At 44.3% G+C, this 72,089-nt stretch overlaps 3 long non-coding RNA genes across 5 annotated transcripts; all 3 read left to right on the forward strand.

The window, feature by feature from the left end:
* Positions 1 to 543: 543 nt before the first annotated feature.
* LOC141277614 (uncharacterized) lies at positions 544 to 4,977 on the forward strand. The gene is made up of 2 exons (XR_012329257.1): positions 544 to 1,660; positions 1,997 to 4,977. It is a non-coding gene; the product is annotated as an uncharacterized lncRNA (long non-coding RNA).
* Positions 4,978 to 11,164: 6,187 nt separating this feature from the next.
* Positions 11,165 to 38,277, forward strand: LOC109551460 (uncharacterized). Of its 3 annotated transcripts, XR_012329259.1 has the most exons (4): positions 11,165 to 19,970; positions 22,342 to 22,456; positions 25,634 to 25,756; positions 34,344 to 38,277. It is a non-coding gene; the product is annotated as an uncharacterized lncRNA (long non-coding RNA). The 3 variants fall into 3 exon arrangements; XR_012329258.1 differs by having other exon boundaries at positions 11,170 to 22,456; XR_004524411.2 differs by lacking the exons at positions 11,165 to 19,970; positions 22,342 to 22,456 and adding an exon at positions 23,321 to 25,406.
* Positions 38,278 to 38,330: 53 nt separating this feature from the next.
* LOC117310164 (uncharacterized) lies at positions 38,331 to 42,809 on the forward strand. The gene is made up of 2 exons (XR_012329260.1): positions 38,331 to 41,307; positions 42,113 to 42,809. It is a non-coding gene; the product is annotated as an uncharacterized lncRNA (long non-coding RNA).
* The last annotated feature ends 29,280 nt before the right edge of the window (positions 42,810 to 72,089 follow it).

Below are 72,089 nucleotides of genomic sequence, written 5' to 3' on the forward strand. Positions count from 1 at the left end.
GATAGGTGACTGATAGATACATCAGTAGATAGTAGATAGATAATAGCTAGATGATGATGGTGGTGATGATAGATTAGATAGATGATAGATATATAGATAGGGAAGGTAGATGACAAATGGATGGATGGATAGGTGCGTGGAGAGAGACAGAGAGAGAGACCAACAGATTGAGTCTCTCATGCAAAGGCAGTCTCGTCACTCTTTCTGGGACTGAGTCACCCTCCATGGTGGGGACCGTCCTTCACTGTGGGACGTGGCTTCCACCCACTACGTGCCAATATCACTTTCCACCCTCCTCTCCCCCAGCTGGACAACCAAAAATGTCTCCAGACGTTGCCAGATGTCCTGAGTTGCAGAATCACTCCTGGTTGGAAACCACTGTGCTAGAGAAGTAAATGCAGCAAGGCCTTTTAGGAACAGACTCATTTGGACTGACTGCCTCAGGAAAGGAGACCCAGGATGGTACAGAAACCAAGACATAGGCTGCTACATACACGTCACCTAGAAAAACATGGTAAAGCGTCTCACTGTCCCATCATTCTGGGTTCATGTAAGGTTAAGAACTGGTGGTAAACTTCTGTGGGTGAACTCAACATACATTCTTTTTTTTTTTTTTTTTTTTTTTTGGCCACGCTGTGTGGCTGGCGAGATCTTAGTTCCCCAACCAGGGATGGAACCTGTGCCCCCTGCGGTGGAAGCACGAAGTCCTAACCACTGGACCGCCAGGGATTTCCTTCAACATACATTCTTAAGGGCTTGCCTTGTCCTGATGTAGGTGAGGTAGCATGACATGAAGAGGTATATGGTGGTCTACACTCTCCATCTTCTCAAAAGACATAAGACTACAAGTCAGGTTGCTACAAGGCTGAGACACTCAGAAGCATTAATGGTGGTTCTAGGGGGTGTTCCTGTCCCAGGGAACTCAAAGGCCACGTCATATGGAAGTCTAAGGGCTAGTTATTTGTGGAGAAGCCATTTTTACTGGGCTAAGAAAGAGGGATGTCTGGGCAGGATAACATGCATAGGAGGGAAGCACGGCTCTCCCTGCAGCAAAAACATTTCTAAGAAAGTTCTAGCCTCCAGCAAGATGACCTCGGGTCGAGCAACAGATAAAAAGTAATAGGCGTATTTGGACTAGAGTTTAAATAAGTGTTTACTTTTTGGTTGAAAATGCTATGACATCATAGTTGGTTGAATAATGTTCTCCAAAAATCCATGTCTACCTGAAATGTCAGAAAGGGACCTTACATGGAAATAGGGTCTCTGCAGACGTGATGAAGTGAAGGATCTGAGCTGAGGTCCTCCTGGATGAGGGTGGCCCTACATCCAGTGACAGGGTCCTTATAAGACACAGAAGAGGAGAGATACACAGAGGAGAAGCCCTGTGAAGACAGAGGCAGAGACGGGAGGGATGAGGCCACAAGCCCAGAGACGCCCGGAGCCCCCAGAAGCTGGAAGAGGCAGGAAGGACCCTCCCCTGGAGCCTCCGGAAGGAACCGACCCTGATGACTCCTTGATCTTAGACTTTTGGTCTCCAGGACTGAGAGAGAATGAATCCCTTTTGTTTTAAGGCAACCCGTTTGATATAATTGGTTATAGCATCCGTGGAAAACAAACACAAATCTTAAAAATTTTCTGGTGGATTCAGTCACAATGACAGGTACTCGAGTACTTTGAGATTTCGTCATCCTGAGTCTTTTAAAATAGTTTGCTCAGAATGGGGGTGTATGTGGTTTGAGATCATTCATTGCAATCACATACGGTTCTGTTGTGATTTGTAAATAATATACTAACTAAAAGATAGGGGTTTTTTTTTTCCTCCCAGATGACCAACGTCTCACATCTGGTATATGTGCTTGTGAATCTGTGTCCACAAGCACACATCCTCGCTTAGCAGTCAACGGTCACTCTTCGACTGCTCCCAGGTCCTCACCGAAAAACAAAACCCAAACCAGGCTTTTAAACCCGCTCTTTAAGATTTGGTGTGTAATTGCAGACGCAGCTCTCATTCTGAAGAATCTGGACAGGACTTCAGTCCTCGTGAGGGGTGACCTGCTACTGAATTCACGCTGCAAGATGCCGAGCCCTGCAGGAGACTTTGCGGCACTTCTAATCGTGTAAGACCAGACCAAGGATGGGCAGCGTGGTGAGTTCCTGGTGCTATTTCCATGATCCTTGCCACTTTTCTCCAGGGTTTAAAATATATAACTATGGTTTCCAGAACACGTTCACACACTGTATTCCACTGCAGCTTCCCCACTGCTCTTGGAAGAGGTGATTTCTGGGGAAGGGCGCATAGAGATGATATGGTTCGATCCTGCACCATGCGACATTGGCTGTGACTTGTCCATCCAAAGCCATGTTGCAGAACCAGAATCGAATCAGAACCAACCTGCATACTGTGCTGGGCTCCGCTCAACCATGAGGCTGATTAGAAGTTTATGGCAGAAGCAACGAAGGCTTGAGTCGCTGAGAAGTGGGCTGGAATTGAGGTTCTGCCCCTTAACAGCCGGGGGAACCTTGGTGTCGTCTACATCAACTCCCGCTTCTGTATGTGTCCGGTGGCACTGATGCCACTCACTTTATAGGATTACTGGGAAAACCACTGAGATAACATATGGATGGTGGAACCAAGGTCAAAAGTCATATTTTTAAAAATCCAACAGTTGTGCCCCCCCCCAAGTAGGGTAGCGTAAATCATCGGAAAGATATGTTTTTGTTTTAGAAAACTCGCTAGGACACTTTTAGATTATGTAAAAAGTTTCCCATGGCTGAAGTGTCAGAAGGAAGTTGAGATAGAGGGCAAAGTAGTGAGGACACAAACGGGAAATCAGAATAGATAGAGATAGATAGACGATAAATAGATAGATGATAGTTACATTGATAGATAGATAATAGACGATAGATACATAGATAGAGATAGTTACACAGATACGTACGTACATACATAGACACAGATAGATACATTGATAGATAGGTGACAGATAGATAGATATAGATAGACAGGTATAGTATATAATATATAAATGTATACAAATTAATATAAAATTGTATATGTGAATATGTATTGGAGTTCAAGGACTCACATGTAAGCATGCTATACAATCAATTTTAAATGACTGGCCGAATTGTTTACTACACAAAATATTTACATAAATCTCACACTCTGCTCACCACTGCCCGCCTGGGCCTGGTCCACACACCATAAAAATATCATACAGGATCCATTTGTCCCAGTTACAGCTTCTCATCTGTTCACAAAAACTCTTCCATCCATAGAAGAGAATGTCACAATCCTTCATGGTATCCAGGTCCTTTCTCACGTCCTAACATCACCTTAAAAGTTATTTCTTAGTTTAAATGTCTTTTCTCTTTGTCTTTGGAGTGTCTGTAGTGACACATGGAGAAGTAAACAGATGGGATTCCAGCTGTAGAGTCGGATAACCCAAAAAGTCACACAGAGGAGGGAACACATAACTTAGGGGACATTTTCAACCCCCAAAAATGAATTTTAAAAATCTTGGTCCAATTTTTTTGGTATGCCACTCACATTTTAGTGCCCAGAAGACATATTTTTCAGAAGCAATCCTACCACATTGTAGCCTGGATCTAAATCTGGCTCCTAGATATCTCAATTCCTTCACTGCTAAAATGTTAAGAGCAATGCAAGTTCCCTGAGGCAGAGGTGCTTGGTTACCCGTCCCCCAAGCCTCAAGCACCAGCTGCCGGATGGCAGAATGTTGGTGGGAGTACAGCATCTCAGGCAGAGTCTATATTTCCCAGGATCCCTTGCTCGGAGGTGGGGTCACGTGACTAATTCTCACCAATGACGTGTGTCCCTTCCAGGCTGAGAAGGTGAAGATGCAGAGATGCCCTTCTGGCTCTTTTCCCATCCCCCAACTGAGTAAAGGGGTTACAAGGGACCAGGGAATGGAGGAACCACAAGATAGGAAGGACCTGAGTTCCTGAATCACCATGGGCACAAACACCTGGCATGGGCTGCCCTGTGGGTTCTGTTGGGCTCTGGTCTCCATCACCTTTCCTCTTACGGCCACCATGGCTCTCGAGGACCATCCTTGCTCTTGAAAGTGGAAAACCGTGCTTATTGTGTTACGCGTCTGCAAGCCTGGGGTTTATCTCAGCCGTACCATCGTCCCACGTGACACATTAAGCCATAAAAACGCTGTGATATTTAAATAAGATAACATTTCTCAAGGGCGTGCCATGGAAATTGTTTTTTAAAAAGTCGTTAGTATTATTGTTATTATCATCTTGATGGATTGATAGTGGAACTCAAATTGGCACAAGAGTGGCAATTTTCAAAATCTTTCATATACACTGTGACTTCAGCAACGGAACTTCCACTATTATGTCTTTATTCTAGTTCATGGGATTCCGTGGCCAGCCCCAATTCTTGCCGTCTGCGAGCGGCAGAGAAAGACTGTCTGAAGTCCAGCTCAACATTTCAGTTGTATTATTAAACGTGGCATACGTTAAAATTTTGTACAATGTTGCAGTGAAGACATCTGGACTCTGAGGACCCCTTTATCATTTAAGAGACAGAACGAGTAAAGTATATTTTAATTCTTACAAAGTCCTAGAAAGATTGGGAGTCATGATGCATTGTTAGTGAAAAACCCAATTCAGCGTTTTGTTATTAAAAAAAAAGTGTGGACGTGCTGCTTTTGGAAGGAAAAAACAAGGCTATTTTCCATTAATGTCTGGCGACGTGCATTGAAAAACAATGACCAAAAAAACACCAACAAGCACATCTAAGAGAACTCATGTGTACCATGGAGGTTCCTGCAGTCTCTTTTTACTATTTTGTGTTGTATAGCATCTATGAAATATGTCAAAACAATTCAGTGATACATTTTCTGGGTCTGGGTGAAGAATTGGAATTTATGGACTTCCTTGGCTCTGAATAATTATAAAAATAGATTCGAATAAAAGCTCTCTTTCTATTTTCTTTCTGAACGATGGCAGGAGCTGGAGGTCTATTTTAAATCAATAGTTAAAGGAAGAGACTAAAAACACAGTTTTCAGAGAACTGGATTAGTATCCACTGCCTTTTCATTTTCTTATTGTTGATTCTGGAAAGTGAGACATTTTGTCAAAGCTGGGATTTAAGCTAATAATTAAAAAAAAATAACCACTGAGATTTTTCCTGCAGAAAATACCACATTGAGTACATTTCAAAATGGAGGAAAATCATCTTTCTTGACATCTTTCCAGCAGAAACCAGAAAAGTGCACACAAGACCACCCACCATGAGGCCAGGTTGCTCAAGGGACAGAAGGAATTGGCCGGAAGGAAGGTGGATCTGGGAGTTGGGGGCCTTTGGGGAGGAAAAGACCAAGTTTCTAATGTTGTCACATAGCAAGCTTGTACTCCACTGAGATTTAAACCCTTATTTGACAGTATACATTTTATAAATAACTAAAAATAATATAGAAATATAGGAACAGGGCTTCCCTGGTGGCGCAGTGGTTGCGAGTCCGCCTGCCGATGCAGGGGACGCGGGTGCGTGCCCCGGTCCAGGAAGATCCCACATGCCGCGGAGCTGCTGGGCCCGTGAGCCATGGCCGCTGAGCCTGCGCGTCCGGAGCCTGTGCTCCACAACGGGAGAGGCCACAACAGTGAGAGGCCCGCGTACCGCCCAAAAAAAAAAAAAAAAAAAAGAAATATAGGAACAAATGGAAAATATTCATACACAAAAATTCACAATCCCATTACCCAAGGATAAACTCTCTGAACATGTTCAGATTTTGTGAAAATATATACATATATATATATTTATAAGCTTAACTATATGGTTTTAAGTCCATTTATTTTCCACGTAACAATATGATTTGCATCTCCCCATGTCATTAGTCAGGCTAATACCCCATTCAGCGGATGTGCCGTTAAGTATCTCATCCTATCTTGGTGGAGATCTACATTGTTTTCCATTTTGGGCTGTCTCTGCAAAGACTGTCCCATAAATCTCTGAATTCTGAGACATATCATTGCAACAGTGAAGGGTGTGAACATTTTTAAGACTCTTGCAAACCATTTTGGAAGTGCTGTCGAAAACCTTAAGAGGCTTTCCCCTTCCCACGGCCACCGAACTGGCATGTAAGGATGCTACCTTTCCACCCTTTATGCCTCAGAACTGCTCTCGCTTTAACAATTCCTAATTTTATACTCAAAGGTGGCTCTGTGTTTTCCTTCTTTCATACTTTTGAATTAATGGTCAAAATACATAAGTTGGCCATTTCATGGAGGAATTAGTTATTAGTTTTTGAGCTGTTTATGCCTTCTTGCTTGAGCAATGGAATAATTTACATAACAAGGCCTTAACGCACCCTAAGTGCAGCAAATACACAAGGCATCAATACTTGTTCTAAATATAGCACATGTTTTTTTTTCCACTCATCATTTTTTTTTCAGTTGTTTGGAGAACTGCAATCATTGGAAGTACAGACCTTTTGAAATTGTTTGTAGCTGTATCTCTCTTTTTTTCCCTCTATTTTTTTTAATCCTTTTGTATGTTTAGAAAGTCCTCTTTCATTCTGAGATTAGGTATTCTCCTACATACTTTAAAAATATTTCTCATTTTTAAATATCAAAACTCAAAACATTTGTAACTCACTTGGCTCTACGGTATGAGATGAAAAAAACTAACTTTTTTGACTCATTAAGCCAGTTTTTCTAACGCCATGTATTGATGTGTTATTTTCCCAGTAATAAGAAGTTTCCCTCACATTAAATACCCCTGCGGGTTTTGGTTCTCTCGCTTATTGGAGGGTATTTTATATCATATTTTAACATGACAGGACAAGTTTCTTAGTATTTCCCATATTTTTTTTTTTCTTTCGGTACGTGGGCCTCTCACTGTTGTGGCCTCTCCCGTTGCGGAGCACAGGCTCCGGACGCGCAGGCTCAGCGGCCATGGCTCACGGGCCCAGCCGCTCCGCGGCATGTGGGATCTTCCCGGACCGGGGCACGAACCCGTGTCCCCTGCATCGGCAGGCGGACTCTCAACCACTGCGCCACCTGGGAAGCCCAGTATTTCCCTTATTGCCATCTGCATTCTGGCTCAATTTTGCCTTGAGATAAATTTTATTTTCCAAGATTTCATAACAAAAAGTCATCAATATTTCAGTTGGAATTTTTAGAAAATATGAAGTAGTTTTGCAATATTTGTATTTTATGCGATTGAGTCTTCCCACACAAGGACATGAATTGTTCCTATTAATAAGCTGATTTTATATCTGCCAGAAACGCTGTGATCTTTTTTTCATGGAAGTCTTGAATCCTTTTGCTAAATCTTCTCATGGAGGTCTTTTTTACATACATCATTTTCAGCAGAGCTACTTAATTGATCGCATTGTCTGTGAAAAAATATAGCTTATTCTCTTCCCCAATTGTTAGATCTCGTATTTATGTTTCTTGTGCTGTTCTATTGACTCTACGTCCTAAAGCCACCGGTTGACAACATTTCTGATTGTTAACAGAAGGACAATGTGTCTGGAGCAGCATTTCTTAGGTAGAGCTCAAAACTCTGGTTCTGACAGATGCCCTAAAAAGGAAACAAGGGCTTTTCTACTTGAGAAAATCTGCATCAGGCAACACAAAGCAAGTATTTATTTAAGAAGAATCTTTCTAGAGATACAAATGGCCAATAGGCACATGAAAAGATGCTCAACATCACTAATTATTAGAGAAATGCAAGTCAAAACCACAATGAGGTGTCACCTGACACCGGTCAGAATGGCCATCCTTAAAAAGTCTACAGATAACAAATGCCGGAGATGGTGTGGATAAAATGGAACCTCCTGCACTGTTGGTGGGCATGTAAGTTGGTGGAGAACAGTATAAAGGGTCCTCAAAAAACTAAAAAAATAACTACCATATAATCCAGCACTCCCACTCCTGGGCATATATCCAGACAAAACACTAATTCAAAAAGATAAATGCACCCCTATTTTCATAGCAGCACTATTTACAATAGCCAAGACATGGAAGCCACCTAAATGTCCATCGACAGATGAATGGATAAGATGTGATATATATATATAATGGAATATTACTCAGTCATAAAAATGAATGAAATCATGTCTATTGCAGCAACATGATGCAACTAGAGATTATCATATTGAGTGAAGTAAGTCAGAAAGAGAAAGATAAATATTATATGATATAACTTGTACGTGGAATCTAAAATATGACACAAAGGAACTGATCTACGAAAGAGAAACGGACTCAAAGACATAGAGAACAGACTTGTGGTTGCCAAGGGGGAGGGGGAAGGGAGGGATGGATTGGGAGTTTGGGGTTAGCAGATGCAAAGTATCTATAGGATGGATAAACAGCAAGGTCCTACTGTGGAGCACAGGGAACTATATTCAATATCCTGTGATAAACCATCATGGAAAAGAATATTTTTAAAAAGAATGCTTAAATATGTATACCTGAATCACCTTGCTCTACAGCAGAAATTAACACAACATTGTAAATCTACTATACTTCAATAAAAAAATTAAATCGAGAAGAATCCTTCTGATCCTAAGTTACTAACCACGTTCTTTTGTTGAGAAGGGGTGTTTCCATGCACCAAAGACCTTTCTCACACCCGGTGGATGAACTGCGTATGCAGTGGCTCACCTTGGCTCTAAGAAGCCAAGTCAAACAGCCAGGAATTCTGAGAGCCATCTGGTCAACCATGGATAGCTTGGCCTCAACTCTAGTGGAGTATTTACACCATGGAAATTGTCAAGCTCTACAAATCTGAGTGCATGTGTTTGAAAGACAGTCCACGTCACACACCACTTATTATATAGCTTATCTCCTTCATGCATTCATTAACTGCATACTTTTGAGCATATCCTATGTGCCAAACAAGGTGAAAAGAGCATAATAAAAACGTCAAAAAGGGAGGCGAAAATTTAATGAATAACTACACAGTAATCCATGGATAAACACAGTCGTGATACATCTCATAAAGAAGAACAGGACGCGATCAGAGTTTGGAAAGCAGGTATCTCGCCAAAACTGAGCTCCCAAGTGTTCCCCGAGGACATGACGCCTCGGCTTTGACCGAGTTACTCACCAGGACTCTGGACCTTATAAATATATAAACAGTTCTTTTCTGACTGGAATTCCCTACATCAAACGCAGAGAGACAACTTTTTTAAAAAACAGCTTACCACAATAAACAGAACCCGCCTCAGTATGCAATCCAAGCCTCAGAATTGAATAATAAAGATTCACTCATATGGGAGAGATCTGAGATCAAAGGACGGGACAGAGCATTTATAGTGGACTCTACAGGAGACCCTCAGAACCCACCATGTTTCCTGAAAGATTCTCCAGGTCAAAGCTTCCCAGGTCTAATTCTCACACATCAACCTACCACCAATTTTGGTCCTTTTGGTTCCCAGTTACATTATTGCCTCTGTGTAGCAGAGTGCTGCATGGAAAAGAAATCTAATGAGTTCCACATGGTTTGAAAAGAAGCAAAATAATAAAAGCATAACTTGGAATACTTCATATTCTCTCACTTACTGCCCAAATTCTGCATGTGTCTGTGTTTAGGAACTTGGAAACGTTTCTTTCCCCCCTGACTCTGTGTCTTGGGTTTATAAGCAGTACAAGGTGGCAATAGGTTTCGCCCTATCGAGTGTTGTTTACGTTAGCTTTATGTGACAGAAGTGTCATTTGTATTGTGTTTGCTATTAAAATAGCTGATAAAACGGTGTGCCAACTTGTTTACGAATTGAGTTTCCTTTTGAGATCCAACCTTTATTCTTAGCTGTAGAGGTCCACGGGCAGTCAGATTCACATGGACTTCTGAGAGAGATGATAATTCCATGTCCTTACGTATGTATCCGTGACATTGCTTTACGTCTTCTCATATTTAGTGAAGACCTACTATTGATCATCGATTCACAATTCGGTGGAGAAACATGAGTGAGATAACCCAATGACCCCAAGGACAGAATGGACCACCAACTAAACGCTCATTAACAGGGGTAGTTGAAAGAGTTTTAAAGAGGGTATACAATTGGATGAGAAAAGGGTCTTAGAAGAAGCTTCAGTCAAGGAGGGTTACGATTTGATCAAGCACAGATGGCAGACAAACATCCTTGGAAGAAAATGACCTTGAGGAAGACACAAGGATGTGGATTCCTGGGTCTCTGAGAAACAGTGAATGGCTCGGTTTAGCTTAGGGCTGCGGTTCACGGAGTGTGGGGTATAAGAGGAAGCCGAGGATGCCCGTTGTGCTGTGTTATGACGAATTGTCCGTGATAAGATGAATGGCACAGTCGATATGGAACAGTTCTAGGGGTTTTGTTTGTTTTTTGACGACATACCATAGATTCTTTGACTAAGAAACGTCAAGAAAGTTAATGGGGACATGGTAAATTGGCATGATTCCCATTGGGAAAAATTAATGGGGCTCCTGGTAAGATTCGTTGGGAGGTGATTGTCATGACAGACAAGAATTAATGAAGGCTTGATTGAAGGGGGTCGACCAAAAAGACAAAGGAGAAAAGGTGGTTGTGAAATACGACAGGAAGATTCTCTAAGATGTGGTGATTGCTTGCATGTCAAAGAGGAAATATCCCCGCCTAAAAATAGTTGGATGAGTGACTAAGAGGAATGTATCTCCTTCAGCAAGAAGGGGTAAGTCCAAAGGCGAAGCTGCCTTTTTCCAGATGGTGAATTGAAGTTATCTGGCCAATAATTAGAAATTAACTAGACTCTATTCAATATCACCAGATTCAGAAATAATTACATTTTTTAAAATGTATCCCATTATTTCGAAGTTTAACGTTTTTGACTGTTAGACGCTCATTGATAGGATCTGAGCTAAAGATACCAAAAGAAGAATGGATAAACAACAGGACCTACTGCACAGCACAGAGAACTATATTCAGTATCCTATGATAAACCATAATGGAAAATAATATAAAAAAAAAGAATGTGTGTGTGTGTGTGTATGTATATATATATATATATATATATATATATATATGCAAAAGTGAGTCACTTTGCTGTACAGCGGTAGTTAACATAGCATTGTAAATCAAGTATAATTCAATTAAAATATATATATATACCAAAAGAAGGAACATAGAGGTATTGGGGCAAAAATCCAACCCTAGCTGGCACGGTAGGAATGCGGAGCGTCGGCCCGAGGCATACAAGGGGGTAAACTGGAGATTTTCATTTTGATTTAAAGCTGCAGCGTCATACCCCCAAGTGCGTGCCGGTCGGAGATTGGTGAAAGGTTTCTTAGCCTCCTATAAAGCCTCTGTTACTTGGCCCAAGTGGGGGCAATAAAGACCCAACCCAGAAAACCTATGCAAAGTTGCTGCAAAGCCCAGTAAAATCCACTCAGAGCACAGTCCCAGCTGGCCTGCAGGGCTGTGTGCCTGGACGTAGAGGACCCAGGGTGATTGGTTGCATATGGGGCTGGCGGGTGGGACCGGCTCTCCACCAGGAGGCCCAGACGCAGACCCCCTCCCCATGCTTTCTTTTCCTGTCGGCAAGAAGGAATCGCAGACGCACAAAGACAGCTCTGGAGCTCGGACTTCCCTCTCAGCACATGGCAGCCATGTGCTGACTGCTGCCGCCACTGCCCCCAGCCACAGAAGCCAGCACGAGAAAACACGCGGGGAGGGGGGCGGCTCACAAGTTTCCTTTGCTCAGCCAGGGACACGAGCAAAAGCGAGAAGACCCAGTAGGTACAGGTTTAAGAATCACAAAGGACCATGAATTCCATCCATGGTCAATGAATGGAATTCTCATTAGGCTAAACGCCGAAGTGACCTGATATGGTCTCCGTGCCAGCTAAATAGCCAACTGCCAGCCAATTTGCCAGGATAAATAAAGCAGGCTGGGCCCGTCCAGGTTTGGTGAATGGCTTTCGTCCTAAGGGTGGTACCTAGGAAAGCTTGGGCTTCTACCAAGAGCTCATTAAAGCTCGGTCCGCATGCCTACAGGATGAATCAGGCTGAAGCCAAACCTGCAGTAAACGCGCCACAGACCAGGAAACAGGATGACTTACATGCGTGGGCAGTGGCGGGCCTGGCAGATTTATTTTATTTTTCGGGGACTGTCCCCATGGGATCACAAAGGAAGGGTCAGGCGGAACAACGAATACTGCCATACGTTTTGGAAAACCCTCCATTATAATTTTCTTATCTTACTACAAGAGTAAAACGATGCATAATGTCAGAAGCCACAGACACCAGGGATACAGAAACAAGTAAACAGAAGTCGTGCAACAGAGCACGGGGAGACGTCAGTAACCCAGGAGAAAGGAGACGTGCGTTCCGAGCAACAGAAGGGAACGCTGTGTTTAGGGGATAGACCGGCATTATTCAGACAAAAACCTTCGTCAGAATCATACCTGTAAATACTGCAAATCGTTACCTTCATGAAGCTAAGATTGCCGTGTGCATAGCTGACGAATGAGAGGCTTGAATGGCCGTGGACATGGCTGACATTAACGAAATGTTTGAAACCTAGGTGAATGCTGTAACGTTTTACCACAAATCATCAATATATTCTTCGGACAACAAAGGGGTGAAGCTTTTCTTCATTTGTAAATTGTATAATTTATAAGGGGCATTGACAACAAAAGATCGTGCCGCACCATGTAGTGCTTTTGGTCAGAGGTCATTAAAAAAACGACTACAAAAAAAAAAAAAAAAAATTAGTACCGCCAAAAAAAAAAAAAAAAAAAAAAAACGACTACAATACTTCACAGGAAAACAGGGTCGTCAGATTAAGACAGTGGAAGGTAACTCAGGTGTCCGGAGGGGCCCAGGCTGGCTCAACCCCAGGCTCACCCTTTTTCTAGATTCTCAGGAATGCCTGGTACAAGAGATATTATTTCCCTGTTTGCCAGGTGGGGACTGGGGCTTTCGGAGGCCAGGTGATACTCATAACGGTCAAACCTGGACCTCTGGAGTCAGAGCTGGGACACCTAAGCTCTGCCACTCCCCACGTCGGCGACATGGTCCATTGTCGAGCAACGTGCACAGCCGTGAGCTGCAGATCTTGAATCAGAAATGAGGTCACACCAAGTGCAGACACTCTGCTCTGTCCACTGTACCGTGATGTCCCTGCAGAGGGTCTGAAATGGAAACGGGAGAGTTAAGGTCTGTACGTACCTCTGCATTTTAGTGCCATCTACCATCAATGCCTACCGGGTTTCCCAAGACTTAAAGCATAGAGAAGGCTTCTAACCCTTGCCGATGAAACAGAATGGCCACATTCTGCAATTTTCCTTAATTCCCTCTCTCTCTTTCCCTCTCTCTCCCTCCTTCTCTCCCTCTGTATATTTTTAGGAAGGATTTACAGTCCTACAATATTATTCCAACTTCTCACTGCAGCTCCACTTCTTGCCTGCACATACGGTCATTCGCTATGGAAAATGTACGTAGAACTGACCTATGTACCGGCTGTCCAGAGAACCACACAGGCATTTCTTATAAACTGTCCAGCTTCAGCTCACCTTCCCCGGGGTTGCCTTTTCACTGAGTAGCCAGGAGAGCTCCCATGAATCCCCGACTACACAAATCCCCACAGGCACAGCTGCTCTGTGGTCTTTATTTGCTGCATCCCACGTAACCTCTTCTTCTGCTCGAAATATAAACCCCTTCAGCCAGATGGCAGGGATGACAAGCTTCAACATGCAGGGCGCTGTCGGTTCAGGGGCTGATTTTACCGCGGGGACGTTTGATTGTGCGGTGATTCAGGGCCGCTGAAGAGACACCACGGGAAGACAGAAGGTCACCTTAGAATGAACGTTCCTTCAGGGATTATCTGGATGAGGGCACACTGGGAAGGGCTGTGTCAACATTCAGTTAAGCATCCTTCTTGCATGGCTCTAACACCAGCTAACGGGCAGAAGTCGGGGCTTCTCTAGCAAACCAAAGGGACAGTGAATTAAAGATATTGCCAGAGATGTTGGGGAAAGCCTCAAGAAGAAGCATGTATCTGGAGAAAACCATAATTCAAAAGGATGCGTGCACCCCGGTGTTCACAGCAACACTACTCACAATAACCAGGACATGGAAGCAACGTCAGCATCCATCGACAGAGGAATGGAGAAAGACGTGGTACATGTACACAATGGAGTATTACTCAGCCATAAAAAAGAATGGAATAATGCCATTTGCAGCAACAAGGATGGACCTAGAGATGGTCACACTGAGTGAAGTAAGTCTGACAGACAAAGGCAAATATCATAGGATATCACTTCTACGTGGAATCTAAAAAAAGGGTACAAATGAACGTATTTGCAAGACAGAAATAGAGTCGCAGATGGAGAAAACAAACTTACCGTTACCAAAGGGGAAAGGGGGTGGGGGAGGGATAAACTGGGAGATGGGGACTGACATATACACACTACTATATATGAAATAGATCACTAAGAAGGACCTGCTGAATAGCACAGGCAGCTCTACTCAATACTCTGTAATGACCTATATGGGAACGGAAACTAAAAAAAGAATAGATATATGTGTATATATAACTGATTCACTTTGTTGTACAGCAGAAACTAACACAACATTGTAAATCAACGATACGCCAATAAAAAAAACTAATTAAAAAAAGAAGCAAACCTGTCCAGGGATGCCTGTAGGAAGATGCTGACAATGTCAGCTTCCCATCTTCACCCACTAGGGCGGGGCACGAACACCAGGCTTGTGACTGGACCTATAATTCATCTCGGGGTTTGACTGTGTTACTCGAGCAGGTTCTAAGGGACAGCGTCCAACTTACGAACGGTCTAGTTTCAACAGGAAAGTTCTAATTACAAACAGGATGACACCGGGTTCGCACGCTGGGAAAAACATGGCACAAAAAAGGCTGCAAATAGGACACTAGTTTTCAGTAGGAGACCTGATACAAGAAGGTAGGGTGTCACCCCATTCAAACTCAACTGGGAACAACAACACCCACTTGGGGAGACAGACAACAGACAGGGCGTGTATCAAAACAAAAACAAAAGCCAGTAGCACAGGGAGATCAGCTTGGTGCTCTGTGACACCCTGGAGGGGTGGGATAGGGAGGGTGGGAGGGAGACGCAAGAGGGAGGGGATATGGGAACATATGTATAGGTATAGCTGATACTAACACACCATTGTAAAGCAATTATCCTCCAATAAAGATGTTAAAAAAAAAGAAACTAACACACCATTGTAAAGCAATTATACTCCAATAAAGATGTTAAAAAAAAAAGAAACTAACACACCACTGTAAAGCAATTATACTCCAATAAAGATGTTAAAAAAAAAAGAAACTAACACACCATTGTAAAGCAGTTATACTCCAATAAAGATGTTAAAAAAGAAGGCGAAGACCAATAAAATATGTTAAGCACATAAAAAAGAATGAGGTAGTTGCAGCTGTACGGTGAGGACACTGCACAGACTGAGATTGGTTTGGAAAGGGACAGCTTATGTGTACTTTCTTTACTAATAAGATGGTGCAACTGTCATACTTATTGAAACAGAGCAGGACCCTGTGGTCCTTGCCCCCCATGTCCTTGGCCTGCCTTCTGTCTGTGGAAAAAATTTTAGCCAAAGAAAAGGTTTAATCAGAGAAGCAAGAAAATGCAGGGACAAAGGAAAACAGTCCAACAGGACAAAATAGTAACAGTTTAGTCAGTCAAGGACCTTTAGTTCCTCCTCAAGGGCTATAGATCATCTTCTGAGCCACGTCCTGTGAGCTGTCTTGTAGACACCGAAACACCCACCACGTGGAAGGAGTGAACTGCATGATGACCAGGCTGTAGCCATGATATAACCTGCCACAATTCCGAGAACTGGCCTCCAAGAAGTGGAAACAAACCAACCCTGGAACTGAAGATTAACTGTGCTTAAAACAGTCAAGATGACGCAGGTCAGACCACCGCAGGGCCGATTTCAAGACGACGGTCAGAGCTGACTGCGCTGTTTCTGCCTGGGGCCCCCTCCGTCCGCCTATAAAAGCCCTTGCCCCCTGATTGTCGGGGAGGAGAGGGGGAATCGGCCTCTGGACTGGCGTCCACGCTGCCCCCCCCGCCCCGATCGCCGGCCTCCAAAATAAAGCAACCTTTCCTTTCCCCCAACCTGGCCTTTTATTGGCTTTGGAGTGGCAACCAGCCAGACCCGACTTTCGGTAACATTATAACAACAAAATCTTAAGTTTTTACCTTATCCAGATGTTTAGTATGCTAGAAATAAGGCACCTTAATTGATTATTCAATCAATCCATTCACTTTCAGGCAAAAGACTCAGTTTAGTGAGTGGGGATACCATACGATACCCCAACCCTAAGCCTAACTATATTATATGGTATCCTGACAATGCTTCTTCTATGGGTTCGGTCACCTGGATGAAGGAGGCTATGAGCTCCAAGGAGGAATTTCCATCCTGAAAAGTGCTCTGTTGCAAAGACCACTATTCCCCAGAAGACGCCCGAACCCCACCCTCTTGGACAAACAGAAAAGGGGGAGCTATGAGTCCAAACCCTCCCAACCTCGCCTGAAGCTCAACTTTTAATCTGATATTTTGAGTGAGGACAGTTCTTTGTTCCCGTAGAACTGGTCTTCCTGCCCTTTGCAGGACTCTGGGGCTGTAGTCAGACACAGAAATCCCTTCACCAGTCCCATGAATACACCTGCCAACGTCAAGATTCTTTTCACCGTGTAGAGAACAGTCTATACGTGAGTCTTCTTGGGAAACACAGGACACTGGGAGGACTATTTAAATTTGGTCTTGACAGATCAGTAGGTAATTCAAGTAGGTTCTCAATCCTTCTTCCCTCACTTTTACCTGTCTCTTCTGCATCATCTTCTGGAAACTCCCAAACTAGGCAAGACAGTCCTTGGGAGGGAGAGTCCAAGTTGAAACTCACTATTAGTTCTCTCCAAAACTCACACACATACACGCACACACACACAGTCCATCCTCATTATTCATGGATTCCATATTTGTTTTTTTTTTTTGTAGGGGGGAGACTTATTTTTTTTTGGTCACACCATGCAGCTTGTGGGATCTTACTTCCCCAACCAGGGATTGAACCCAGGTCTACCGCAGTGAGAGTGCAGAATCCTAACCACTGGACTGCCAGGGAATTCCTGGGGTAGACTCTTTTTTTTTTTAAGAAATAAACATACTTACCTTATTTATTCCCACAGAGGTTCACAGGAACATTTGCAAATTTTAAGAAGAGAAATATAAAAGTTTATATTTAAAAGAATATACAGTTATTTCCCTGATTGACTATTTAGACCTAGCTATCCTTCTTTTGTTTTCATTGAAGTATAGTTGATTTACAAGGTTGTGTTAGTTCCCAGTGTATAGTAAAGTGATTCGGATATATATATTTTTTTCAGATTATTTTCCATTATAGGTTATTACAAGCTATTGAATATTGTTCTCTGTGCTCTACAGTAAAAAAGAAATCAATATTTGTGCGTTCACTTATTCTCTAAAATCCGTTTGTAATGCCCAGATCAATACTATTGATTGCACAGCTGTTTGTGGCCACATGCTGCGTAGTGAAAAGCTTGTGTGGCCAAAGCTGAGGTTAAATGGTGACACTGTCTTCTTGTGTCATCTCTCTTACCGAAAACAAGTGTCCCTGTTGCAGCCTATGGAGTGCATTGTTTTTCCCATGTTTTGGTGCTTTTTTTTGGGTGAGTTTTGCTGTTTAAAGTGGGCCCCAAGCATAGCACTAAATACCTGCCCCGTGGTCATGAAGCATGAGAAGGTCGTGATGTGTCTTAGGGAAAAAAATGCTTGTGTTAGAAAAGCTTCCTTCAGGCATAAGTTTCAGCGCTGTTGGCTGTGAGTTCAATATGAATGAATGAAAATATGTACTCTACACAGTGTCTTTAAAAAGAAAAACACATAAAACCAGGGTGTGTTACGGATCGGCTGATGAAAATATTGTAACTGGAGACTCACAAGACCCTAACTCTGTATTTCCCCAGAAGCCATGGTTCAGTATGCACTAATTCAGAGCATATATTCTCATATATATTTCCTCATATATTCTTATACATATTCTCATATGTATTTTCTCATATATTCTTGCATATATTCTCGTATATATTTCCTCATACATTCTTATACATATCCTCATATATTTCCTCATACATTCTTATACATATTCTCATATGTATTTTCTCATATATTCTTGCATATATTCTCGTATATATTTCCTCATACATTCTTATACATATCCTCATATATTTCCTCATACATTCTTATACATATTCTCATATGTATTTTCTCATATATTCTTGCATATATTCTCGTATATATTTCCTCATACATTCTTATACATGTCCTCATATGTATATGCTGATGATATAGGCTCATGTATATTCTTACATGTATGTATATGCACACACCCTTTCATACACAGATGAACGGCTCTGAAGCCCCACCGTGATCGTGATCTTCACAGCCATTCCCCGCTGACATGTCTCCCGATTTTGTAACAATAACACAACCGTCACATCTTGGGTGGCCCCCTGCTGACTAAGGATAAGTTCCCAGCGCTCACCCCTGGGGCTGGCACGCCCTGGCCCCCAGCTCATCTCTTCTCGTCCTCCCAGCTGCCTCCTGTCTGCCCACTGCCCCGAGCACACTGCAGCTCTCCCTGTGTTCTGAACAACTCAGGGTCATTCCCAGCTGCAAATCTCACACGTTCCTCTGTCCCGGACCTTCTCGCCCAATGGCTCCATCTCGTAAGCTCCAGTTCATCCTCTGAGGTCTGGTAGCAGCAGGGCCTCTTCCGTAAGCTCGCATCACACCCACCCTGCTCGGTTTCCCCTTGACGATGTCCCTCTTACCTGTATGAACGAGTCAAGGGTTCCTGCTGTTCTCCCACTGTTGTGTTCCCAGCACTTCGCAGAGTTCCCTCTAGGTATTTTATGGCCACACTGATTCCAGGTACATTTATTGTCGTCTCCTCTTGGACCGGCTATGAAGCACATATCGCAAAGGTTGCTTTCAAGGGTCTAAGACCCAAGAGAGTCCTCAGAATATGGTACCAGCAATGGTCCTATTATGGGACCACATCACCTGTTTTACTAAAATCAAAGACAAGGTCTTTGGGGAAAATATAAAATGCTATACGTAGGAGTGTAAGGTAAGACCAGGAAAAAGTACTGTGTCACCAAATGTATCACATCACGTCGAATGTACACCATCTGGGACCTAAGACAGTGGGTATGTTAAGGAAACTGTATTTGAAATATCTTCGGATGCGGCCCAAATTCCAGTAACTTTGCTTCCCTTGTGAATCACACGGCCTTCGTAATCCGTGTTGACCATTTTTCACATTACAAGACGTTTCGTGTGTTTGGATCTTATATCCTAGGCCAACCTCTAAGCCACCAGAATACACCACCCCAAAACAGGCCACTTTAGTTTAAGGATTATTTTGAGCTGAAAACAATTGAGAAACAGCAGATGCAAGACAGACAAACAAAAACAAACCAAAACAAAAAAAAAAACAATAAAACAACTGTCTGCCTTCCCCCTGTATGCCAAAAAGGAAGGCATTAATTTCCCTTTGTGTGAGAGCAGAATGAGAAGATTATAGACTTTCATCACCCCCAGAGACAGCACCGAAAGGAATCTGTATAACAAACCTTACTAAGATAACCCTTATCTCCTATTCATGTCCCCCGTATACTTACCTTCCCACATCTTGCTGTCCCTAAAGCTCTAAACTTCTTTCCTTTTGCCTTGTGACTTCTCTACAAATGTATGGTTCTTTGTCAAAATGGTATATTATCTCTCAAGCCTAACTGCTTCTCTGGGGTTCTCACTTCTTTCTAGAGAGGTCTCCATGCCACCTAAGAATATTAATATCAAATGAAATGGGTATGCCTTTCCTCCTGCTAATCTGCCTTTTGTCAATTTCATTTACAGGGTCCCAGAAATAGAACCTAAGAAGGTAGGGTAAGTGTTTTCCTTCCCCAATAGGCCTCTAAAGGATGAACATTGTTATGAACGTGTGTTATGAACAACATGTTATGAACATCGTTACGTACGTGTGTTATGTGTTACGAACAATGTGTTATGAACAACGTTATGTACGTGTGCACACATGTATATCTGTGTGTTTTCATGCCCTTTACAATCTTCAACAATTTACACAAACTTTTACACTCTTTTTGTAATCAGACCCAATAATCAAATGTTGGAGTGATCTGAGAATGTTTTTCTGAAACTCTGGAAACGTGCTTTACTTATATGGTGTGTTTCTGCAGTCTTATTTTATACAATTATGTACTATTTTTTTTAAAAACCCTCTTGATCTATTGTATGCTTAGATATTTTGGAAACCTCAGCATTTTTTTATAGATTATCAAGAATATTGGTCCTATCTTCCACTCCTCTGAGACCTCGCTATATACCAAGGGGGATGAGAGCTTGAACAAGCATTTGAATATTTTTCTCTCCATCAGAGCTTAGGGGGTGTCTATTTGAGGTAATTTTGGTGGGTAAGCTGGCTTTTGTAACTTCTGCTAGGTTAAGGGTAAAGGTTATACAAGGTTTCCAGCTAGAAGGTCAGGAGAATGTCCATAAATGTTTTCACGTTGGCGTGTACAGAATTAGACTGACTCAGAGAATATGATTCATCCCTTGGTCCAACCCTTTTTCGCCCTTCCTCTTCTCTGCCTTGTCCTAGCCATCACCCCGTTCTTGAATTAGAGTTTAATAAGCAACTCTGTCTTCCTTGTAGCCTACAGATACACACCCACATCTCCTCCTTGACAGGGGTAACTATGCCATCTTCTGCTTTTGAATCTTTGTGGAATGTCACACGTGAGGTAGACCAGCATTTTAACACAGCATTTGGTGGACGTGTGTGGCATTTTAGAGTACGCAGCCCCTACCGGCAGTGCCCACATTTATACTCTGAGCGGTATATACCGCGTGTCTAAGGAGCAAACGCTTCTTTCTGAAAAGTTATTACAAATAATTCTTTTCACTTTTTAAGGAGCAAGCATACATTTAGAAGTAAATTACAAAGGGGGAGGAGGGATAGATTAGGAGCTTGAGATTAACATATACACACTACTATATGTAAAATAAATAAGCAACAAGGACCTACTGTAGAGCACAGGCAACTACATTCAATATCTTGTAATAACGTAGAATTGAAAAGAATCTGAAAAAGAATATATCTACATATAGATACAGATGTATACATCTGACTCACTTTGCTGTACGGCTGAAACTAACACAACATTGTAAATCAACTATACTTCAATAAAAAAAATTAAAATGAAAAAAATTTGAAAATGAAAGCAAATGGCATGTGTGGGTATAGAGTTTCATGTTTGCAAGAGGACACATGTGTGGATTGGGCGTTAACAGTACAATACTGAACAGCACATATAAAAATGGTTCAGAGGGTCCATGTATGTTGTGTGCGTTTTACCACAATTTAAAAAATGGGCAACCCTGAAAAAACATGACACATTGCAACAAAACTAAACTAAACTAAAACTGTCCTCCCTCTGGCTCCCCCCCCCACACAAGATAATAGCAGATATATGTTGCTGTGTGCATTCTGCTCTCGACGCCCCTTGGAAGATCGCCCACCAAATGCTTTAAATCCCCCTTTTCTCGTTCAGTGAGAGACAGAGAAAACAATCCCGTGCTTCTGTCAGAGCCAAGGAGACGGTCATCAACGCAGGTGTGTGTCACGGGTCAGAACCAGCAGAGACACCTGGATCTCACTTACCTGAGCACATAGATGTTCCATTTGAGAGACTCCAATGAAAAGCCAATTTTGAAAACCACATTCATTTCTTTTAGCCCAGCAGTTGAAATCAGAGCCTCCTTTCCGATAAGATAAGACAGCTTTAAAATACGTGCCCCCCAGGCAAACGATCACTGTTAATATGATACTCACGGCTGCGTCAGCCAACATGGGCAGAGTGCTCATAATACAAAAGGCAGTGTAGGCGTGTGATGCTTACCTGTTCTCTTTAAGTCTTACGGTCAACGGTGAGGTAGGGGTTCTCGCTACCTCTCTTTCTTGGTTCTGAGACTGTTCTAAGTAGCCCCGAGTCACCCAGTCAGAAAATGTGCCGTCAGAATTCCAACGCAAGGAGCTCGTGTTCCATCCCAGGGTCTGGAACAACTCCAGCAACATCCTGGCCTTCACGACTCCAGGTGGAAAAAGTCCTTTGGTGGCGTTTTCCCAGGATGCGTAATCATACCCTTCTTCCTCGTAGATTAGGTGACTTCACATATGTGAAACCTGGAATTAAGTGTTTTGAGCCCATGTTGCATGTTTCTGTCTTTATGATGTTAGGTTTCAATCAGTGCAACAAGTATGCGGGACTGCACGTATATTGTGATGTGTGAAGAGCTTATCCAAGCATGCACAACAGAATCGTTGCCTCTGCAATGGAGTCACCTGCACACAGGTAACTGACACAAGGGAGACTGGGGAGGACTGTGTAACGTGTGAGTGAAGCGTGTGGAAGAAGGAAAGAGGACAAGTTTATCTGGGGTGGAGGGACTTGGTAAAGTTTCAGGGCCAAAATGATTTTTGGAAGCTGGGACTTCCAACTGTAGGAGTCGGTCCTTGAGAGAAGAGGGTGTGGTCCAAGAGAAGGGGCAGGGAATGGGCAAAGCAAGTGGACCCCAGGAGGGCTTGCAGAAGTGAGACTGAGGGAAAACCGACAGGAAACCTAGAAAAGCAGACGGAGGTCGGGGACCCTTTCATCCCTAATAGTAACTTCTGGGTGTTTGTCTGACCTGGGATCGAGTCCCAGAGCAACCGCTTTCAAGGTTAGCCAAGTTTCCTAATTCCTTCCGGTGTCATCTTTAAAAACCAAAAAAAACCAGTAGCGACTATTTCACAGAGTTTGTGTGGAGTAAATAAAAACAAGCAAACAAACAAAAAATGGCATGTAAGACGCTTAACACCATGGCTCTCACACAACACGCTTTTCACAAAATAGCTCAACACAGCAAAACTCCTAAGGCGTAGAATTGACTAACGGCCCAAACAGTTAATGATGTGTATTTATAAAAGTTGAGGACCTGAGCTTTATGGCTATTCTCTAGTTGCTTTCTAAACACAACGCAGCCTTATTATTCACAGATCCCATGTTCGTGAATTCACCTACTTGTTAAAGTGGCTTTGTAATCCCCAGATCAATACCCCTGGTGCTTTTGCTGTCCTTGGCCGACACACAGAGAGCAGCCCCCCCCCCAAAAAAAAGAGAGAGAGAGAGAGAGAGAATCTCCTGATACACACATGTCCGGCTGAGGTTGAAGAGGGTAACTTCTACCTTCTTGTTTCAGCTCTTAGATTGTAGACAAGTCTCCTTTTCAGGGCCTCCTGAGCGCCATGTTCTTCTCAGTGGGGTGCCTTCTGTTTATGATTTTGCTGTGTAAGACTGCCCCGCGCACCGTGTTGAAGAGCTGTCTGTTGTTTCTAAGCACAAGAAGGCTGCCATGTGCCCAGTGGAGAAAATCCACACGTTGCATAAGCTTGGTTTGGGCTTGAGCGATTATCTGGCACTGTTGGCCGTGAAAGCAACGTGGATGAATCACTAATATCTATTCAATACGCTGTCTTTAAATAAAAACACACGTCCAACAAGGTTAGGTATTGGGGCGTTCCCTGGTGGTCCAGTGGTTAGGACTCAGCCCTTTCACTGCCGTGGCCTGGGTTCAATCCCTGGTCGGGGAACTGAGATCCCACAACCCCACAGACAAAATTAAAAAAAAAAAAAAAAAAAGTTAGGTATTGATCATTGATGAAAATGTAATCAGAGGCTGTAGGAACCTAATCTTGCATTTCCCTTAAGGACACCGGTGGTAGCTTTACAGGACTTAACTACTGCAAATAACAAGAATTGACTGAAATCCCAGTTTTTCTTTCTCCTGAATGGTGACCTCCAACATGGGACGTGCGGGGTCTGCACATCCTTGCAATTCCGGTGCCCAAGCTGGGCTCGTTGTAGGCACTTGTTAAATATTGGGTGACACAGTGAAATTAATGGTCTACATGCAGTCTTACAAGAAGCATTTACTAGCATGCAAAAGGCGTCGCATTTGTTGAAGAAGCGGGATGCGGAGAAACAAAATGCATGGAATTTCTGTACTAAATCGTGGCTGAATATCACGTGAACTAGCCACGACAGGAAAAGAATGGTCCTTCCTGCACCGACATCATGACAAACGATGCTTGAGGGAAGCAGTCACGTTATTCCTATTGACTTTCACCAAACGTCTGTTTCAGACAGAAGAATGCATGACATCATCACAACCTAAAGAATGCAGTCACCTCCCATGTTAGTTTCCTGCTGCTGTGGTAACAACTGACCACAAACAGGGTGATGTAAGACAGCAGGAATTTATCCTCTCACAGCTCTGGGGGCCAGACGTCTTCAATCAAGCTGTGGGTAGGAATGCACTGGCCCCTGGGGACCCCAGAAGTAGAATCTCTTCTTTGCCTCCTACAGCTTCTGAGACCTGCTGGCATGTTTTTTGACTTGTGACCGTGTCACTCCACCATCTGCCTTCACGGCCACATGGCCTTGTCCCGTCTGTCTTGTCCTCTGTGCCTGTCATATAAAGACGTTTGTCATTGAATTTAGAGCCACCTGGACAATCCACAATGATTTGTTTGTCTAAAGAGCTTTAGCCGAATTACACCTGCAAAGACTGTTTTGTCCTAAAGTCCCGTTCACCAGTTCCGGGGATTAGGAGAGAAACATCCTTTTAGGGACCATCATTCAACCCACTACACCCCCTATGCAGAGAAACACAAAATTATAGGAGAGGAGCACATAACATGTATTGGTTTTTTTTTAATTGAGATACGTTGACACAAAACATTATGCAGATGACATTTCTCGTTTTAAAGCTGAGTTACAATTGACATAAAACATTGTATGAGTTTCTGGTGTACAACGGATGATTTGAAATTTGTATGTGCAGTTGATGTTTATGATTCAACCCAAGAGTAGAGAGAACAGCCACACAAATGCCCAGAGAAGTAAAAGAAAATAAACCCAAGCCCTTCCAGCAGGCAACGTGGGAGGATCCCATTGCAGTACCGTACCAAATTCCTACCCTCGTGTGTTCCCAGAATCTAGTTACAACGGCATTCATTCCACAAAAACTCATTCAACGACAGTGAGTTAGAGCGAAAAGAAACGGGGTGGAATGTAGAAATCTGCATTCAGTGGAAACTGTACCAGAAACACATGCGGACCAGTTCTTATCATCGGCGTTTCAGAATCGTGGCAGACAGACGGCGTGCATAAATCCCGTCCTTTTTTTCGAAGACAATAAATGTAGAAGCCCAGCTAACACAAAGTGAAGACGACAAGCCAGAAGGGTCTGGAAAGGATAAAGGTAAAATCTGGACTTGTCCTCAGGGGTGGGAACTATCGATATATTTAGAGAGAGTGCCTGGTGATCACTTTCACATGTTTGGTTTCTGGCAAGGAACATGTTTACACATTGGGTTGATGTGTGTGAACGCTGAACGCCCTGTTTGGAACTGTCTGCAATGCCTTGAAGGGTTTGGGTTATGTGAAGCCAAATGCATTCATTCGTTGTTGGTTTGACTCATTTTATAGGAGCTCCTGGAGTATGTCAGATACACCAGCGTCATGCTGGACAGCTCAGACAGACATGGATAAACACCACGAAAGAGTTCCATGCCCAGATCAACTAAGTCTTAACTCTGCGCTCTATCCAAGGTACGTGGACTCCTTGACCTTCTGTCCTCCGGGGGATGGATGAAGGTAGAATCATTTTTTTTATTTCAATTTTTTACTATTTTTTAAAAGTTTTTATTGGAGTAGAGTTGGCTTACAATGCTGTGTTAGTTTCAGGTGTACAGCAAAGTGAGTCAGTTATACATACACACAGATCCACTCTTTCTTAGATTCTTTTCCCATACAGGTCATTACAGAGCATTGAATAGAGCTCCCTGTGCTATACTGTAGGTCCTTATTAGTTATCTATTTTATATATAGTAGTGTGTATATGTCAGTCCCAATCTCCCAATTTATCCCTCCACACCCCTTCCCCCGGTAATAATAAGTTTGTTTTCTACATCTGTAGCTCTATTTCTGTTTTGTAGATAAGTTCATTTGTGTCATATTTTAGATTCCACATACAAGTGATAGCATGTGGTATTTGTCTTTCTCTGTCTGACTTACTTCACTTAGTATGATCATCTCTAGGCCCACCCATGTTGCTACAAATGGCATTGTTTCATTCTTCTTTATGGCCGAGTAATATCCCATTGTATATATGCACCACATCTTCTTTATCCATTCATCTGTCGATGGACACTTAGGTTGCTTCCAAGACCTGGCTATTGTAAATGGTGCTGCAGTGAACATAGGGGTGCATGACTCTTTTTGAATTATGGTTTTCTCAGGGTATATGTCCAGGAGTGGAATTGCTGGGTCGTATGGTAGTTCTAGTTTTCGTTTTTTTAAGGAACCTCATACTGTTCTCTATACTGGCTGCACCAACTTATAGAGGGTAGAATCATTTCTAAGCACAGAATTGGACAACCACCCAGAGACCACACACGAAGAAACACAAGGGCTCGCGGAACGTGCCAAGGCCCTACGCAGCCCCACCGCAGGCAGAGGTGTTGCTGGAGGAGCACGTGGTAACGCTCCTGTGTTTTCTGGGGGGAAATTCCTCTCCTGAACAGCGTCCAGATTGGCGAAAACATCTCCCTCTTCCGCCACCTTAGGAAGAGCTAGGACTCTTTATAAGAACTGGGCAATTATTTGGGCCTTCCCAGCTCTGAAATTTAGATCTATGGTCCTTCAGTTGAATTACTTTATACTCTGGGCAAATATCTAGTGCTACCAAGGTGCAAATCTTTATAAAAAACTCTTAGACCCCCATTTCCTACTCTAACCTTGCAGTGACCGTAAGTGGATGATTTTGGCAAGTGGGGAACGTCATCTAGATTTAAGACAAGCTGACATGTCATCGTTGCTTGTGCTGCTGTTATTATTGTTTGGTTTCAGTACAAGGGCATTGGTGAAAAAACAGTGCTGGTGGTGATACAATCGACTCTGACAATGTGTGACCTACTCCTCGGTGAATCAGCAGTGGTGTAGACACCCCAGTGTGAGAAAAAGGAAAGAAAGCAGGAATAATAAGACTTCACGTCATTTAAACACATCCTTGGGAGAAGATCAAAGGAGAGAGTTCAGTAAGAGCTAAGTTCCTTAGAACGGGTGGAGCTTTGAATGGGAAGATGCCCTCATATCCCCAAAGCTCGCAACCTGTCAAAGCACCGGGCAGCCGGTATGCACATCCCTTAGTGAGCAACCAGAGTACAGTGGGTTGAATGGTGGCCACAGAGAGACATATGAACACCCTGACACCAGGGACCTGGGAACGGGACCTTTTTAGGAACCAGAGTCTCTGCAGAGGTGATGAAGTGAAGGGTCTGAGATGAGGTCCTCCTGGAGGAAGGTGGCCCTACATCCAACGACAGGGTCCTTCTAAGACACAGAAGAGGAGAGACACAGACACAGAGGAGAAGCCCCGGGAAGACGGAGGCAGAGATTTAGAATCCCTCTGTGGCCACAAGTCAAAGGAGTGCCTGGAGCCCGGGACAAAAAAAAAAAAGCTAAAAGCCTAAAATTACTAAGAAACATAAATACAGTCATATGTCTAAAGACACTTATTTCCAGTTCTTGAAGCATACTTGGTATGGCCTCGTTTGTGGGACCTCACCAAACACACTGCTTGCTCTTACCCTGGAGAGAGAGTTCCTTATCACTGCATCAGTAGGAATGCAGGCTGCTGAAACCCCACCGAGGCAGAGAGGCACACATATTGTGCTAATTTAAGACGTTTCTGGCTCCCCTACATTTCATAGGAAAAAAGAAGGCACAGGACCAAGAACGATTTTTGCCCGACTTCACTGATTTTTATCTGGGACAGAGGGTGGAGGATTAACCTCCCCAGTGAGGACCCCATTAACATCGGTTTGTCTTTAGAACCAGATTTTCGTGATGTGTCCCAGGGCCTTGCTCTTTCCTTTCTGGAGAAGTTTGCAATTCGCTTTCCCCTGAGATTCCGGGGAGGGAGAAACCGCGGTTCCCACCCGGCTCTCGCACATGGCTTGAACAAAACGATAAAATCCCACAGCCCAGGGTCTCAGAGCGCTGGTAGAATGCCACGGACGGGAAAAACGGTTAAAGGGTGATCCCCCCAAGGGCAGCCACGTGGTATAGAAGATTCTAGTGCTTTTGGTGCCGGAATCCTTTTCACCGTCGGTTATGGGTCGTGGAACAAAATATTTCAAAGCAAAGAACTTGAGTTGTTGCTTTTTTAATGGGTTCCGGAACTCGGCGGGAAGAGGTGAAAGGATTCCATGGTCCACTTCCGATCATGTTTCATTCTTTCGAGGCACGTGCAAGAGCCTGACTCCACGCAGCCTTCAGGGATTTACGTGCAAACAAAACCTAGACAGGAGTTTTCTGGCCACGTCCATGAGCAACCAGCCGAGCCTCAACTAACGGCAAGTTTCCTGACCATCAAAGGCAATGTTTTCGAGTAGCGCACGCGCAGTTTTCAACCTGGACCCGTAGACCAAACAGGACAGGGGACCACATCCTCACCAGGTCAGGTCTCTTCTCTATATCAGCTGCAGCCTCCACAGCAGAGAAATGACCCAAAGCCCTCATGTCACCCAATAACCCCCTGTCCTTAAAGAGAGGCATCCCCGATCTGAGCAGACATTTCACGTCCTGCAAACCAGCCCCGGTTCCTCACGTCAGTTCTGTCTCTGCTCGGTCTCGAATCCACCACGCTGGCCTCTGCATCTCCCCTCTCTAGTCCCAGTTTGAAGAATCTCCAGCCTTCTCATATTATTGAAATTTTAAAACCCAACCGTAGGGGCTTAGTTAGTGCAAGCTCTTCCTTGAATGTCTGGTAATCCCCCCAAATCAGGATGAACTCCTCTGTCCTCCTAACTCCCACGGTGAATGTTTATAACCTCTCTTACTGCACTTGTGTTCTTTGATTACTTGCCGGTTGCAGAAATGCCTCTTTTTCCAGCTAGATTCTAAGACACTGAAGAATAAGGGTCCTTTCTTCTCTTCAGGACCTCCGCTCTCACCATCGTATTCTTGCTTTGAATCTGTGCCGTTGTCACACACACGTATTCTGGCGTTCACTGGCTTTTCTCTGGGGGTAGGACAATGACATTCGATCAGAAACGTTAGCAACTGGATTGGAAAGGTCATTGCTCGGAGGTGTGAACCCAAAATAAACATGACTTCGCTTCCCTGGGGGGCAACGTGAAACAACACAATCGCTAAATTTAGCACGAAGCAGAGAGGAAAAAATGCTGTCATTCCCATTGAATCAGACACTCACGCCCTGCTTCCAGGGGTCATTTTATCCCTGGCGGGATGCTGGCCCCATGGTACCTCCGAGGAGGGAGCTGACACGTGGCCACACTCACAGAGATGTCACAGACACACGTCCTCTTTCTTCCCTCCAATCGTTGAAAGTATATGAAGGTCAGAACGCATATCGTAAAGGCAGCTTTAACACAAGCCAACGGAGCCATATCGGCCTTGGGAAAAACCTAAACCATGAAAATGGGTGGGTTTATGATGAGCGACACACCAGATCCCTCCCTGAATTAAACGTCCTTTCACTTCACACATAGTTTAGTATCCGTTATGGACTAGACGGTGAAACTCAGGCAGGGAACAGGGTCCCACCCTAGACTTCTATTTCCCAGATGAAGACCCTGTAGATAATTTACTACGTATTATAAAATGATGCTCAAAACCAAAGGCAAACTGGGATCTACTGCCTTACCCCTAAATTCACCGTCGATATTGTGTGTGTGTCACGCATTAGCGTCTATAAATATTAGTATACACATTTATATATTATTTATTTATATTACATCTATGTATGTAAATATATTTAATAGGTGCATATTGTTTTATATATGTACATGTGTATAAATATATTAATATATGTTGCATATATACTTCTACCTATAGATAACGTACATGTATGTGTACATATAAATTTGTTACTGTTTCTATTCATTCCAATTTATACAGGAATTTGTCTTTCCAACTAAACCTCTGAAATTTTGCCCAAGAAAGATTTGCAGCTACAAATAATAAAAAATGGGTTCAAATTAGGTTTAAGGCTCTAGGGGATGTAGTCATGGCATCCACCGCTTTTAATAATGGAATAATGTTTTTATAAAAGCCACCCTTAAGAAATGAAGGTTGACACAACCTTGTAATTAATAACTGCATCTCAATTTCTTACGGCTGGCGGATTTTCTCTGGTTATCTCTGAAATGACTCTTAGTCCACACCTGCCACATGTTCTTTCCAGCAGCCATGGGGGTGGAGAAAACATGGGCTGGATTTGGAGACTAGCCTTCCATCTGGAAACAAGCCAGCTGACCTCTCTTTCTAGATGTGGGACGAGCCATTATGTTCTCAGGGGACTTCTCCGTTCCTAACATTTTGGTGTGTGGACATGACCTCTGGGATTTATCTTACCCTCGCACAGCAGGATTCAATAGAAGGGGTATTTGTATCGCCTCTGCTCCAAGAGGCCTCACTTCCTGAGACCTCAAGACGATGTCTTATAAGGTTATTTCAGCCGGCAGGCAAGCCCACCACCTACAGCCAAGAGATGTTATCCCAGAGCATCCCCGTGGAGCTAGGATCAGGTTTCTCTCCAGGTATGAGAAAAAGGGATCTGACAGCTAAGCAACCAAAGACATCACTTCTCAAGGTCATCTTCATGACATGGTCATCGGAAAAGAGGCATCTCATGAATGTTTCCTTCGTGGTCCTATTGGTCTTCCAGCTCTAACTAAGCCTCACTCCATGCCCTGCCCTGTGACGAACGTTAAGCAGCTTGGGATTCCAGTCCGAGGAAGGTGCGGGGTGCAGGCTCCCCTCCGCTACTCACCCTCTTAATCATACATCCAACACGTGCCCCTTTTGCCCCTTTTCTAATTAGTCAAGGAAGCACGACTTTCCTTTCCTCCAAAAACCATCGGAAAATTCAGCGAAGGAATCAGTACACAGCATGAGTCGCACGAGACCTCTTTGTGTATGCCACACCTCGCTGAAAGTCTGGGGAATGACGGAGAGACCAATCGCAAACCTGCACGTATAGTTAAAACTTGAATATGAAAGTGTCCTTTCCGATCCCTTCAGCTTCCCTGTGAGTGGCAATTCGTCCTGGGTGCCCTCACCCCAGGACGGTCCCCTGGCATCCGATGCCTAGCTATTCCCTCTCGCGCTCTCTCTCTCTCTCCTCTGCCCTCCTTTCACGCAGATGCAAAACAAAAGCAGAGAATACCTCCAGGGACATCTCTCGGGATTCCTCCATCGGTATTGCCCACGTGGTCCACGTCTTCTATTTTCTTAGCCGTGTCATCCCTCAAACAGCCTTTCTTGACCTCAACACAACTCACACTTTGTCCTGGATAATTCTTTACTCTGGACGGGGTGTGGGGGGGGTCCCCCGTTCATGGGAGGGCTTTGAGAGGCATCCTTGCCCCCCCACACCTATGAAACGCCAGCTGGTCAATGATGACAGTTGTAATGCTTCTAAACTGTCCCCAGATGTTGCCAAGTGTCCCCTGGAAGGAAAATTTGTCCCTGGGCTGTGAATCGCCACCATAGATAAATAGACAGATAAACAGATAGCAGAAGAGTCTCCCGTGCTAAAGCAGGGTTTCGCAACCTCAGTAAGGGTGACATTTAGGGCCAGATGACGCTGGGGTGAGGCGTCCTGTGCCCTGTGGGCTGTGGAGCGCATCCCTGGTCTCCACCCACCACGTGCCAGGAGCACCCCTCCCCCCAGCATGACAGCCATAAGTGTCCGCAGACATCGTCACGTGTCCCAGGGAGGTGGAAGTACAGCTCCTGCTTGGGGACGAGTGCTCCAAACCCCACAGAACTCCTTACCGGCCATAGGCAGCATCTCTGTCCTGTTTCTCAAGACTGCACCCTGAATGTTTTCCACTCTGTGGGTTGAACTGACCTTGTAAATGTCCTCACGGGTTTTGTGTACATTTGCCAAATTAAAGACGATACAGGGTGAGCGCTCACCCTTCCTAAAAGTTTCCTACGTTCCTTATTTTGATTTCGTGTGACAACAAACACGTGTAAACCAGGCTTGCGTTCGAATGTGTGTCGCTGAGGGGATGAAGAATGTTTTGCTCTCCACGTTTGCCGAAGCCACAAGCATGACACAGCTGTGCAGCCCGATCAAAGCTCCTTAGAATTTTCAAGCTAATTATATAGATCTCCTCTCTGCATACCGGAAGACCGGGCTTTCAGGAGAGCTAAACAACCCGCGTCCAGATGTTACACTCAACCCTGAAATTGAACTAATTTCTGCCAGGATGAAAGAAATCCACTGGATCTGCCTCAGTCCCACAGTTAAACTTAACCATGGGGCGATAACTCTACGAGACCCCTGGGCATGGGTACTGACCAGCAAGGGGAGTGGAGAATTGGCAATGATCCATGTAACCCACTGTGCATCACCAAACTGAATAATTCAGAGCCCAAGATAGATTCACGCTACACTGTAACCACTGGGGTTTATCCTTCTCAAATGCCCATGTGTATGGGCTCCACTGTAAGGATTTGAATCCAAGTTTTTATAGTGTTGTGAATATGTTTCCCAAACAAAGACCTACAAGATGGATGCTTTGAAAATTCAGGGGCTATGGGAGAGAAACACCCCGTCCCCATTTTATTTCTGTACAAATTCAGCTTCAATGAAGAGACATTCATCAAGGAAGCCCCCAACAGGGGGAGAAATCCTATTCTTCCATTGGGTTACTGTTGGGTGCTTGTTAGGCCAATAAAAGTAACTGATCCTCAGAAAACGGGCATGTCATGTCTTTAAAAGCCCATGATCCCAGCAGGTCATTATTCCGTAAAATAAAATCGTTTTCTCCCCAAAATCATGTGGCCAACGTTTTTGCTATGCTTTTTTTAATGCAAGAAAAAATATACACTCAGTAGATTCATAGATACATAGATATAGATGATACACTATATGTAGATGGATGGTTAAATGGATGGATGGATGTACAGATAGATGCTAGATAGACAGATACATAGGTGGGGATAGAGAGATATGATTGGGTGTCTCAAAGTGCAAACAATTACATCTCTCTTTATTCTCTGTGTTGGAAACTACATTGGATTTCAAAGTGGGTTTTTTCAATTAGAAAAAGAATCCAGCTTCTATGCTACATGCCGTTTAGTAATTAAGTCTGTTAGCTTGAAGAGTTGGAAGTCAGTAGGTTGAATCTGCTTTTATGGACAGGACATCTCAGAAGGTTTAAAAATTCAGCTCCGTGTGAGACAGCCATGCAAGCGTGAGCTACGGCGCTGAACGCAACCACGGGCCGTCGAAAAACTCAGCGCGCTCTTCTATTTGGGGGAAATGTCTCTACGTGGCCCCGAAAATAAACACTTTTCTCTGAGGAAGCATTGCTTGTGCACTTACAGACACAAAATGTATTCGATTTAGCCAAACGTACACGAAATAGCTCTCATGGTCTGAGGGATGATGTGAAACAAGGAGGCCGTGCAAACGTTTTGGGTTCTTGGTGCGTCACAAGACTGGTTTCCTCTGGGTTATATTTAGTCTGCAACATGTAATTAAAGTACCATTTCGCCTGCATATTTTCCATCTTAATAAGTTCCCCAGGAGTCTAGTATACGCCCAGAGACGGGGAGAAGCCACAGACCATCGTGCCTACAGTTGCCGGGTTAATCTCATGAAAACGTACTTTTGATCACCTTAATGCAAGTGTAAGCCCTTAATCACCACCTGCAACCAACAGAAACACAACGACTGAACACAACCATTACCTCAAACTGGCCACCGGAGGGTCTAACTCATATTCTTTGAATCATTCTCAGTTTAGTGACCCCTGTAAGGGTCCACCACCAGTGGCCACCTAGACCAGCCCTGAAAACTCAAAACAGCCAGGCTGAGCAAACCCAGCCTCTCCTTCTATGCAAGGATGAGCCAGATGCGTTTCATTTTGTTCCCTGAGGACTTTTCCTTTCTGCTAATGCTTCTGTGAATGGAAGTGACCTCCTATGATTAGCTCACCGCGGCACAGCAGAATTCAGTATCAGGGGTATTTTTACTGGCTCCTAGTCAAGAGGTTTTTATTTATCAAAACATCAGAACAGTTTTCCTAGAAGGTTATTTCAGCTGCAAGGCAGGTCTGCAATGGACCGTCATGCTATTGTCTCTGTATCACAGGTCCCACAGCTGGGAAGGTGCGTGTGGTGAGAACATTGCGTGAAGAATCAAGGAGCATCACTGAAGGTCAGAGGGAAGCCAGAGAATGCAAGGAGCGTTGGCGGAGGGAGGGACCTGCCTCGTCAGAAATGCCAGGGCCCAGGTGTCAGCCCGACCACGTGGCAAAACACGATTGTCATTCAATGTCCCACGTCCTCATTGGAAAACTCAAGCTGGGCTGTTACAAGGAGACGATATCAGAGACACAAAAACTGACCACTGAAACAACAATGCATTCCGCCCAGAGGCAGCTCACCAACCCACAAGCCCAGGCAGGGAGAGACGTTTGGGCTGGGAGGTGGACACCTCATGTCAGGATTGAAGACACACAGTGAGGAAGCTGGCTTCCGTCCTCTCTCATGGCTGGACAAGTAGGGGCCATCAGCCTTGTCTCAGCCCTCAGTGACCTTGACTCCTGTAGGACGTTATCCTTTCCCATCAGCCCCCTCTACCTGTCCAGACCTACACTGATCTGGGCGCTCACAACAAGCTCCAAATTCCCCGTGAGCTTGACCGTGGTCTTTGTAGTAGCATGTACCCTCACCCTTCTCCAGACTCCTAGGATACTTACAGTCAAGACCATAAATGCCCCTCTCCTTCCTTCCTGGAACGTTCAAGATGTTTCATCTTTCTTACGTCTTGAGTACACGGCCACTGGCACCCAGTTAGAGCCTGGGGTTTTGTAATGCAAGACACAGAAATGCAGCCACAGACCAGAGGATACGACTTTGAAAATGAAAAGGGCTCTGACGACCACCAGGTTCGATTCATTTTTTTTCCACATGAGCTTTCATCACTGCCCTTTCATTGCAATGCATGGTTGGAGGGGAGCAGGGAGGAATTCTCCAATGACTGCGGCACCCGCGTTCTCACCCCTACAACCACTGTCTGAAATCCAACTTACGACGCTATATGCCTGGTATTTCTTGAGGACTCTTCTGGGGGAAGCGTATGTAACTGGTATGTTAAACAATCATGACTCATTGGGTGTAAACATAAAGCAAATTTAATTTTGTCTCCTACCATCCCTTTCGAATTCAGCAGGTGGGAGGGATTCTTCGTACACCTCTGGAGGAAATCATAGGAGGTCTGAGAGCTTTCTTTTGCTGGCTCTCCGTCTGCCCTCTCTCTCTCTCTCTGTCTCTGTCTCTCTCTTCCTGCACCTGCAACAGGGGTGCACTCCCATCCCTTTCCTCCTGCAGGGGGGCATCACCGAGGCAGAGGCAGTTGTGAAGGGAAGGATTTCACAGAATTGCCCCGCTGCCCCAGTTCCACCTGGGAGAATCAGCTCACTGCGGGGAGAAGGGGAGCCTGCTAGGTCCGTGCGCCGAGCCCCCTTTCCAGTCCAGCTGGAAAGGCGATCAGCAGAAGCCTTTATTTCTCTCTGACACCCGTGTGCACTTGGCAGTGGGCTTGCAATCCAGTGGGGAGGGGTGTGCATTAGTTGGCTTCTCAAAAGACACAGGTGAGGGTCTCACAGACACCCCCAAAGTCACCACAGGGGAGCAACAGACTCTGTGCTGTGTTGAAATATCAGGGTTTCTCTCGTGGTCAAGCAGAGGCCTCATAGACTTGTGCCCACGTGAGCCTGTGACCTTGCAGTTTGCAACAGCTCACACCGTGACTGGGAGTGTTCGGGGAGATTCCTCCAAACTCACAATTGGTGTCAGAAGTGAGGACGGTCACATGGAAGGTCCCCTCCTCTGAGGGTCCACCTGTTTCCTTGTTTCTTTGGCCTCAGGCATCTCTCTGCCTCACCAGGATTTGAGTGGGTACGTAGGTTCAGTTCTGCGGGGAAACAAGGAAAGTCCATCATGGGTCGTATCCAAGTTTTTTCTCCTAAACTAAGTCTGACCTTAATGAAATAGCTGTTTGCGTCATGACCGCTGCCCCATAGATGTCTCCACTGGCCAAGCCCAGATTTCCCATCTAGGTTACTCTGGAAGCTAACACGCTGCCGGGTTTGGGAAAGAGAGAGTGACATAAATGTTACTCTTTGTTCCTAACAGGGGTAAAAAACAAACACAGCCACGTGCCCTGCGGGGTCCAAAGACTAGGCTCTGCTAAAAGAAATCCTGCCCAGAATTTGACCCAGAGTCTGTAGACTTGTTACCGACTCTTTGAATCGTGAGTAAAAATAACTAAAATGTGGTCTAGACACACAATGGGGTATCAAAAACGCGCTCGGTAAAAGAAGCCAGTTCAGAAAGGTTTTCGTCCCATTGATTTGAAATATCCGGAAGAGGCAAGTCCATAGAGACAGAAAAAGCAGATTCATGGTTGCCAGGGGCTGGGGTGGGTGCGGGGTAGAGGGATAAAGGGGTGATAGCGAGAGACTGGGGTTTCTAGCTGGGGTGATGAAAATGTTCTCAAATGAATTGCAGGGGGTGGTTATGTTACAGTGCAGAGCACCGGGACTCCGTATCAGCGCTGTTCCTTTAGCGCTAACCTCTGTGCTCTGTTGCCTCTGCCTGGTAATGCTGGCTCTGCACCTCTGGTAAGAGAATGTTGCCTTTAGCTGGAAATATACATAATTGCTCATTTTCAAGGCTCCGCCTCCCAGGCTTGACATTTAAAGGTATTAACACTCTTCATTCCTATAGAGATAAAAAGTTGCAGAACAGAGAATAAGTCTGTCCTGTTGGAGGCTTTTAGGAGCATCCTGACCTGACCCACGTGGACAGCTGCAAGAACAAAGGATTCCCGCACCAAGAGGTTTGCAACACCCAGCCGCACCCCCTCCCCTTTTAGTATAAAAGAAGCCTGAGGGCTTCCCTGGTGCCGCAGTGGTTCAGAGTCTGCCTGCCCCAGCACCTTGTCTTTTGATTTATTGGCCTGTCTTAGCTGCATGAACTTGGACTTGGTAGCAGTAGCACGAGGCTGTGAGAATACGAAAAACCATTGAATTGTGCAACTTTAAGTAGGTGGATTGTATGTTGTGTGAGTTATAGTTGTAAAAAGTTGTTAGAAAAAGAAAATACAATTAACTCTCCCTTACCATGTATCCACACTGCTTATTGGAACCACCTGCCCCTGGACATCCCAGGCTGTGTGTCCCCTCTTGCACTCTCACACACTGACACACACACACTGCAATTCTCTTCCACAAACCAAAATACTGCCTATGACAGCCAAATGCATGCTCATTTAGACGTGATTTCTACACCACCTACTTCCACGTGGTATCAACGGATTTGAGATGGCTTATACTGAAATCATATCTTCGCATGCTTGTTAAACTAAAGACACAGCAGTGCCACAGAGCAGGTGTGAGAGAGAGAGAGAGATGCAATTTTCCAGGCACCTGGAGGAACTCTCATTTCAATCTTTCAAACCTCTTAAACACACACACCTGAAAGCCTTTGTATTCCTCCCATATTCTTGGGGCTCTGCAGACCTTTTCCCTGCCATGCTGGAGCCCTCTCTTCTCCTTAAAGCTGACCTGTATATTTATAAACTAAAAAATGTGCATCGCTCTTTAAACCCTACCCAGAAATGCAATCTCATTCTCTACCCCAGCCCCGCAAAACTCTTCCCCAACAGGTAAGGCCGGCCTATGCAAGGAACAGAATTCAAGGGGATGATGGAAGGTGAGCCTTCCATGTTACAAACATTATAAATGATTTCAGAGTGGCGATACACCTTAAAAGTTATTTAGTGCCTATGTTCCCATTGCAGCAAAATAAATAAATAAAAGGGTGTCACTAGAAGTTAAGTTTCATAAAGACACAGAGCAGGAATTCCTGCCTGGATTTACCATGCTTTCCCAAAACTGCTGTGAGGTATTTCAGTGCCACACTTCAAACACTTCCTAACTTCGGTGGAGGGGACCCTTAAAATAAGCTTTAGAGAGACTGTAGAGATACAGAAAACAAACCAGTGGTGACCAGTGGGGAGAGGGAAGCGGGGAGGGGCAAGATGGGGTCGGGGATTAAGAGGTACAAACTACTATGTATAGAATAGATACAGCAACAAGGATATACTGTACAGCACAGGGAAATATACCCATTATTTTGTAATAACTTTGAGTGTAATCTATAAAGATATTGAATCACTATGTTGTAGATACTGAAAGTAATATAATATTGTAAATCAACTATACTTCAATAAAAAGAATAAAAAGAATGTCTAAGCAAATTCCATTTTCTTTTATGGAAGTGGTAGATCTCAGTACTGCTCATCACAGGTAACCCTTTGTGTATATGGGAGATAACTGTGTTAATCGCAGATGTACAACGAGACATATTTGCCCTAATTTTGGCAATAGAGGGCAAAGTCATGGTTTAATGAGTTTTCTACTGCTGTATAACAAATTATGACAAACTCAATGGCTTAGAACAATGCCCGCTTACTATTCTTACTTATTTATCTTTTTTTAGTGTTTTTAAAAAGATTTTTTATTGAAGTAGAGTTGATTTACAATGCTGTGTCAGTCTCTGCTGTACGGCAAAGTGACTCAGTTATACACAGAGACATTGTTTCTTTCATATTCTTTTCCATGATGGTTTGTCACAGGATATTGAATAGAGTTCCCTGTGCTCTACAGGAGGACCTCGTTGTTTATCCATCCTCTACATACTAGTTTGCATCTGCTAACCCCAAACTCCCATTTATCATTCTCTGTGGGTCAAAAGTCCCAAAGACTGGGTTTGGCTAAGTTGTGTCTTGGTACCTCACAAGGTCAGAATCAAGGTGTTGGCCAGGTAGGTAGGGTCTTTATCTGAAGGTTCTTGGCAAGAACCTGCTTCCTACTCATTCCTGTTCCCTACTTGTTGGCAGAATTCATTTCCTTGCTGTTGTAGGGCTGAGGTTTCCGTTGATCTCCTGGCTGTCAGCCGGGGTCTGCTCTCAGCTTCTAGAAGCCACCCTCATGTCTCGCCATGCAGCCCCACCATCTTCAAGTCCACAAGGGTGGACAGAATCCTTCTCACTCTTGGAATCTCTCCCGTCTACAATCAGCAGAGAAAAACACTCCACTTTCAAAGGACTCATGTGACAAGACTTGGCCAATCTGTATCATTTCCCTTTAGATTACCTCTAAGCAAAGTTATTACAACCTTCATTCCATCTGCACAAAGACTTGTGCCGTGTAGTATCATCATGGGAACAGAGATCACGGTGGTCTTAAATCTCCACCTCTCACACCTACTGTAGGAAGGCTTAGTGGGGACGGGTGACATCTCTCTGAAAGACCGAGGCCACCCTGAGAGCAGCCAAGGGTAATTGGATTTAAATGGCTTGAACTTGGGGGGCGGTGTTTCCAGGACCTCCAAGTCATGGTGGAGGCCAAGTCAAACGATGGATGGATGCCAAACCAGGGGGCATGATGAGGTAGCTTCTCCCGGGCTGTCCCTGGGATTTATATGGTGGCGATGAACAAGGACCAGTGCTTTGCCATCTGCAGTATCTCCTCCTTGCCCTACTCTAGGCTTCTGACCTCAGTCATTAGTCGCCACCCACTGTTCCGAAGATGTCCTGGGGCTGGTGGGACTCTACAGGCTTTCCTTCCTAGGGTTCAATCACAACTCCATCATTAGCTTGCATTAGAACTGTAAGATTTTTCATCTCAATTTACTACGGAAACTTAACTAAGTCTGAGCTGCAGAGAAAGGAGTAACAAGAATTCCTTCCACAAGTCTTTGGTGCTTTCAATTAAAAGTGATTTTATACAGACAAAAAAAAAAATCTATGGGCTGCTCAAAAAGTTGGAGAGAAACAGAAAGTGAGTCTATATTTAAGAATTTCTTGCCTTTGGAATGTTAGGTGTGGGGAGAAACCCCAACTCAAGTTCTTTCCAATTAAAAGAGCTTTGAAGAGCTGATCTTATCTCTGGCCTTATCTCACTCCCCAGGGCAGCGGGGAGGCTGCTGAGAGCCAAGTGTGAGCCCCTCCCCCATCCCAGCATCTAAAGGGGAAGGGGGGTCTCCTCTAAAAGCCATGGGCTTGAAGCAGAACAGGGCTGTTTTTGGGTAGCAACGCATGTGTTTTCTGGCAGCATGGGTTCTAACTAATGGCGAAAAAAAAGCCCAAAAGAAAACAAGAGGATAGCAGGATTATCTTTCCTTTTTAAAAAATTAATTTCTTTAAAAAAAATTAATTTCTTTTTAATTAAATAGAGTTGATTTACAGTATTGTGTTAGTTTCAGGTGTACAGCAAAGTGATTCAGTTATATATATCTGTATCTGTATATAGAAATATCTATATAGAGAAATAATTTTTTTCAGATTCTTTTCCCTTATAGGTTATTACAAAATATTGAGTCTAGTTCCCTGTGCTATCCAGTAGGTCCTAATGGGTTATCTATTTTATATAGACTAGTGTGTATCTGTTAATCCCAAATTCCTAATGTATTCCCCTGCTTCTCCTTCAGTAACCGTAAGTTTGTTTTCCATGTCTGTGAGTCCACTTCTGTTTCGTAAACATGTTCATTTGTGTCCTATTTTAGATTCCACCTATAAGTGATATCATCTATTTGTCATTCTCTTGCTGACTTACTTCACTTAGTATGACCGTCTCTAGAGATTATCAAAGTCCTCTTTCTTAAGTTACTTAAAGGCTAGGTAGCAAAAGTCTAGGAAAATAGATGTCAGATGCTGCACGTACATAACCCCACTGGGAGAAGAATAAAGAAACAGGACACGACTCAGGCTTCAGGAATCGCAATTAGTCACCCAGCCGTCTTTGAACGACGTGGCTGGTTTTCTGGTGTGTGGAGCTGGAAACCTAGCTTGAGGTTTCACCAGCATAAAGGAGAGACGAGAGACCCAGGCCTCCTGGCGACAGATCCACAGGCGCTGCAGAGCTCGGCCTGAAGGATGATGCAAAGGTTTTTTATCGCACATGTTGATAGAGCCGCTTTCAAGTTCAGCTAAAGAGAGAGGCCAGAAACAGGCTTTTCGGCAAAGAAGCCAAAGCTCCTTTGGGGTACGTAGGTTCCATCCAAATGCTTGATGTCTTCTTCAGAATAAATAAACTCCAAAGGACCTTTTTCTAAAGCCAAAAAAAAAAAAAAAAAAAAAAAAAGCCCTGCTGAGAGGCAGCATTTCACAACCCTGGTCTGCAATTTAAAATATAAAGTAATGCTAGCCATTAAGAAAAAAAAACAAACTGTGTATCGCCTGCCATCTGGAATGAGCGGAGTGAGTGTGTGTGTGTGTGTGTGTGTGTGTGTGCTCGCATGCATGTGTGTATGTGCGCGGAGGGAAACACACAAAAAATCAGGACTTTACCAGGAAGAAAAAAAGAAGCGTTGTGGAGGACGCATTGCGTTCTTTCCTTAAGGTTAATTGGTTAGATTCCCCCCTTAATCATCTAGTTTTCAGGGAACCCCTGGGTATTTTATGAGAACCCATGGGGATGTAAGTCTTCAGATATGGTCAGGCATGTGGGACACAGTTCAACGGGGGAAAATGTAGTGTTTATCAATTACACATCTGGTCTTGCCTTGGTGAAGGATTAAGATCCCCGTAACGGCACATTTTCTCTCTGAGTATTTTCCATAGATGCCCCCAGATTATTCCCTGAGAACGGAATGAAGGAGGGCCTTCTCAGTAGTCATGGAAATGCATGCATACAGGCAGGGCCCCTCAGGTTTTTTTCCCCCTTTATTTATTTTTTGATTGAAGTATAGTTGATTAACAAGGTTGTGGTAGTTTCAGGTGTACAGCAAAGTGATTCAGTTATACATATACATGTATCTATTCTTTTTCAAATTATTTTTCCATTTTAGGTTGAGCAGAGTTCCCCGTGCTACAGTAAGTAGGTCCTTGTTATTTATCCATTTTAACTATAGTAGTGTGTACATGTCAATCCCAAACTCCCTAACGATCCTTCCCCACCCCCTTCCCCCTTGGTAACTGTAGGTTTGTTTTCTACATCTGTGACTATTTCTGTCTTGTAAATAAGTTCATTTGTATCATTTTTGTTTAGATTCCACATCTAAGCGATATCATATGATACTTCTCTTTCTCTGTCAGACTTACTTCAGTCAGTATGTCAATCTCTAGGTCCATCCATGTTTTATATTCTTTCCTATTATAGGTTGTTAGAAGATACTGAATATAGTTCCCTGTGCTGTACAGGAGAGGGCCCCTCTATTTTAACTAGATGGACAGCAAAATATTCCAACCTGGAGGCAAACCCAGCTGGGAATCTCGGCATCCCAGCATCCCAGCCATTGTGGGTTTTCTCACTTCCTTCCTTTATCACACCCACCCTATAGCTTCTTCAGACTTTGCACATCAGCGGGACCACCGTCATCAACGGCCATGCCTCGCCAACAACAACAGCTGCCCATCATCGGTACCAAACCAGACACCGTGTGCACCAGGGTGAGCCGAACTGGTGCCTTTACAAGGAATGCAGTCTGCTCGATGCTAGAAATGGCGAAAGAAAAAACACAACAAAAAACAAACAAAAAAACAACATCTCCAGCGCTCCTCGGCACATAAATACTGTTCTTATGGAATCATGCATGCTTTTCCAGAAAGCCAGCGTGCCTACACTGATTCTCTCAAGGCTACTGTGGAAAAAATAAATCCAACCCGTGAGTCAGTCCTGTAGGGTCTGGACATCATGACTTTAGGATTTGAGGCAGAAACACACTCTGCTCAGCAAAGAGAATCTGTTTTCATCACGGCTATAGGGTGGATCAAGGGGGCTCAGAGGTTTGCTAAGCACTGAGTTCTTAGAGCTATTATTGTAGATTACTGGAGGATGAAATCAGGATGATAATGATAACAATAACAGTAATAATAAACCTTTGGACTTGAAAGGACCGGGCAAAGGAAGAGAAGACAGCAGATGTTTATTTGTGCTAAGCTGCAGTCTCCTAAACCCCTTAAGGATTTGGGGTAGGAGGAACGTTGCTTTGCCTGCAGAGGCTCTGGCTATCGTCAGGATGTGTTTGAAGCAGGGTTGGTGTATTTTGTATCAGCTGGTCTGTTAAACTTTGCAAAAGAAAACATCGGGGCAAAAAAAAAGATTTTAAAGATACAGTTTTTTAAACTAATTTTTATTGGAGTAGAGTAGGCTTACAACGTTCTGTGAGTTTCAGGTGTGCAGCAAAGTGAGTCCGTTATACATACACATAGATCCACTCTTTCTTAGATTCTTTTCCCATATAGGTCATTACAGAGCATTGAGTAGAGCTCCCTGTGCTATACGGTAGGTCCTTATTAGTTATCCATTTTATATATAGTAGTGTGCCTATGTCAGTCCCAATCTCCCAATGTATCCCTTCCCCCCTTTTCCCCTTGGTAGCCATAAGTTTATTTTCTACATCTGTAACTCTATTTCTGTTTTATAAATAAGTTCATTTATACCATTGTTTTAGATTCCACATATAAGCAATATCATATATTTGTCTTTCTCTGTCTGACTTACTGCATTCAGTATGACAATCTCTAGGTTCATCTATGTTGCTGCAAATGGCATTATTTTCTTCTTTTTTATGGCTGAGTATTATTCCATTGTATATACATGTACCACATCTTCTTTATCCATTCCTCTATCGATGGGCATTTAAGTTGCTTCCATGTCCTGGCTATTGTAAATAATGCTGCGGTGAACATTGGGGTCCATGCGTCTTTTTGAATTAGAGTTTTCTCTGGACATATGCCCAGGAGTGGGATTGCTGGGTCATGTGGTAATTCTCTTTCTAGTTTTCTAAGGAACCTCCGTACTGTTCTCCACAGTGGCTGCACCAACTTACATTCCCACCAACAGTGTAGGAGGGTTTCCTTTTCTCCACACCCTCTCCAGCGTTTGTTATTTGTAGACTTTTTAATGATGGCCATTCTAACTAGTGTGAGGTGATACCTCATTACAGTTTTGACATGAATTTATCTAATAATTAGTGATGTTGAGCGTCTTTTCATGTGCCTCTTGGCCATCTGTATATCTTCTTTGGAGACATATCTATTTAGGTCTTAGATACAGTTCTTAAAAGCCAAGCTGCATCTGAAGATTAAGGGAAGCCAGGGTGTCTCAAATGCATATGAGATTCTTCGTGAAGAAAAACGCTATCATAACAGGTGCAAACTGGCCAGTCAGAGAGGTGAATCCATGCCAGTTCTCCGTGTCTGGGTCTCTGTGTCCAGGTCCCCACACAGTCTGCTGCCCCAGCGATACTTAGCCACGGGTGTGCCCGGCGGGGACCCTCTCCGGGTCCAGCTGCGGTCTCTCACTTGGCCTTCTCTGTGGTCATGGCGGTTGGGATGACGGGACCGGCGTCCACAGCACCTCTGGCTAAAGGTCCAGACAGCCTTGGGGCAGAGGCGACCCCGCAGGCTGATAATTAGACCCAAAGTGAGAGACAGCCACGCATCCTGCCCAGGCTCCCCAGCCCCATGAGAGCTCAGAAGAGCCAGAAAGAGAACTGGCGCCCATCTTTATTTTGGTTTTTGTTTGTTTGTTTGTTTTGCGGTACGCGGGCCTCTCACCTCTGTGGCCTCTCCCGTTGCGGAGCACAGGCTCCGGACGCACAGGTTCAGCGGCCATGGCTCACGGGCCCAGCCGCTCCGCGGCATGTGGGATCCTCCCGGACCGGGGCACGAACCCGTGTCCCCTGCATCAGCAGGCGGACTCTCAACCACTGCGCCACCAGGGAAGCCCTGGCGCCCATCTTTAAAGACAATAAAAGAACTCAGCGTGGATGGCTCTATCTCTAAGAAAGCACGATGCTTCCTCCTGACGCACCTTTGGGGAAACCGGTCACCATTCTATCGTAAAGCACAGGCTTCCTGGCCAGATTGGTGCTTTGTGACCACCTGGAGGGGTGGGATAGGGAGGGTGGGAGGGAGGGAGATGCAAGAGGGAAGAGATATGGGAACATATGTATAACTGATTCGCTTTGTTATAAAGCAGAAACTAACACACCATTGTAAAGCAATTATACTCCAATAAAGATGTAAAAAAAATAAAAATAAAAATTAGAATCCTAAAAAATGAAAAAAAAAATAAATCGACACATGTAACACCTGCTTTCCATAATCTGTTGTCAAGGAAAATGCAAATAGCCCCTCGTCAACACACATTGAACAACGTCAGAGTAAAGAGCTTCGGAAGGGCACTCCAACACACAGCTTCGGTGACCGAGTTTGGCTTTCCCATCTGGGACCTTATCTCGCCCGGCATCCTTGTCACTGTTTAAAGAGAAAGTCTAAGGGATTCAGACGAATTCCTGGGCCCCTAACCCGATAACGAGGTTAAAGGAAGATGCTGGCTTCTGGTGGTACTTTGGAAAATTGACAGTAAAAACACTAAACTCATTAAAAAATAATCCCCTCTACTATGGGACTGTTGTTCCCATTCTTTCCATGTCAGCTCACCCTGTTTCTTCCCGAAAAAGACCTTGCTTTTCGAGTGAACTCTTGGAAAGCCAAGAGCGAAGGATTTCAGAATTGGTCTCTCGCAAGCGGCACTCTGAAGTGCATAAGCCTCTGCTGTGGGTTTTTTAACTTATCTGGTGCCCAAGTCTGACGCAGACGTCGGAAACATTCACCTTATCTTTATCTGCCCACATTACACATTTGGCCCCAACAAAGACCTCTGAGCTCCCAAGGCTTCCTCTGCTGAGTTGCTTTGAAGACAAACACCGGCTCATAGCTCTTCATTTCTGATATTTCACTGAACACACATGCTTAATATGAAAAGATGTTTATTATAAGTATAATCATTTTATTTTTTTTAATTTATTTATTTATTTTTGGCTGCGTTGGGTCTTCGTTGCCGCACGTGGGCTTTCTCTAGTTGCGACGAGCGGGGGCTACTCTTTGTTGCGGTGCGTGGGTTCTCACTGCGGTGGCTTCTCTTGTTGTGGAGCACAGGCGCTAGGCGCGCGGGCTCAGTAGTTGTGCCTCGTGGGCTCAGCAGTTGTGGCGCACGGGCTTAGTTGCTCCGCGGCATGTGGGATCTTCCCGGACCAGGGCTCGAACCCGTGTCCCCTGCACTGGCAGGCGGATTCTTAACCACTGCGCCACCAGGGAAGTCCCTATAAGTATAATCATTTTAAAAGAGCATTGTGAGGGTATGTTCTGTCAACCGCTGCACATCCTGGGTCATGTCCTTAAGCCTGGGGTAGCACGGTGGAAATCAAATACAGTACAGCAAGATGGAAAAGAATTATTGCAGAAACGTATTCTTGGTTTTGTGATGAATGGGCGGTTTAGCATAATCTAGAGATGATGTCTTAATGGGATATGAAGTGAGAATAATGAACTCCATCCAAAGATTCTGTCCCAGAAAGTGGTGAAGTGACCTAAATTGTTAAGTATTAGGACATTTCCAAATCATTTCCTTTTATTCTTCACCTCTGCTATGGTTCAACCCAGTTAGAGAATCCTCTACTTATTTAGCACAGGAATTTGAAAAGGAGGGTTAAAAATCCATGCTGTAGGCATCCTTCACCCTACACACGATAATGCAAAGCCCTGATGTCTTTGGTGTGTAGTGAGCGTGTTTCTGCTTGCAAAAATGCAGATATTCATTTTAAAGGCTCTGGACACCTAAGAACATCTTCCAGATGGGCAATAAAATCCTGGTTACACCAAGTTTCCTGGTACAAGTTCAGTGGCTTGTTTTTCCCAAACCTGATTCACAGGAGACCTCAGATCCCCAAGCTCTCCCTCCGTTCTCCCCAACTGCAAGAGAGAGTCACCCCCGACAACTGCTCTGACTCCCCCCTCGGGGCTCTCTGTTTCCTGTTTCAAATGAAGGAAAAGCCCTCCCAGATTTCTTTAAAGACCAGTCTCATGTGGTTTAAGCCTCCATCCCAGCAACAGTCCCTCGTGCTCCAAGGGAAATTCCAAACGCAGGTCTCTCTGCCAGGAGAAGATTTTACAATCCACCCCTGCAAAGCAGCATCTCACTTTAATGATGACATGGTGATGTTATCCACAAACACAGCAGGAACTCCGTGAGACGGGGTATAAATTCCATTTTCAGAGCATCCTGGAGGATCAGGGCTTTGGGGAAGTGAACCATCCTGGCCCCCCTGCTTGGTACATAGAATAAGGGTCGCCAACATTGAACATGACAAGTGGACGATAAATCCACACTAAAACAAAAGGTAAAACCAACATTTAGGTGACTCCTAAGTACAAGAGAGTTTGACAGTCTGGTTCAGAGCAAAGTTCTCCTCCCTGCTAAATTATATTTGTGAAAATGAACTCATGTTTTGGGTGTAGAGATGACATACACCATTTATATCTGCTTATCTTGGCTTCGGTATTTGATATGCAAGAAGAAACTTGCTACAAACAGGAATGCTCAGTGTGACTGTACTTGGTAGAGTGAACAAGGGCAGGACAGGTCTTTTGCGAGGTAACTAAGTATCAAGGCGGTCCTCAGAGTGAAGTCTTAATCTGATAGGACTCGTGTTCTTGTAGGAGGAAGAGAGCGTGTTCTCTCCCTCTCTCTCTCTGTCTCTCTCTCTCTGTCTATCTCTCTGCATGTACCGAGAGGCACGACCACGTGAAGATACAGGGAGAAGCCACCATCTGCAAGCCAGGAAGAGACCTCTCCCTAGAAACCAGCCCTGCTGACACCTTGATCTCAGACGTCCAGCCTCCAAACTGGGAGACAATAAATGTCTCTTGAATAAGCCAGCCCGTCTGGGCTCCCCTGATGCGGCAGCCTGAGCCGTGTCATGTGTGAGTCTATAAGCCTCTGATGCTCGAGCTGTCCTCTCCGTTCTCATCGTCCTCTCCTCCAGGACAGCTAGTCAACAGTCAGTAAACACTCTTCCGAGTTTTCTGGGCAATGGCTACCAAGACAGGTTGAGGGAGCTGCTGAGAATTTTTTAAATCTTGCAGTTACGTGGCATATTACCCTGCACCCTGCACAGTCGCTCAGATGTGGACTGAAGACTGCTCCTTTAACCAGTCCCATTTCCTCCGAAGGGTGTTTCTCTCTTTAGACATATTCTAGTAGCCTTTTGCCAAGACTTTCATCATTTTCCGTTTCTCCCTGGAATCCCCCCAACCTCTCCAGGTCTCAGTTGGCTCTGACCCGCCTGTCAGCTGAACGTCTACGAGCCGGCCCTTCTTGGAATGGAGATCTGAGGACACCGGAGATATTCTGAAGTTGGTGAGAGCTCTGAGAACGTGTCTCGTGTGCGTACGTGGCTTGGTCTTGCTGTAGGACGAGGCTTATGCTTCAGTAGCAGGAGTGTGCTGACCCGAAGAGGTTTAAGCCCTGCAGACTCACTCAGTTTGTATCTGGTTCTCCACGATATTTTGAACACTTAGGAACTGAGTTTAGGTTACACGTTCTTGGCATTGCAGTCAACCCGATGGACTCCGATACCAGGTTTTCCCTTCTTCTATGAATTTATATTGTTGTTTTGTTGTTGCTTTGTCTCTCATACCTTTTATTGGGTAGATTGTGTCCCTGAAAAAGCTAGGTTGAAGTCTGAAGCCCCATATGTATGAATGTGACCTTATTTGGAAACAGGGCCTTTACAGATACAAATAAGCCAAGATGAGGTCATCAGGGTGGGACTTGACCTTCTAAGAGGAAGGAAATGCCATGTGATGACTCAGGCACACGGGGAGAAGATTGGAGACATGCAGCTACAAGGCCAGGAGCGCCAAGCATGGCCGGCCGCCCCCAGAAGCTGGGAGGGACAAGGAGGGATCCTCCCCTACGGGTTTCAGAGGGAGTGTGGCCCTGCCAACACCTTCGTTTTGCACTTCCAGCCCCCAGATGGCACATTTCTGTAGAGCTAGGCCACTCAGTCCGCGGTACTTTGTTCCAGCAGCCCTAGGAACCTCGTCACGGTGCTCAACTCAGTTTCATCCAATCACATCCCAGTATTTATTGAAAATACCTTCCACGCCCCCCGTTTTCCTCAGTGTGGCTGGTGAACATTAAACAGCAACTCTCCCTTGGACTGGAGGAAACGAGTGTTTCATTGATCTTAGACAAGATTAAGATACAACCTGTCCCGGGTTTATCGGGAGCCAGTTTGTGATAACTGCTCCTAGCCCCGGGGCAAGGGGTGTACAGTGGTATATAAAAAAATCTTAAAAAAAAAAATTGATGGACGAAAACTTTATAAAGTATCTCACTTTACATGGAAAAAGGACTAAGTTGACAGGTAATAATGAACCCTAACAATAGGACATTATGCAAGGTTGAAGGACACAGGTGTGAGTTATTACACTTTCTTGAACACTTCCTAATAGCATCTAATGTTTTTCTTATGCTTAGTTTCACAGGCTGATGTCAGGCAATCAATTAACCTAAAAGTACCTAGACTCAAATTTGGGAGAGTTAGAAAACACAATTCAGAGCCCCAAAGAATTAAAATCTAACAAGATATTTTTTAAAAACACTGATTGCATCTTTGTGGTCTATTTCTAACAGATACCAGTATGGTCACAGATGAAATGTGAAACGGAGATTTCAATATATGTCTACTAAAATTACGTAGAGTAGGTTGACATTTTACTGACAACAGCAGAATTTAATTTTTCTTCCATTAACTTTTATACCTGCAACTATCCAAATAATTGCATCATTTAATCTCTAACATTGAGACTGTCGAATAAAAATTATATATATATATATATATATATATATATATATATATATATATATATTCACAACCTAAAAGTTGAGAGTCATGTTTTATTCGGCGAAAATTTTTAGGACTTCAAGCCCGGGAGGCATCATCTCAAGTAACCCTGAGAGAACTGGTCCGAGGAGGTGAAGGCGTAGCTATGTTATATCGAAGTTTTGCAACAAAGGGCAGGTAGTGGGAACAAAAGATCACTATTAATGGAAGGAAACCGGATATCTCATGTTAAGGAGTTTAGGGCTTTTCTATGTATGAGAAGATGCAAGAGAGTCTGGGCTCACTGAAAGCATTCCTTTGATACGCACCTCAGCTCTCTGGGGCCAGGGTCCTGCGTTTTCACATCCTGAGTTTCCTCAGGGCTCACCGTGGAGAGCGGCTGCAGCCTGATGGCTGCTAGATGGCAGGAATTCTTTCTTTTCCTTCCTGGGTTCCCTCAGGGCTCAGCGGCTCACCATATGCTGTGGCTAAAATTGCTGATGACTGACATTCTTTGTTTACTGATATGACCGGCCATATTCCATTTCTCAAGACACAAATGAAAATGGAATTACATGGAGGGTTTCTGACCATGTGAAACACTGTTGCTGTATTACTATGTCTGACCAGCCTATTCCTACACCTCAACAGGGATTTTCATAAGTAGAAAATTCTTTTCTTTCAATTTTTGAAAAGACAAGTTCTCCCCCGTTTTCATCCAAAGATAATAAATTGTAGGGCTTCTCCTTGCCTCTACACGATGAGACCAAAGAGAAGTCACTCTGTAAGGTCCAAGGGCATTATGAAGAAAGCAGTGCTTCACAAAAAGGGAATTTGGAAGGAGTGTCTTCCTCTCTGCACCCAAAGCTGACCTCAGAGCTGGGCTGGCTTCCCACACTTCGGTTCTGACAAAAGATAGGGGCTACCAGTGAAACTAAACAGATCACAAGTTCTACCAACTGTGAAAGCTGACTGGGGGAACGACCACAGCCTTATTGCCTGTACCTGTGGACCACACTTATTCAGACCAATAGGAATTGGAATTTCCATGATACTGGACGCACGCCAGTTTGAAATTAGCCGAGGCAAGTGTTCGCACAGCTGTCCTGGCTAATTTTAACAAATTACGCAAGAAAGGAAATTGAACTAGGCCAAAGGATTTCTGAAGAAAGAAGCAAAAAAAAAATCGTTGATACTTGAGTCTTCACAATCAGCTGCACGTCCCAGAAAAAGCTGGGGTATCCTGGTACTCACAGCTCTGGAGTAAAAATGATTGTTTTTTCAGGGTACAGGTCCTATATCAATTTAGGAAACTCTTATTGAGTATTTGATGCCAACTTTCGTCCAATCTCCCCTTATTTATTGCTAGTAGACACCAGTTTTGGGGGGGTATCCATTTCTCCTTCCTGAGGTCATATAGTCCAAGGGAGGATTTTGGTGAAATGCTGATTGTATCAAGGTAACCATGGGTGGTTCCATCTTCCACATCATGTATGAGTTAAGTGTAGGCATATAACACAACTTTACGTAAAAACAGGAGATCAGGTCTTCCAGGGAGCTATTAGATAAAGTTCCCTCTCCCCGGGACAGGGACACAGGATAAGAGGGGTCCCTTTCTGCCACCTGTGGACATCCCCAGGGATGTCCAGTCTACATCTCAACACCATGAGAGGAGCTAGCCTGTAGACAAAGCCAAGACGAGGAAGACGGCCAAACCCAATGATTCCGTGCCTAGAGCTCCTCATTGTGTGCGAGCGTGCATTTCCTCATTGTGTGACCCTGTGGGGATGATTATTTTCTGTTAGTTTCCGCTAAAACTGATGAAAAGAGTCCAACTCTTCATAGGCACAATACTCGTTTGTGTAGACCCGCTGGCTCGGGACGGGATAGGAGGTGACAAGGAGGAAGGAAAGGTAGATTTGGGATGGTGATGGCCCCAGTGCCAAAGGCCACTGCTCTTGCCACCCCAGGCAGAAACACCCACCTGTAAGGATGGTGTCCCCACCTTACCTGCTTTGGAAAAAGATGCCCTAAATTAACGAGGTGCTTTCTCTTCCAAGATTTGCCTTATCCTCAAAGATCTCGCTCAACTTGCATCTCTTCCTTGGGGTTTTCTTCGTGCCAACATATGTGACTGTTCTCCTTTCTGGATCTCTCATTTCTAACGTCTGAATGTTTTCATGTCCGGTTCAAGTCATTTGCAAGAACCTTGAATGGGTGGTTGACATCTACCTACATCTATTGGCTCCCTAACCTACAGAATTCCAAAATGAGTGGTTGCTTAACTCGCTATGTAAAACCAGAAATCAGCAAACGTTCTGAGGTCAATATTTTCAGTTCTGTGGGTCGTGTGGTTTCATCTATTTCATCATAGCAAGAAGCAGCCACAGGTGATTCATAAATGAATGAGCACAGCTGTTTGCCAATAAAACGCTCTGTCAACAAATATCACCCTTCCTTTGAATTTTTAAAGGTACTTTAACATTTAGAAACCGTTAGCTCATGGGCGAGTCTGATCCGCACGTTGTCGATGGCGGCAATACACCCATAAAGATTTAAACATTTAGGAAATCACGCAAAACTTCAGGCGACTAAGGAAATCCGCTGAGCTTCGGTTTTCTCTCAAATCACGCTATCATTTTGGAAGAGGTATTTTGTTATTCTCATTTCCTCAGGTAGTAATAAAAGGCAATCATATTTGTGGGTGGATTGATTCCAAAGTAATGTTAGCTTTTCAGGTGCGCTGTAAAAAAATTAAAATTCCCCTTCAAATCTATTCGTGGAAAATTCCTCGATCCATTTTGCGTCAAAACACTGCGTCAATGATTTAAAACGGCACGTACGGATGCCAACATGTAACTCCTTTTCTCCTCAGGTTAAAAAATAAACAGTTTTATAGAAATGCTAGCTCAGCGTCTATGAACTTGCATATTCCTGAGGAACCACTGTGTTTGGTGAGACTGGAGGAATTACAGGAACTGTAATAAATTCATCATTTAGTCGTACAGCTGTGAACAGTCCCAAGGGCACGCTTTCAGGCATAATATACTTTTATAAGTTTAAAATCTCACAAGAGGGCTTTGTTGCAGGGGAAACGCAGAAGCCAGTACAAATATAAAAGATACACGCTCTCTTGGAAATGTGTCCATCACCACCGTGAAAGCAAAAAGTCGCCCATGATTTTTTTTTGATCTCGTCCAATGTTTTTTGAGTTCATAGACATGGTCAAATCCTAACCGTTTTCAAATCTTCAAGATTGTTTCAATTCAGGGGCTCGGGATCTGCATGGCTTCACCCATCCAATGGGTTCCTTTAGGGCAAAATTGCCTGCAGCCTCAGGGAATCCACGTTTTAGGTAAAACAGATTATGTTTATAGAGCATAAAAGTCCTGGAAGTCAACACTTGTTCTTTTCAAAGATTTTAAGTCAGCTATAACCAGAGCATGTCACGCCACCACACACTTGTGAAATATTTGCCTAGGTCCATAAAAACGGTCGTACTGGAGTGGATGCATGCGTCTTTCTCTGCTCTGCGAATTAGAGAATGTTTTACGTTGCCAAGCGTCGGCTTGACCGGCCACATGACATGTGGGTTTAGGTATTCCTGGGAGAACCCATGTCTTGACATCCCAGACTGTGCTTTCAACCCATGTGACCACATGCTGCCGCCCTGCTCACGGCCTCACCCACCAAAACCCTGCGTCTGCAAAAGTCCTCTAGATTTTTGTCCGTTATTTTTCTTGGAAAACCAGAACCCCAGCCATACCTTATAACTCATTTCCAATTTCACCAAATGCAAAACGAAGTCATACAGAGAGAAGACAGGTCTAAAGACAGTCTCCAAAATGGATTGGTTTCGGTACAAGTGCTTCTTTGTTCCTAAACTTCCCAACCGTTCAGAATCACTTGCACCAGAAGATGGGACGGGTCATAGCAGTGTATCACCTGTCTTGTGAAAAGTCACAGCCAGGTTGGGATTCAAGTTTCTTTGGAAGTAAATTGGATCAATGACAAAAAAAAAAAAAAAAAAAAAAAACACACAACTGGGGCTTCCCTGGTGGCGCAGTGGTTGAGAATCTGCCTGCCAGTGCAGGGGACACAGGTTCGAGCCCTGGTCTGGGAAGATCCCACATGCCGCGGAGTGTCTGGGCCCGTGAGCCACAACTACTGAGCCTGCGCGTCTGGAGCCTGTGCTCCGCAACAAGAGAGGCCGCGATAGTGAGAGGCCCGCGCACCACGATGAAGAGTGGCCCCCGCTTGCCGCAACTAGAGAAAGCCCTCGCACAGAAACGAAGAGGCATACACAGCCAAAAATAAATAAATAAATAAATAATAGATAATTTAAAAAAGTACACAACTGCCTATGGGGTGCTACAAGCGTGAGCAATTCAGATGTGCCTTACGATTAACCGAGGTCAGTGTGATGGGGTGTTTGTGCCCTTCCTAAATCCCCCCATGAAAAATTACAGGCATATCTCATTTTATTGCGTTCACAGATACTGCACTTCTATTTTTTTTTTTTTACAATTTGAGGTTTTGTGCCTATGCTGCATTGGGAAAGTCGATCAGTGCCATTTTTCCAAAACCATTTGTTTCTGGGTCACATTTTGGTAATTCTTCCAGTATTCCAAACTTTTCCACTCTGATTGTGTTAGTTATAATCTTCTGTGATCAGTGAGCTTTTTTTTTTTTTTTTTTTTTTTTTTTTTTGCGGTAGGCGGGCCTCTCACTGTTGTGGCCTCTCCCGCTGCGGAGCACAGGCTCCGGACGCGCAGGCTCAGCGGCCATGGCTCACGGGCCCAGCCGCTCCGCGGCATGTGGGATCCTTCCGGACCGGGGCACTAACCCATGTCCCCTGCATCGGCAGGCGGACTCTCAACCACTGCGCCACCAGGGAAGCCCGATCAGTGAGCTTTGAAGTTAGTACTACAACTTACTGAAGGCTTGGAGGATGGTTAGCGTTTTTTCGCCATAAAATACTTTGTAATGAAGGTACGTTGCTTTATTCAATGTCACGATACCGCACACCTAATTAGACTACAATCTAGCGGGCCGAGAACCAACACCATTCGTGGGACTTGCTTTATTGCGATAGTTACTTGGTTGCAGTGAACCTACAATATCTCCGAGGTCAGCTTGTAAATGAGAGCCTCCCAGACTTGCTTCATCTGGATATAAATACAAACAGATGTGTGGCTACAAGTCCGCAAAGAGGATAAATCGCCAGGAAGATAGGAAAGCCGCCAAAGGTCCCGTCCACGTCAAGGCTTCTGGTGGACATTTTAAATTCCAATCATGGGACAACGTCATTATTAGAATCTCAGTAGATGGCTGCAAACCACACAAAAATAAGAAGGGGTCTGTCTTGCTAATCTCTCTCTTTCTCTCTTTCACACACACACACGTATTTGTGAAGAAAAAGAGAAAAGTATGATCAAAAACCCAGGCTCCAAAAAGGGAACCTTCCTACACTGTTGGGAATGTAAGTTGGTGCAGCCACTATGGAGAACAGTATGGAGGTTCCTTAAAAAACTAAAAATAGAACTACCATAGGACCCAGCCAGCCCACTCCTGGGCATATACCCAGAGAAAACTATAATTTGAAAAGAGTCATGCACCCCAATGTTCATTGCAGCACTATTTACAATAGCCAAGACATGGAAGCCACCTAAATGCCCATGGACAGAGGAATGGATGAAGAAGATGTGGTGCATATACACAATAGAATATTACTGAACCATAAAAAAGCATGAAATAATGCCATTCACAGCAACATGGATGGACCTAGAGATGATCATACTAAGTGAAGTAAGTCAGACAGAGAAAGACAAATACCATATGATATCACTCGTATGTGGAATCTAAAACACGACACAAATGAACTTACTTACAAAACAGAAACAGACTCACAGACATAGAAGATAAAATTATGGTTACCAAAGGGGAAAGGGGAAGCTGGGGACGGATAAACTGGAAGATACACACTACTAAATGTGAAATAGATAATTTATAAGAACCTGCTGTAGAGCACAGGGAACTCTACTCAGTACTCCGTAATGACCTACATGGGAAAAGAACCAAACAATAATAATAGAGTGGATTCACTTTGCTGTACACCTGAAACTAACACAACATTGTAAATCAACTCTACTCCAATAAAAATTAAAAAAACACAAAAAACCCAGGCTCCAAAGAAACCTCCAGGCACTGCATTTCATTAGATCCAGTCAAGACAGGGTCAGTGCAAGACTTAGCCAAGGTCAGACTTAGAAGGAACGGTTCCCACAGACCACCAGTTGCAACCTTTGGGGGTCCCCAAGACCACGCTTGAGTTTGATCATTCACTAGAGGGACCCCAGAACTCACGGCAAGCTGTTATACACTTAGGGCTCTCGTGTATTCCGTGCAAGGGACACGCAGTGGAGTCAGCCACAGGAAGAGGTGCACAGCTCAGGGTCCGGGGGAAGGGGTGCCCCGCGCAGGGTCCAGGAAAGCACCCAGCGCAGAGCCCCTGTGGTCCTCTCCCTGTGGAGCACACACTCCTCCTGGTAACCCCTGGTGATCATACCTCTGCAGGAAGCATCGCCAACCAGGAAAGCTCACCCCACCCTCAGTGTTCAGACTTTATCGAGGGCTCCATGGTCAATGGCCTGCATGATGGACCTCAGCCTTCAGCCGCTATGGAGGTCGGAGCTGAAACTTTGGGCAAGACCCAAAGCTCCCACCCTACATCACAGCATCACTGCCAGTTTGACCAGCCCTCACCCCCAAACTCCCTGGTAGCACCTGACCCCCGCCCACCCCATGTCACATTTTAGACCCTAAATCCAGTGATCCAAGGTCCCCAGGCAAAGAAAAAGACACTCTTATCAGGCAGGACACTCCCAGGACTTCGAGGTCATCTCCGGAGCTGAGGTCAGAAGTCAGGCCTCTGTTTAAACAAGGTCAGTTTCTTTACTTACATACCAGGGCTGGCTGCAAATGTTACCTTGTCTGCTTTGTGGGAAGACGTATGGTCTCGGAGCAGAGGGTGTGTGTGTGTGTGTAATTAAAATATTATGTACTTGACTACTGAATTTCGTTTTTTATGTCCCCCCGAAATTCTTTGCCCAGGTAATAGCTTTTCTTACCTCATCTTAGCCCCGTCCTGGGCACCACTGATGGTTAAAAATTCATATAGATGTGTGTGTGTGTGTGTGTGTGTGTGTGTGTGTGTGTGTGTATATATATATATATATACACACACACACACACACACACGTATACACATAATATATACACACATATGTTTATACATATATACATATGTGTATATATAGTTGGTTACAATGACATCTATTTTTGTACGTACATATTATATTTTATACATATAGAATTATGTATTTACTTACGTATGGCTGGTTAAAATATACAATATATTTTATACATATGAAAGACTATATACATATGTTTGTATAATATGCATATGTATGTATATATGACTGGTTAACATTATATCTGTATATACATATATTATAGTTAATACGTATAAAATATATGTATATATAATATATTCATAAGTGTATACTATATAGCTGGTTAAAAATTGTATACACGTACACCCAGGGGCACACACAGTATAGCTGGATACAATTAACCAGTTGTGGTTAATGTAATACACACGTATACATTTAAAATTTATATATTGATATAAATGTATGTATAAAATATAATATGTATACGTAATTTTTTTGGTGATTAAAATCAGTGTATTGATGGCTAACAAACACAAGGAAAAGCTGATATAAAGCTTGAGGAGACCCACAGCTGCCTGTCGACAATCACTCCGCTCCCAGCCATGTTTTCTCTGAAGCATCGTGTCTCTCACTCTCCCCCAACTTTGTTCTGGCCCAGTAATTCTATCCTGTTGCACCATTGCTCATCCTTTATCCACCTGTTTTTGATTACCAACTGTTCTTTATTTTAAATGTAGTTACTGGGTAATTAAATAGAAATTAACTACACTGAGAGACAGGGTTCCCAATGATTGGATTATTGCTTCTTCCTGTGGCAAATATTCATTCTTCTTTAGGCAGTTCTGACAGCAGAAATCCCAAAGGCAAAGTCCGACACCCTTTGCCAAGGCCCCTTAGGACAACTACCTGCTATACCCAGAGTTTCGGGAAGTAGGGATGGGATGCTCTCTTCACCCATTAGGACCTAAGCAAGCTGGGCTGTAACCAGAGCTGTTTCCTGTTGTGATTCGGTTAAACCAGTTCCGATTTAAGACTCTCCTACCAGAAGGTCAGGTTTATTTCACTGAAGACAGGGGAAAATCTGATTTTCTTCATTTTTGGAGACAGCTGGAATGCATCTTCCTTTCCACCCAAACACTGAACACTGTTTGGTGGAGTGAGGCAGAGGCTGGCTCCCTTCCTGGGTTGGGTGGAGCATGTGGACTAAATCAGTCAGATGCAGGGAACAGCTGAGCTGAAGGCTTCCTACTTTCAGGTCAGATCCATTGTGCTAATCACCTAGATAATCTGATATGGATATCATTTATTCTAAAATAAGAACCAGAAACACATCGGTGACAGAATTCAATAGTCCAAGCCTTTTTCAATCTTTTTTTTTAACATCTTTATTGGGGTATAATTGCTTTACAATGGTGTGTTAGTTTCTGCTTTATAACAAAGTGAATCAGTTATACATATGTTCCCATATCTCTAAAAATATATGTATTCATACATAAATGTATTGTAACCAGCTATAGATAACTCTGTGTGTGTGTGTGTGTGTGTGTGTGTGTGTGTGTATAGATAGATAGATAGATATAATTTTTTAACCAGCTTGGTGTCCAGGGCAGGGCTAGGGTGAGGTGAGAGAAGCAGTCACCTTGGCAAAATTTTCAGGGGGCAGCAAAAAATTCAGTAGTCAAGACACGTAATATTTTAATGCAGTATTATAATAAATCAGATGAACACAAAAACAATCCGTGATGAACAAAACATCAGCATTTTAAGCAAAGACCGTTTCCTTCTCTAAAAGAGACTATTTTTATGTTCACCCTGAAGGCCCACTAAATACCCCCAGATGCCTGGAAAATGACATACCTTCCCCTGTACTGCCTCAGGATCATTACTGGGGGGAAAACAACACCATCTGGCGCAAGAAAACCATAATTGGAATAGCATGCTGAGCGCTTAATTGGGCTTCAATTTGGCCCAACTGCGTGGAAACCAGGGCCCCTGGCATTGAAATGACCACATGAATTGCCCTTTTCGACGGCTGTTCATGGGCTGGACCTACACTGACAAGGTCGCCTGGGATTGACTTTTGGTGGAAAGCCATTTCCCAGTGTGTAATCCATGAGCTCTGGCTGGGTCCCACCAACCCAGGAAGGAAGGCTGATTTCTGAGCAAAATTTGGAGAGAGAGGATTGGTTGGAAAGAAGTGACAGAGTTCTAGGACCCTTTAGCTCGGAATGGATCTTTTTTTTTTTTAATTTATTTTGTTGAAGTATAGTTGATTTACAATGTGTTAGTTTCCGGTGTACAGCAAAGTGCTTCAGTTATACATATATATACATTCTTTTTCCTATTCTTTTCCAGGAGTTTGGGATTAGCAGATGCAAACTATTATATGCCGGAACACAGGTTCATCAGGAAACTTGGAAATAAGACCTTTCTCCAGTACCTTCTTGAACAAATCCAGAGAAACAGCAAACAACTGTTCTGTTCCCTGGGAAGCGTCCAGGAGCGCCACTGGAGGTAAAAACCATGGAAAACGTGGAACCAAGAAGATTGCATATCTGAGTCCTCGAAATTTAAGAGCACGGAGAAGACTGGCCGGTCTCCCAAGCATGATGTTGAAACGTTGCCGTCGGAGTTCTGAACCCTGAAACGTCAGACACACCAACGCCAGGCATACTTCTGTCGTTTGCTTATAACCGTGCTGTGTGTCAGCTGAGATTTACTTGGGAGCATGGGATGCCCTCCAGCACAAGCTGTCACAGACATGCCACGCGGGCATGAGAAGGAAGAAAGACCACCATAGTGAGATGCCTGCAGGGTCCCCAGAAAGGACACCACATAAGACCCCGCACTCGGAGTCGGCATCCCACCCCCATCCCTGACCACGTTCAGGGGAACCAGGAAAGGAGGAAATGTAGTCGAGGAAGCCACCCCAGGCGGAAGATGGAGGGTCTTGTTGGCAGGGGACCTACACTGGAGGACCACCCCATCTTTCCCATGGCCACATGGGGACCGCCCTCCCTCATGTAATAATGCAAGGGCACCTGTGCTCAGCCGTAGCAAACGTACCCAATACCATCCAAAGCGAGCTCTGATTCCCTGGTAGAACCAACAATTTCTTGGTTACTGGGAAGTACCCAGCAATTACCCTGAGTGTGAAGAATTAATTCCTGCAAACAATCCTAAAAGGAACACAGCACTGTATCTGTCCTGTAATACCCTTGACAGGAAATCCTTCCAGCTTACAGGGCTCTTCTCTTGGCAAAGAGCAACTGCCACGGACATGTTCCTGCCAAAGAAAACTTCCCTTGAGAATGTGTATCTACTTAACTGTGGGATTTCTATTTACTAAACTTTGAAAGCCGATCCTTTTCCCATAACCACAACCTAATACCCTCTAAACAATCATAGTTAATTATATACACCATTTTCTAAAGCATCCCATAAACTCCTCTCCCCCACCCCTTTTTTTATTTTTTTATTTTTTTTCGGTATGCGGGCCTCTCACCGCTGTGGCCTCTCCTGTTGCGGAGCACAGGCTCCGGACGCGCAGGCTCAGCGGCCATGGCTCACGGGCCCAGCCGCTCCGTGGCATGTGGGATCTTCCCAGACCGGGGCACGAACCCGCGTCCCCTGCATCGGCAGGCGGACTCTCAACCACTGCGCCACCAGGGAAGCCCCACCCCCTTTTTTTTAAACCGACCAGCTTTAAGGCCAATATTTACAGAAATTCTAGGCATCACTTTCAACTTTTTCAATAGTTTTAGCTCCTAAGGACACCCAGAATGATTTTTAAGGTAATTTTTTTTTTAAATGTATCACGATTTGTCTTTGGGTCTTATGCGATTTTGCCGGCAAAGTTGACTCACTGACGGCATTATTGTCCTGAATAGGAAAAACACGAGTTACTCCCATAATGCTGAGGGGTACTGGTAGATGCCGTTGTGTCCTGCAAGTAGCTAGTCGTCGGGACAAGTGCCTCAGACTCCCCGGGAGAACAAGGAAGTAGCCAGGTTAGGAGATCAGACACATCCCTTCACTGTCTTGCATCTTTGAAACCACAGCAGTGGTTACTTTACAGGAAGTGAACAGACTCTTGTTTAAAAAAAAATAAAAAACTCTTAAGTTTGTGAAAAAACAAGCAAACACACTTTTCTTGCCAATTTCATTACTTTTGGTCTGAAATGATGTCCTGAGTCATCCACCACCAACAGAATCCCCACAAATAATTAACCAAATGAGAACGATGATCGTGCTCTGAGCTCCAGAGAAAAACAGATGCGAGGCGCGCGCGGCTCCACGAACATGGAACTCTCCCGGTATCTATGGAATCGCAGAAATTCATAACAGAAAACGTAACCACCCAATAGCAACCTTTGAACCCACACTCCCTTTCTCGATACACAAAAGGGAGGGATTTTGAATTATGCACTCTTATTATTTCCAAACAAAATTTAGAACTTCTCCAAGGGAAATCCGCGCGGGCATCTGGTTTCAATCGGCCCTAATGTCATTTTTTGTGTGGACCATTTTTTTGTTTGCTGGGTTTTGTCCTTGGCAAGACCGGTGTCTCTGTAAATTTACTCATTGGGAAGATGGTGGTGGCTCATTCCCCCACACATGTATTAAAATTTTTTTTTAGAATTGATACAAATCTCAAAGATAAGCTTGGGATCTGAAGTGTGCGTCTGTGTATCATTCATGGAGGAAGGAATGGACACAAATGTCCATTCGTGATGATCTGAACGTAGACTAGGAAAAAAAAAGACAGTAACATTGACCAAGAGTTGCCTGTGATTGGCATTTTTTGTGGTCACTTTCTGAGTCCCTTTTTCTCCCTTCTTCCACTGGGACACAAGTATGAAAGTGATGACCACAAAGGCATTTCTAAGGGTTCTGTGGCTGTCATGTGTGTACTGAGCATCAAATATTTCCTGCTCTGTGCTTCTAGGTCCACAGCACCTCTTGTAGATGAGGGTGGCAGTGACCCTAGTTCTGGACCATCCCCTTTGAGCAGAAGTAACTCCAGAGAGCAGAATCCCTGCTGATGCTTCATGGGTGCAGGGTGACCTGAAGGAAATGAATCTTTGCTGTGGCTTCAATATAGAAATTTAGGGGATGTGACCACCGAACCCCTCTGTGTTCACACAGCTGCTCATGGCATCGGTGTTCTGGTCTTGACCCCTCAAGATGCCAGAACTTAAAGACCTGGAACGACTTATCCTAGGTCAGGAAACCATGGTGGTAGAGACACAAGCGGAACTCTCACTTTCTGATGGAACCTTTACATAATTACCTGATGTCTTCTGTTACAAGGAGCTGTGATTACGGAAGCTTTAGACACTGCGAAGGATCTTCCTTATACACTTCAACACACTTGCCCTTCTTGATCTCCCCTTCCCATGGAGCCAGACAAATTCTTAAACAGACATTGAACCAAAATGCAAGTACTCCTGGCAGTAAAAACACACTGGCTTAACTTCCAACGGACAAGATGGTGGTCATCCAATCCCTCTTGAAAGCAGCATCTCAACCATCCCCCCATCCATCCATCCATCCATCTACCCATCATATCATCTATCTACCTACCCACCTACCTACCTACCAGGGAGGTGAGGAGGGACCATACAATTTGGATGGAGGCAAAGGCACCATGGCAATAAGGCTAGTAGTAGGACAGAGTGAGGATAGGGGAAGGAGAGAAATAACATAGAGCTAAAAGATCCTATCGATGCTGGTAGAATTTAATCTCGAGCAATGTTTTGTAGGAAAATATAGATGCTCTGGGTGGAAGCGATTTGGCCCTGCGTCTGACAAAGCCATGTTCTACTTGCCTTTGGGAGAAAGGATTGTGTCAGATGTGTAGACTATTCATTCCAGACTGCAGTTCCAGGCAGAAGGCACTTGAGGGTGGGCAAGGACTGTAAATGCATATTGTGGACTGCGCTGGGGAGTCCTCTCCTGTGTCTCCAGGCTGGTAATCCTACAGAGCGAAGAATCTTCCTTGATGGAGCGGATGCATGAAGATGGAAGAGCTGTCTCCACAATGGCTAGGGGGATGAAAACCACGTTCCTACATCCAAATAGAGAACGCTATTAGTAATAGATGCTAGGTAGGCAGGTGGGTAGGTATGTAGACAGAAAGATGATAGATGATAGATAGATGATAGATATTGATAGATATAGTGATAGATGTTGATAGGTAAATAGATACATATGGGTGAATAGATAGATTTGACAGATGATAGAGAGCTAGATAGTTGAATATAAATATAGTGATCTCTAGCTAGCTAGCTACTTAGCTACCTATCTATCTACCATCTGTCCATCTATCTTTCTCTTTGGTCTCTGTCCTTATACGTGGAATAGAGGTCTATTCACAGCATTATGACAGGTTAGTTGGCACATAGAAAAGGGGAAAAACTACCTTCACCATGGAGAAATCTGACAAACACACCTGCACCAGGTGACAAAGGTCAACATCCACAGGGATAAGTCAGGTTGAGAGCAGGCACCCTGGACACAGCGTGATGAGAAGTGCGCTTCACCTCTGTGGTCTTCCTCCCAAGGATCCACAGCCCTAGTGGAATCATGACCAAAACATCAAGACAAATCTCAGCTGAGGAATATTCTATAAAATACCTGCCCAGAGTCCTCGTCAAAACTGTCAAGGTCATCAAAAACAAAGGAAGTCTTGGGCTTCCCTGGTGGCGCAGTGGTTGAGAGTCCGCCTGCCGATGCAGGGGACGCGGGTTCGTGCCCCGGTCCGGGAAGATCCCACATGCCGCGGAGCGGCTGGGCCCGTGAGCCATGGCTGCTGAGCCTGCGCGTCCGGAGCCTGTGCTCCGCAGCGGGAGAGGCCACAGCAGTGAGAGGCCCGCGTACCGCAAAAAAAAACAGAAAACAAAAAAACAAAAAAAAAGGAAGTCTGAGAAAATGTCACAGCCCAGAGAAGCCTGAAGAGACAGAAACACTCAATGTCATGTGCGAACCTGCATGAGCTCCTAAGACAAAAAAAGCTCATTAGGGAAAAACAGAGGAGATCTAAATAAAGTATGGAGTCTAGCTAATAACAATATAGGCTCATCAACTGTGATAAACGTACCATCTTCATGCAACACGTTAATACAGAAAACTGGGTATGGGGTATATAACTACTCTCTGTACAAGACAGTACAATTTTTCTGTAAATCTGCAACTGTTCTAAGAAGTGTATGTTTCTTTAAATGTACCCAGGTGCATCTGAAGGTGCTAAAACAACCCGGAAGCTGTACCCCGGCACCGTAAGTCAACTAGAGACAGAGGGAATCCCCTGAGTTCACCTTTGCCCTTCCAGAGATGCACGTACATTTCAGAGAGTCCCTCGGCAGACTTGCCCTGGCTCTGTACCCCCTTCATTCTTTATCTTCTCATCACCACACCACTTCCAGAGAAAATGGATTTCTCCACCCTGACGATTCCCATCAACATCAAAAAACAAATCTGCAACAACTTGCCTCGTGTACCTTGTCGAAAAGACGAAAGTGATTTTGAAAGCTGAGTTGGCCATCATTGCAGAGTGATTTAAAGATACTGTACAGGACTTCTCTGGTGGCACAGTTGTCAAGAATCCTGCCTGCCAACGCAGGGGACGCGGGTTCGAGTCGTGGTCCGGGAAGATCCTACATGCCGTGGAGCAACTAAGCCCATGCACCACAACTACTGAGCCCGTGTGCCACGAGTGCTGAAGCCCACGCGCCCTAGAGCCCGTGCTCCACAACAAGAGAAGCCACCGCAGTGAGAAGCCCACGCACTGCAACGAAGAGTAGCCCCCGCTCGCGCAACTAGAGAAAGCCCACGTGCAGCAACAAAGACCCAATGCAGCCAAAAATAAATAAAATAAATAAATTTATATAAAAAAGATACTGCTGATATTGTTTATACGTGTTTCATGTACAAATGAACCCAAAATATATTTCCGACGTTTCCCATATAGAGATTTTAAGCCCAAAGTGGGAGAAAAAAATAGATCATCCTTCTTCAACCGTTTTAATCATCTATTTCCCAAACCTTTCTCTTTATAACCAGTTTTGACAGGCTACCTGATCTCATACTTTGGAAAACTTGTCTCCCTAAAATATTTTAAACTCTAATTGCACACAACTTTCTTTTCACAAGTCCACCACTGGTATAAAAGTACAGATAAGATTAATTTAGAAAGAAGTATAATCTTATTTTTTTAACTCATCATATATGAGTGATTTTATAAAATATTATGGGGACGTTCTACCACTAGATCATTTCTTTCACTTAGCAATTGGCTAAAAATAACTGAAAATGAAACTAATGTCTACATCTGCCATTTTGAAACTTCTGTCCAAAAGATCCGTAGTTGAAACACAAGAGTTGGCAATTTAAAAGATAACATAGCCATTTATATTAAAAGCTCATTTCCAGCCCCAAGGTCTGCAGTCAGAGAACCGAGGACTAGGGCAGAATATGTGTAACTGTTCAATAACAAAAAACAACATTAACTGGAGTAAGAAGGGTAAATTTTTTACAAGTGTCCTACAGTTTGCAAATACTTTTCACATATGCAGTCCTTTCCAGGGTCCTGAGATATAGTATTATTATACAGTTTGACACTCGACCAAATCTTCCAACAGTTAAATGGCTGTAAGTGCAAAGCTGTAAATCCAATCCCATCTTACAATTCTAAATGCAGGGCTGCATTTATTCTAATTAAGGGTCAGGCTAAATTGGAGATGTGCTTATATAAAGCTGAACATGAAAAGCCAGCCCTAGAATTCAGTCCTAAAAATTAAGAGCCCAGGCTCTGTAAAAAAAGATTCAGAATTCCACTGATATTACTTTACTATTTGATCAATCCCAGCGTTGACACTTGTCAGACGATGTGATCCCACCCGCTTTCTTTTAAACAATGGAAGTGTAATTTACGTTCCATCCGACTCACTTGTGTGAAGCAAAAGAGTTACTGAATTTTAGCAAATTTACCAAGTTGCACAGCCATTGGCATAAAACAATTTTAGAACATTTCCATCACTGCCCCCAAATTCCCCTGTCTTCGTTTATAGTTAACCTGTTCCTAAGCACCCCACACCCAGTTTCTGGCAATCTGCTCCCTGTCGCTATAGAGTTGCTTTTTCTGGACGGTTCATAGAAGTGAAGTCTACGACATGTGGTCTTTTGTGACTGGCTTCTTTCACTTAGCATTGTGTTTTCGTGATTGTCTATGACGTAGCATGCATCAGTACTCCAACCCTTTTTCTTCTCTCTCGTTTTGTAAAGAGACTTTTTGAAGAGTTATTTCAGGTTAACAGCAAAATTGAAAGGAAGGTACAGAGATTTCCCATAGACCTCCTCCGTGCCCACACACACAGCCTCTCCCATTACCAACATCCCCCTCCAGAAGGGGCACTTGTCACAACGGACGAACCTACACTGACACGTCATCTTCCCCCAAAGCCCATAGGTCTCTTTAGGGTTCACTCTTGGTCTTGTACATTCTCTGGGTTTGGACAAACTTATGATGACATGTATCCAACATTAGAGCATCATACAGAGTAGGTTCACTGCCCTAAAAATCCTCTGTGGTCCCCCATCCATCCTTCACACCTGCCCCTCCTAAACCCCTGGTGCCCCCACTGATCCTCTGACTGTCTCCCTAGTTTTGCCTTTTCCAGAATGTCCTAGAGCTGGAATCACACAGTCTGTAGCCTTTGCAGGTTGGCCCCTTGCCCCAAGTCATACTCATTTCAGTTCCTCTGTGTCTTTTCATAGCTTGATAGCTCCTTTCTTTTCAGCCCTGATTCATATTCCATGGCCTGGATGGACCACAGTCCCATGCATGTATCCATCCAGTTCCAGTTCCAGTTATGTATCCATCACCTGAAGAACATCTCGGTTGCTTCCAAGCCATTTCTTACTCTTGCTACGTAAACTTCCACGGTATTTACCTACCACCTTTTTTTATGCCCATTCCCCAAACTCCGGCCCTGGTGTTTGTTGCTAACAGTGCATAGCCGTCACCTCTCCAGCAGGTTGGGGGCCATGCCCTCAAGGAGGACTTGATTCTCTGCAATCCTCTCTCTGCACGTCAGGAGCCGCATTTAATCTTGCCGCTTTTTGGCCCCAGCACCATCCTTCCGCCTTCTGGCTTGGGACAGGAGGAAACAGCTTGCAGCCGAAGGATTGCAGCAGACCTGATGCCATGGAAACCCTGGGGATTCTTGGTTTCTTCCTCATTCCTTCCTTAAGTGCACCTGGCAATGCACATCAAAGTCCCCCACCTCTGCCGAGAGAAGCCTCTGGCACTTTTGAAATCCTCCGTCGCCTCCCACTGTATGTGAGCTCACGGGCGTTGCCTCTCTCCGTGGATTCGCCTCTGTGGTTTTGCTTCTCTTCAAGTCTTCAAAGCAGTTGTCGTTGTGCTGTGGATGGGATCGGCTCGCTCCACCCTGTAGGTGGCCGGTCCCGACGTGTGGAATTTGAGGGACGCTGGACAGGAAAGCCGCGTTGTAAACAAATGGAACGTTAGTGAATTCCAGGGCAAACATATCCAAGGTCTTCAGAGCTGGTGATGTTGCAATCACGCAAGTTCACCGAGAGGACGTTCAGAACAGAGCAGGCAGAGACTGCAGGAGGAAAACGTTTGTTTCCATAGGGAGCAGGGATGGCTACTTAATTCTCCACAAGGAAAAGAGTGAGAGAAACTCCTTCCTGTCTCTCTCCTCTCCTCCCTGAGGGAGAGGACGTGGCCTGTTCCCTTGGCCAAGCCAGGGGTCAGACCACGCACATCCTTTCTGAAGTGTCTCCAAAAACAGGCCTGCTGTTTCCCGTTCTGCATTCATCCCGAAAGCAGCGGGTGCTTCCCTTAGACTCTGTGTATCTGTTTCTAACTAAAGTGATGAAAATATGCTCTCTGGCATGATTTCTTTTGCCCACGATTGTGATTCCAGATGACAGATCTCACTCTTGATGTCTCTCCTGTCTTTTCATGTCTCACCTAGATCAACTCTGGGGGACATTCATGGCAGGAGAAAGGAAGCCAAGATGCATGTCCAGACCAACGTATGGATTTAAGAATGGAGAGGACAGAAAACTTTCCATCATCAATGTCACGAAGGTTGGGAGAAAGTGTAACAGGGAAGAACCAATCTGACTACATGTTGGATCTTTTTTCTTTTTACTTTAACCTTTGCATTCTACTGTTTTTGCTATAAGTTAATCACTAAAGGGATGTTGCCTACAGCTTAACATATACATAATAGCCAGTCTCTGGGAACCCTGTCTCCCCTGCCTGAGGGTTAAGCTAAAATACCTTTGTTCAGCTCACAGGAAACATACCAACCAGACCCACCCGTGAATGACTGCAGGAAAGAAGAAATTAACATCCCCCCAGGAGTCTGGCCAGAATGAGGAAATATTTGCAATAAGTTATGGCTTTTTTTTTTTTTGAAATTTACCTCTTTACCTCCTGCTCTTCTTTCTATAAAAAGAAACCAGCAAACAAACCAGGGCAAGATGGTTCTTTGGGACACTAGTCCACCATCTCCTAGGTCTGCTGGGACTTCCCTGGTGGTCTAGTGGTTAGGACTCCACACTTCCGCTGCTGAGAGCCCGGGTTCAATCCCTGGTTGGGAAACTAGGCTCCCACAAGCCGTGCAGTGTGGCCAAAATGAATAAATAAATAAATAAGCTCACTATCCCTTGCCCTAACAAATCTCCTCTCAATTTATTGGTCTGTTGTGGGGCGACGGTATGGGCTTGGTCTCAGTAACAAATGTTCTGAACAAAATCGAACACGGTCTCACTAAAACAGCCAAGTGCAAGTCGAACAGATAGAGGCATGTCATCCACTCATAGTTACAACGGATGGGCATTGTACTTGGACATTGTCAAGTTCAGCGGATATTTTTAGATATTTGCCGTCTGGTTTTAATAATATCTGCTGTTTCTGCTTGGTGGTTCTGCTAGGTTGAACAGTATTCCCCCAAAAGATGGTTACCCTAGGCTTAACAGTGTTCCCCCCAAATTCACATCTGCCCAACGTCTAAATGTGATCTGATTTGAAACGTACAAGTGTAATGAGTTAAAATGAGGTCATCCTGGAGTACGATGGACCCTTAATCCACGTGACCAGAGTCCTCCTAGGAAGAGACGAGACAGGGAGCAGACATGCGACAATCGAGGCAGAGATTAGGGTGATGCGTCTCCAAACCAAGGTGCTCCAAAGATCGCCAGGAGCCGTCAGAACCTGGAAGAAGCAAGAGAAGGTTCTCCCCTACAGCCTCCGGAGAGAGCGTGGCCCTGAAGTTCCTCGGTTTCGGACTTCTGATCTATGAGAGAACAAATTTCTCTTGCTTTAAGCCACTCAGCGTGTGATCATTTTTTACAGCAATACGAGGAAACGAGCGTGGTTGTTTTGTCCAAGTGTTCATGGAAACGTCTAAAAAAATTTGATTGGCGTCTAGCCGATTTACAATGTTGTGTTAGTTTCAGGTGTACAGCAAAGTGCATCAGTTATACATGTATCCACTGTTTTTTAGATCCTTTTCCACATAGGTCATTGCAGAGTATTGAGTAGAGTTCCCTGCGCTCTACAGGAGGTCCTTATTAGCTACCTAGTTTATATAGAGTAGTGTGTATAGGTCAATCCCAATCTCCCAATTTATCCCTCCCCCCACCATCCCCTGGTAGCCATAAGTTTGTTTTCTACATCTGGGACTCTACTTCTGTTCTGTAAATAAGTTCATTTGTACCCTTTTTTTTGTTTTTAGATTCCACATATAAGCGATATCATATGATATTTGTCTTTTAATGGAAACATTTTAAACAACAGTTAATATGTATATCTTCAATGGCCTGAAGATATGAAAAAGACAGCCAAATTACAGCTTCAAAGGAAAGTTACTGCATACGGTGTGCTTCTTGTCGTATAAGATTCTCTCACATTGTGGGATACGGCAGAAGCATGGGACCTGAGGTCCCAGGATGTTGAACCCAATGGAAGCAAAAGGGTGACTGACGAGCAGGATTCTTACTGCTCCACAGGCTGCAGCCCGTGGGTGGTGGGATCCCCGAGCCCTGTCCTTGGCACCTCGGTAAAGGTTTTTCCTGGGAATTAGTGTCTCCCATGAAAGTGTAATTTGCTGCCTGAGACAGGATGAAGCTGGGCTGTAGCTACCCTAAGTAGCCTCTGCAATACCATCAGACTTTTCCAAATTTAATATCCATTGTTCAAAGCTTGGGGTTCTCTAAGGTAGGGTTTGTCAACCTCTGAACTCCTAACATGTGGGACGAGGTAACTCTGCTGTGCGTCCTGTTCAGTAATGAGGTGTTGAACAGCATTCCTGACCTCCACCCACCAGATGCCAGGAGTACCCCCTCCCCCTCCAGCTGTGAAACCAGAAATGTTCCCAGGCACTGCCCAGTGTCCCCTGAGGTGGGTAATGTTGGGGATCAGGTCAGGCCACCCCAAAATAGGACTCAATGGCGTATCGATTATTTTGAATTAAAGTTGCTTAAGAAATGGCCAATGTACGAGGGACACTCTGAACTTCCTCTTTGTCTCTATGAAGCGGGAAATACATCTCCCCTGTGAAAGGTGACCACCTTCCATCTGGAGATGGAAGGACATCCTTATTCCCAGAGATAGGGAATCTATCAACAAACCTTGTGACGTTATTAATTGAACACGCCAAGCCCAAACTGTGCTTAGATTCTTCCTTAATGAGGCATCCAATCTAAGCTTGTCTTGTCAATTCCTCACCAGTTTCTTATTTCTTTGTCTAAATAGTGTAAAAGCCGCCTGCTGTGACCACTTCTTAAGTCTCATTTCTATGAGAGCTCCAAGAACACGAATTAAAATGTGTTTCTTTTTCTCCTGTTCATCTGTCTTGTGTCAATTTTACTCTCAGCCCAACCGCAAGACCTCAAAAGGGGGAGAGGGGGAAACTTCCCAGTTTCTCTCCCCCCAGTTGAGGACCTCTGCTCCGGAGAAGGTGGAACACAGGAATGGGGTGAAACACAAGAAGACCAAGAACATTTCCTCAATTTCTCACACGTTAACTGAAATTCAAGAAATATTAAAAATTCAAACCTTGGGCAAGATGATGTGCATATTAGTTTTCCAGGGCTGCTGTAGCAAAGTGCTATAACCTGGGTGGCTTCGCCACAGAAATGTATTCTCTCGAAGGTCTGAAGTCCAGGAGTCCTAAATCAAGCCATCTGCAGGGTTGGTTCTTTCTGGAGGCCCTGCGGGAGAATCCGTTCCACGCCTCTCTCCCAGCTTCTGGTGGTTTCCTGGGGATCTCTGACAGTCCTCGGCTTGTGGACGCATCCCCCCAATCTCTGCCTCCGTCTTCATATGGCTGTCTCCTGTACACATGTCTCTGTGTCCAGATGTCTCCTTTACATAAGGACACGAGTCATAGTGGATTAGCGTCCACCATAATAACCTCATTTTACCCTGATTAAGTCTTCAAAGACCACACTTCCAAATGCAGTCCCATTCTGAAGTACTAGTCCTTAAGACTCCAACGAATGAATTTTGGAGAGACAAAATTCCACCCATAAAAAGAGGTTATCCGTAAAGCATATTGGGAATTATGCCAAATGATGGAATTATTTTTATATATTTATATAATCTCACAATATTCCATTTCTAGCTAGGCAGTGAGTTCTTTCTGTGTGAGTTGTGCTCCAGTGAACATGAGGAATCTGGTATTTCCATCTCTGGCTGGGGAAGGAACTCCAGGCCGGCTCTGTGATCTCATAGGACAGTTTTCAACACGTATGAACATATCAGAGCCGGCAGTTCCGGCAACGTCTCTCCTGGGGCAGCCATAAGGCTCTGCATACTCCATCCTTTTCGTGCAAAGGGCATTCGTGAAAAAAAGATCAGAGACAGAGGG

The sequence above is a fragment of the Tursiops truncatus genome, chromosome X, assembly GCF_011762595.2.
Source record: "Tursiops truncatus isolate mTurTru1 chromosome X, mTurTru1.mat.Y, whole genome shotgun sequence".
Lineage (NCBI taxonomy): Eukaryota > Metazoa > Chordata > Mammalia > Artiodactyla > Delphinidae > Tursiops > Tursiops truncatus.